This window comes from Desmodus rotundus, chromosome 3 (genome assembly GCF_022682495.2).
Source record: "Desmodus rotundus isolate HL8 chromosome 3, HLdesRot8A.1, whole genome shotgun sequence".
Lineage (NCBI taxonomy): Eukaryota > Metazoa > Chordata > Mammalia > Chiroptera > Phyllostomidae > Desmodus > Desmodus rotundus.
In genome coordinates, this window is record NC_071389.1 from 18938371 (window position 1) to 19008064 (window position 69694).

Sequence of the window (69694 nt, forward strand, 5' to 3'; positions counted from 1 at the left end):
CCCGGTCATGGTGCCCTTCTCCATGTAGGACATGTTCCGCACGGCCGCCTTGATGTCCTTTTTGGTGTGGAAGCGGCCCAGCGGGAACTCCTGGCGCACAGAGCTCGAGTACTGCACCAGCCCCACCTGCGCCAGCTTGTCTGACACGTCCAGCGTGTCCACGATCTGGTTGATGAACTTCTTCACCAGCTCGAAATTCTCTGGCCGCACACTCTTGGATCCATCGATGAGGAAGACCAGGTCAGTGGCTGAGCTGCCACCGCCACCGCTGCAGACTGGGGAGTGTGAGAAGGCAAGGAGATGAAGCTGAAAGGCAGTCATCCCTCTGACCACTGGCTGGGCACCTCCCACACACCTCACTCTGTGCTGAGGTTCATCTCATCTTGTCCTCAAAGCTCTCTCTATAAGGCCAAAGTCCCTGGCCTGTTTTACAGCATTGAAAAGTAAAAGATCACAAGGCTCAGAGGTAGTGTCACCAAGATTTGAACTCAAGACTATGTGACTCCTTCCACCACACTGAACCCACCCCCACTGTGTCAAAAAGCGGAAATCAGAAGAGAATTTTCAGCTGACATCAAACTCTAGAAGGAATCTATCACCTCTGCAGATTAGTCCAGAGGTAAAGTGTGGGGAGGCTCAGAGGGACTGGGGAGTAGCTGAGGCCCCATTCCCTCCCTAACCCACCCTCCCCATGGCTGCCTGTGTCCAGCCCCACTGACCATTGCAGGTCTTGCCATCACTGTTCAAGGTGAAGCCCTCGCGGCAGGCGCAGGTGTAGGAGCCCGGGGAGCTGATGCACACCTGCTCACAGTCATGGTCTCCTGTGGCGCACAGGTCTGACACCACTGTGGGGACAAGAGGAGACTCAGAACCTCACAGCCACAGGGCCTCGAACATCTCAGCCAGGATGGGCCCTCGCTCAGGGAAACTGCAGCTCTCAACTACAGGAGGTCCAAGCCCCAGAGCCCCATCCCAATGCTGGAGTCACTGCACCAGGGCTGACATCCCTGAAGAAGGTGATCATGCTGATGATAAAACTAAAACTTCCTGATAAAAAGGTAAAGGCCACAAGGACAAGAGCTTTTTTGTTCTATTCTGTTCACTGCTGTATTCCGAGCGTCTAGAACAGCACGTGCAGCGAAGAGCACAGCAAACACAAGACACTCGACAAACATGTGTTAAATACCACCTATTGAGCACCATGCCACACGTCATTTCATTCTCACAATAACATCCATGGTCTTCTTAGACCCATTTTACAAATGGGGCAGAAGTCCTTGCCCTGGCCCCGCCCCATCCTACTCGAGACCCCACCCCTTCTGATTGGTCACATCCCAAAAACTGCCCACAGGCCCACCTCCCTTCTTGGAAGGACTCTAAACCTTCTCCTGCCCAGTGCCCAAGCCCCTCAGACCCTCCTGCATCAAGAGAACACTTTAGCACCAAACCCCTCCCACCGACATCCAAACACGCACAGGTTTTTTTTCAGGCCCTCTCTTAACTGAATTCCCGCGTCTCCTAGGTCCCTACCAGGACCTTGCCACACTAAAGGGGTCTTGGAATCGCCTCTCCCCAACTCCCTTCAGCCCGGGCTTGGGGCCCGCTCCGGATCAGCCTCCCCTTACCCCCCAGCCCCGGCCCTGCCCCAGTCCTAGCTCTGTCTCAGTCCCCGAGTTATAGGCCACCTCCCCACCTGGCCCCGCCCCTCAGCCCCGCCCCTCCCCTGTCTATCCCCGCCCCTCGCACAGCAGAAGGCTTCCTGGAACTTCTTGGACAGTTTCTCGATGACGCTGTAGCTCTCCACGTAGTCCACGTGCTCCTCCTGCGGCTCGCTGGCGATCTGGCGCAACGTGGCCTTGTCCACGCGGCCCACGCCAATGGCAAAAAGCTCGATGCCGCTGGCCCGGGCCCGTGCAGACACGTCCTGCACGCTGTCCTGGGGCCTCCCGTCCGTCACCACGATGACCACCTGCGACACACAGAGAAAGTAAGGGAAGGAACGGGCCCCTCTCGCGGCGCTTGGCTCTCCAGTAAGCCCGCGGACCGCTGGCCAAAGAGATGACTGAGGCTAGTTGGTTGTAGGTGCATCTAAGTCCCCCCCCCCCCAAGGGTTCTGCCCAGGGAAAAGAACATGGCTAGAGGAAGAGAAGACAGGTTTACTCTGAAAGAGACAAGGCTGAGGTGTTCTCCCACATGACTAGGGCTTCTGGATGTTTCCTGCTTCAGACAGACAGAGGTCAGCGCTTTGCCTTCCCCCACCCAGACTGGGGCCTCTGACGAGTGGCCGGGCAAATGTGCCCAACACCGTGCAGTTCTGCCGTTTGGCCACCAGAGGGAGGCAAAGGGAGGGAGCCAGTCCCCCAAAGATGGCACCTTTTCTCCCTCCATTCCGAGATGCTGCATGTCCTTTCCACAGGGGAAACCACTGTCTGCTGGCCTCCCATAAGGCTCCCCTGTTCTGCACCCTAGAAAGGGAGACAGGAGGGGACGCTGGTGCTGAAGCTGGCCCTCATCACCCCGTGCATGAGCCTGCCCTGAAGCTGGGTCCTCTCAGCTCTACGGGAGTCTAGAACTTGGCATCCAGCCCCCTTGGCTGCTTCTCTGCTTCTGACTCCTGGGTCCCCACTCCTGGCCTGGGTGGTTTAGAAAGCCCGGGTTAGAAACGCAACCCCACAAGTTACAGCTCACCTTCGATCCTCCATTTCTTCATCTAGGAAAGGGGGTTATGGTGAGCTTCAAGTGAGATGATTCAAAGAAGCCAGGAAGGGGAACTGTTCTTTGTGGCATCACCGCCCTGGGTCCCCTGGGGAGTGAGCTTGCACAATCTCTTCCCCTCCAGAGGCCGGGGCTCCCTGCACTGACAGCCCAGTTGAGACTACTCACTGCCACATGCCCTCCTCTGAGGCCCAGGCTCCTCGGGTCCCCCTGCAACCCAGTTTTGGGACTTCCAGTTCACCTTGAAGGACTTCCCACAGGTAAATTCCAGGCTGAACTCCTAGTATCTGGTGCCAGCACCCCCAGACCTCTGTGTCTGTTTCAACTAGTGGAGAAACTCTCCTGACTTGCCCACCCCGGGCCAATTGCCCAAGCTGGGGTGAAATGGTTAACTCTGCAGATGTGACAACTACAGATGTCTCCACCATCCCCTTCCCCTCTCCATTAGGATCACCCAAGGCCACCACATCCTCCCAGTCGCTGTGACCCTCAACCTCATGTCAAAACTTGTAACCAACCCCCACACAGTAAGACCAGCGGGCTGCCCCATGTGTCATTTCTTTGAGGGCCGTAATGACTGGGGTTACATGCTGCTGTCTGTGAGCACTTCTACCACGTACTTGCTGGGCACCGTGTTTAAACTCCCTGGGCTTCGGATTCCTCCTCTGTGAAGTGGAGGCACCACCTCTGACAGCATTGTGTTCATTCGACACTCATGTCTCAGTTGTGTGCTGCGTGCCAGAGACGGGGGTACACAGGGGGTGAGAAAGAGCGCTTCCCTGGGCTGGGGCCCCCGGCAGGCAGACAGCAGGTCCTCAGTCCAATCGGGCAGTCAGTGATGGGAGCCCGTGCCAGATGCGTGCTGGAGCCCATGCAGGACCAGCGGGGGAGAGGACACCTGGCTGGACTCACAGGCCCTGGGCCGAGTCCTGAAAATGTCACGTGGGTACGGGTCTGTAGAAACGCTCAGCACTCTGCTTGGAGCCCTCGCTGACTGTGCATCTGGGGAACATGGCCTCATTTTCCCGAGCCCCTCCCCTCTAAGACAGTGGTCCCGACTTGGCACCAGGGACTGGTTTCGTGGAAGACCACTTTTCCACAGACTGGGGGAGGGAGGGGGATGGTTTCGGGGTGTTCTCTGTGCAGTCAAACCTCTCTGCTAATGATCATCTGTATTTGTAGCCGCTCCCCAGCACTAGCATCAGGCCTCAGCTCCACCTCAGGTCACCAGGCATTAGATTCTCCTGAGGGGCGCACAACCCAGGTCCCTCACGTGCACAGTTCACAGTACGGGTTCTCGCTCCAATGGGAATCTAACGCCACGGATCTGACAGGAGGCGGAGCCCAGGCAGTGATGTGAGCGATGGGGGGCGGCTGTAAATACAGAAGGAGCTTCCGTCTCTCGCCAGCCCACTGCTCACCTCCTGCTGTGCATCCTAGTTCCTAATGGGCCATGGACCAGTCCATAGCCCGGGGATTGGGGTCCCCTGCTCTAAGGCTTATATTTTTTTAATAGCTAATACTTATATGGGGCTTCTGAGAACTTTGTGCTTATGAATTCATTTAGCCCTCCTGAGAGCCCCTTGAGAAGGTGTTATGCTAATCCCATTTTATAGGTGAGGAAACTGAGGCACATGAGATGAAGTAACTCACTCAGAGGCTAGTGCGGTGGAGCAGGGACTTGAACCCATACAAGCTGGTGGCCGTGTCCACGCCCTTACCCATCATGTAAACATCGGAACTCTCTCACTCTGCCTTCGAGGACACAGACTGGCTGGGAAGCCAAGGTCAACTACACTGAAATAATCCCACGCTCACCAGGGGTCAGAAGGACTGGGAAAGAGGGGCTCAGCTCTGCCACCTCTCTTGGTTGGGTCTGCTCCCCATCCGTAAGTGGCCATCTCATAGGGGTGTGGGGAGAACTCCAGTGTATGCAGGCAAAGCTCTCAGCACCCAGTGGGAGCCTGCAAACAGCTGGACCCCAGCAGGTGGGGAGGAGGACATACCTTGCTGATGTCAGGGGAGTTGGTGCGACCACCCTCAGCATCACTGAAGGCCTTGGTGATGGCGAACTGGATGGCCAGACCTGTCATGGTGCCCGTGGACAGCGGCCGGATGTGGCGCACGGCCTGAAGCAGCGCGGCCTTGGAAAGGTGGGCCCGCAGTGGGAACTCCTGCTTCACAGAGCTGGCATAGTTGACCACGCCCACCCGGGTGGCATTGGGCCCCACATTCAGCGACTCGATGACCTGCGACAGGAACACCTTCACCTTCTCAAACTCCACGGGCCGTACACTGCGCGAGCTATCCACAACGAACACCAGGTCCGTGGGCCGAGTTCGGCAGAGGTGCCCTGGGAGGGGAAGGAGGGAGATGACAAAGAGCAGGGGGCACCGGTAAGGAGGCCAGGCCAAAACACGCAGACAAAGAAGCAGAGCTTCAGGGCCGCTTAGGTCCAGACTTGAGGCCTCAGGCAGAGCAGACTGGACTGGAACCAGGCTCTCTGGAGCCTCTGCTAACACATGGGCACTCAGCCAAGCAACTTGCTAAACACCTCACAGCTCAGCTCCTGCGAAGGAGAGGCTCAAATTCTGGCCTCAGGTAACTCCCCTCACCTCTCCGAGCCTCAGTTTTCTCATCTGTACAATGAGCTGATTACCCCGTCCTCACAGGACCCTACGAGGAAGAGCAACTGTGCACACAGGGTGCCAGCCCAGGGCGGGGCGTGCAGTGGGAGTTCGGGGAGCAGCAAAGGCAAGGGTGATCTTCATAACCCACTTCTCAGGTCTGAGCCCAGAGTCGCCCCGTAAACAAGTGTCAGCTGTTTCTCCAGGCTGGGAAGCCGGGCCCAGGGGTGGACCCACCTGAGGCCCAGCACAGTGCCGGTCAACATGGCCTCTCATCTGAACAACAAAACAAACCAGCAAGGTGGGCCCAGTCTCCCAAGGCCAGCGCAGCCTGCTGACTGGTGTCCAAGGGCAGAGGGAAGGGACAGAAATTTCTAGTAGCAGCCTCGGCAGACTGTCCAGGTAGGCCCCCAAGATACAACCCCAATGAAAGGTGTCTTTCCAGACACCCTGGGAGGCAGCACCATGTGCTAGGAAGTGCTTGGAACTGGAGTGAGGTAGAGGGGGCTTCAAATCGTGGCTCTGCCACTCGGTGGCCCTGAGCAGGTCACTGCACCTTTGGGAGCTTCCGTTTCACTTGCTCAGGGGGGAGGAAGGCTACTGTTTGATGAAGTCACTGGCCTGGACCTGCAGCCAGCGGGGCTCAGTCCAAAGTGAACTAGTCTGAACTGAGCTACCCTCTCCCAAAGAAGGGTGCAGGAAGACACAGGAACCAGCACCCTACCAGGGTGGAATCTGCTCAGCTCACCCAGCTACCAGACGCCACCCTAAACCCAGGCACCAGAGTTCCTCAAGGGACCTTAGAAATGACCTTGCAGCCACTCCCTGGTCCCCACTAGCTAAGGGCACAAAAATGGTAAACTGGCCCAGAGAGGAAGAGGGAATTGGCCACAAAGTAGAGCAGCGAATCAAGAGCCAGGAGGCTCTGGGGCTCTCTCACTATATGGTCTTAGGTCCTCCCCTCTCCAGCCTCAGTTACCCCATCTCTACAGGAAGAGCTGGGCATTTGGGAATTCAGTACCCAAGGCTGAAATTGGGAGTGGCACAGCATGTAGGGAGCCCAAGGGCTGGTGAACAGAGATGGAGTCTCACCCGCCCCCACCTCCCACCCCAGAGGTACACTCATCCATCACAGAACCGTGAGCTCAGCGCTGGACTTCAGCTGCTCTCTGTGGAGCTCCCACCTTCAGCGATCCAAGGGACAGCAGTCCCTGCAGCATGCACAGTCCCTGAGGGCGGCCAGGGGCTGATAAACCCCAGGAAAGACTCGGGCTCCAGAGAGCAGCTCACTCATGTGCCCTGACAGAACAGACTGAGGGCCACCCCAGCCCTGGCTCTTACAAGTGTCACCATCTCTGTCTGCTCCTGTGCTAGCCTGCTGGCCACCCAGCCTCCCTGCCCCTCTCCTCATCTCAAATCCCACTTAATCTCTGCCCATCTCAGCACCCAGTTCCCCAGGATGCTGGCCAGGGGCCGCTCCTCCATCATCCCCCACCTCACATAAGCCCTCTCACCTCTGGGCTGCGGGGCGAGGCCAAGTGTGCGTGGGACCAGGAGCAGCAGCAGCAGACCGCAGAGCACGAGGCTGGCACCAGAGATGACCCTCATGGTCCTAGCAGCACGGGCAGCAGCCGGCACAGTTGTGGAGGGCAGTAGGCTCCTGGTCTTATCAACCTTGCTGCCCAGCCTCCCAGCCAGGAGGCCCTGCCCTGCCCCTTGCCTCCTTGTGTGGGGGGTGGGGCCCAGCTAAATGAAGGTGTGTTGTGTGTGTGTGTGTGTGTGTGTGTGTGTGTGTTCCTCCCTCCAGAGAGGGAAGGGAGGAAGCCGGGAAAGGGAGTAAGCTGCCTGGCCTGGGCTGGAGAGGCCCCTCCGACCACAAGGGCTCCTTTGCCTCCAGAAGCAACCAGAGCTTGCAGCTGCAGGGTGGAAGGCGTCTCCCCCAGAGGCCAGAACCTGCGCTGCCCTGAAGCTTCCACTCTAGGGCCAGGGAAACTGAGTTCCATGGCCTCAGGCCCCAGCCCTGCCCTGCACCCTCATCCCACACCCAGATTCTTCTGTTACCTGCAGTTTCAACCCCCATCTCTCATTGCACACACTTCCCCTTTTCCAGCTCAACTGTCCCCTGCCCCTCCATGCAAACCCTGCTCTCCAGCTACACCTGGACTCTCGGAGTTCTCTTCCAAGTCTTCGCACGTACAGGGCAGCCTGCCCAGAATGCTTTTCATGGCACTTACTCTGCCAAACCGAATCTTTCAAGATCATAATTGGAGTAGCGTGTACATTAGCACTTGGCACATGCACGGCAGTAGAGAAGGCAGCTAAGAGCACAGACTTGGAGCCAGGTTAGCTGGATTTGCTACATACCACCTGTGTGACCACGGGCAAGTCACTTCACCTCCAATTCCTCATCTGAAAACGGGATGCTAACAGCACCTACCTCCTAGAGTTGATTACAGGAACAGAATTGTACGAACTACCTCATTGAATTCTCTTGACAACTCTGCGAGGCAGCTAGTATTATCACCCTCATTTCCCAGATGAGGAACTGAAAAACAGAGAGGTGAAGTACCTTAGCTGAAGTCACACAGCTAAGAAGCGGCATTGCCAGGATAGAGCCCTGGGTTGGTGCCTTCTCCATGCCCACCTCTTCCCCCTACCCTCGGTTATGCCCCCTCCCTGCGCTTCCATGCATCGTCTGTCTCATCCATGAGTGGGTAAGAGTCTGGTTGATTCATCCCTGCACCCAGGCCCAGCCCAGGGTCTTGCACAGAGGGGACAAAACTAAAGGCTCGTCAGTAAAGGAACATAACCCGGAATGTCCTCTGGGGCTGCATCAAGGTCCAGTCGTCAATGGGATAAAGCAAAAGGAGCATGGGCTTGGGCACCCAAGTGACCCGGAATCAAATCCACTTCTACTATTGACCTGCTGGGTGCCCTGGAGCTGGTGACTTAACCTCTCTGAGCCTTGGCTTGTTATCACGCAATGGGAGTGGCAGTACCTGCCCTGCCCGCCTCACTGGGCCCGTGTAAGGAGGCAATGACAGGACAGAAGTGGAGACAGGGGCCACGAACTACCATTTTCCCAGGGGGTAGCATCGTTACCGCTTAAGACCTGTGCACTTCACGTCATGTAAATTGTGCCGTAATAAAAGGAAATGCACAGACTTTTCTGTAAAATGATTGCTGGGCATGGCTGACCCAGCCATCTCTCTCACGGCCTTCATCGGTAGTGGCGGTCACTCGCTCTATCGCCACGCTCCTCTGTTCTCCCAACAAACCTGAGTGATGCCAGCCGATCCGAGTCTATTAGCCTATTTGTCAGATGAGGAAACTGAGGCCCAAAGAAGTTCATGACTTGCCTGAAGCCACCCAGTCCGTTTAGAGGTCACGCCAAGCCTGGAACTCAGGTCTCAGTCCCCTTTTCCCCAGTTTTAGAGAGCAAGGAAATGGAAAGCATTTCCCTCCGACTTGCCCATTTACATTTCATTTGTTCATACAGCTCATAGCCCTTGCCAACTCCCCAGACCAGGAGGCGCCTGGCTTCCTTTATCTCTGCACATTTCAAGTCTAACTCTTCGGAGACACAGCCCGCAGGGTGAGTGTGGTATTTGTGACTTCCCCAAACTGTGTTATAAGTGCAGTACCCGCCTCCCCGCAAGCAGGCCAGCTCCCTCAGAGCAGGGGTCTTGCCTGCCTCAGTCACCACTGAATCTCCAGGACATAGCCTGCTGCCTGGAACAGGGCGTGTGGTATGCAAATGAAGAAATGAACTAAAAGAAAGAACTAGTGATGAAGGGTCAGACCAGAGTCAGCAGTGGTGACCAACAGTGACAGAGGCAGAGCGCTGTCCCCCGTGGCCCTGCTGAAGGTGGACGAGGAGAACGTGAGCTCGAATCCCCTCGCCAACTGCCCCTCCGCCCAGTGGACAGGGCTGTGTGTCCAGAGCTCAGGGCACAGCGCTCCCTTGGCCGGGGCGGCAGCTGGGCCCATGAAACAGCTCTTTCAGCTCTGGCTCTGAATGGCAGCCCTATGGACCCCTCAGAGGAACACAGGCGCCTTTTCTGGGTCACTTCTCTGCTCATTAGCGGAGCCACAGAAATATGCTACAGGTAAGTTTTCAGGAACAGAGATGGATCCCCCCCTCAAAAAAAGGGGGCAGCTTTAACATTCCACAGCGAGAGCAAGGGCTTGCGGGGAAGGAGACCTGGAAGTTCAGCATATACATTGAGAAAAGAAAATAAATATTTGTGTTTTTAACATGTGAAACATTTTTCCCCAGGAATCAAAATTGGGAACAGTGGGTCCGGTATTAGCCAGAGGAAAAAATGCGCGGAGGGGCCTTCCTCGAGGCTGCTCACCAGTCAGAAGGGCTCCTGCTGTTCCCTCTCCTTGTTTTCGCACACCTCGGGTTTCCAGAAACTTAAAGCCTTTAGTGTTTTATGGGAGAGAGAGAGCGTGTTTGTGATGAGTGAGAGGCCCCTGGGCAGAGCGTGGCTCTGTGGAAAGTGCGCAGGGCTCCCCCTCCGGCCCCAGGGCTCCGTTTCTCCCCCAAGAGCAAACCCGGTTCTCTTGCGCCCCCGTGACGAGAGATGCAGCCTTGCTGGTCCAGGACAGCACATCCCTTTCGCCCTTCACTCTAACTCTCAATCCACTTACTTGTTGGGAAAAAAAAAAAGTCTCCTCCTCCTAAGAAATAACAGCCATGAAATCACTGGTTCGCTATAGTTTATATATTTATTCCTCTATGCCTTTAACTAAATCTGAAACAAATTACATTTCACTTTTTCATCCACTTAGCTCCCAAAATGATCTTGCGCTCTGCCACCAGACTTTGGGGAGTCCTGTGACATGAAACTACTTGGGGGTCAGACAGAGCTGGGGAGGAGTCTGTTGTCTACCAGTCGTGCTGACCTCAGGTGACTCTTCACGCTTCCTGTCTGTAAGTTGGGACATTAATGGCAGTGTGATGGGGGGTGGGGGGTTGAGGAGGAAACGTATTGAAAGCCGCCTGAGTGTTGTTCTTAGTCAGCAGGCGGCTTCCCGTCACAGGGAGAGTGAGCAAGGTGGCCTCATCCAGTGGGGGGTGGGCGCCCTGAGAAAGTACCCCAGCTTCCCCCTGCTCCTTGCTGGGCCTTCTGAGATGTGCTCCTCGCCGTCCCTCAGAGGGTCCCCCACAGGAGTGAGCCCCAATTGCCCACAAAAGTGAACTGTTTGCTAAAGCACTTTTCAGTGGCTTTGACCCCTTCCCTCTCACTGTACTTCCTGGGACCACCTCCCAGATAAACCACCAGCACCCAGTCCTTGTCTCAGGATCTGCTCTGTGGGGATTTAAATGAAGCTCGGGCAAAGCTTTCTCAAGGGTGGGTACCCAAAAGGAGGTGTGTTTGGCGTCCTCCTAGGGGAAAACAGCCCTGACACGTGGGGCAGGTGAGGGTGAGGAAGGGAGGAGCCTGTACGGGACCCCAGGGGGGGCGGGGGGGGGGGGGGGCTGGGATCTGCGGGGCTCTAAGCAGAAGACGCATCCTCCCCTAGATGCACTGGCAAGTTATTCTCTGTCTTATACTTCCTTCAGTTACCCCCGGACCAGCAGTTTCGTTAAGGTTTTTCAAAAGAAAAATGCAGATTGTCAGGCAACACCCCAGACCCAGCAAATCTGTATTCCTAAGCTCCCCAGGTGGCTCTGATGTAACTAAACCACCCCTGCCATCCAGCCTCCTGTGTGAAACTCAAATTCTCTGTCTCTGGAACAGCTGTTGGATAGGGAGCTTGCCCTCTCTCCCCCAAAGCACTCCATCCGCTCCGAGGTGAGCACACCCACTGGTGACCATGTTCAGTGACCTGAAGATCATGGTCACCCAGCCCCCCCGCCCCCGGAGCTATCCTTCCCTAGTAAAAACATCCTCCTTTCTTACAAACATCCTTTTTAAAGCATAGACTTCAGCCCCCTAGCAGCCTGGTGCCAGCTCCCAGTAGCAGCTCGATTTGTCTCTTTCCCTCCCAAAAGATTTGGGCTCTGAATTTAATGTAATACTCTGACTAGCAGAACAGAATACATTTTCTCCCCATTTTCCAGAGTACCTAACCAGTGTTCATGCAGCTTGAAATCCCTGCTGCTCTCCCTCCCCCTCGGCCTCCAAACGCAGCCTCTGGAGACCTGGGAGGATCCCACGAAGATGTGTGAACCGTGCTCAGCTGGCCGTTTCATCCTTGAACTCCAAAGCCCTGGGCCTACCCCGACTAGATTTCGGACGTTCAGGACTATTGCTGCTGCTGCCACTTATGCGTTTAAGGAAGAAAAAAATAAAACTTCCTCCAAATTGGGCAGAGGTGGTACTTTCATCTTCTATTGCTATGTAACAAATGACTGCAGACTCAGCAGCTTAAAACAGCAAAAGGGTGTTTGTTACCCGGCAGCTGCTGTAGGTCAGAAGCCTGGGCACAGCCGAGCTGGGCTCTCTGCTCGGGGCCTCACAGGCTGAAATCGAAGTGTCCATCGGGTTGCATTCCTTTCTGGAGCTGAGGATCCTCTTGCAAGCTCACACAGTGGTTGGCAGAATTCAGCTGCACCTTGCAGGTGTCAGGCTAAATCCCACTTCCAACCCTCCTGCTGGCTGTTAACCCCGGGCGCTCTCAGTTCCTGGAGGGCCACCCACAGTTCCTCACCATGGGGGCTCCTCCCAAGCCTCCTCATGCTGTGCTGAGTCCCCCTCTTCAGGAAGAGCCCAGTCCCTTTTAAGGGATCGCCTGATTAGGTCAGGCTCACCCAGGTGATCGCCCTTTCTTAAAGTTAACAGTGCCATGTAACACAACCTAATCGCAAGAGTGACTATGCTGTCAGATTCACAGGCTCCACCCACACTCAAGAAGGGAGAACTCTAGGGGGTCATAGGTCATCAGAGGGCATCGTAGATTTCGGCCTTCCTCGAGTGGTGTAGCTGAGCATAGACAAGGGAAGGAGGGAGGAGGGCAGAGCATGGACAAGGAAATACAGCATTTTTCAGTTTGGGGGAAGTTGCTTCCAAGTCAGTATGGAAAGCACTAGATGATGAGTAACACACCCAGACGACAGCCGGCGGGTTACTCTCGTGGTTCAGCCTGCAGGCCCCTCCCTCTGGGGTGACTTCAGCAATGAAGGGTGGGAAGGCTCCCTGTGGACTTTGGTGACCTGGGAGCAAGGCCTGGCCCTGTTGGTTCGTGGAGTGACTACGGGCCACCAAGGAACCCGTAGGTTGCTTCACCTGCAGCCTTTATGAGGGTGTCCGACCCCAGAAACACTTGAATCTTTCCTTCCCACACTCCAGGCATGTTCCTTCTTCCTTCCATCGTCCCCCCTGAAGTGCTTTAGTATAAGCACCTTCATCTCTCCCAAAGCTCCATCAGCTCACAAACTTTCAGCAGCCTGGGCCTGTCAAGGTCAAGGCTGAACATTTCTGTGATATGGTTAGTTGTGACTTATCAGAAGTGAGGTTCCCAGACTAAAATCACCCTCTGACATGCGGTCACGTCTCCAGACCTTGGCCCAGGCTGTCTTCCTGCCCGGATTGCGCCCCCTGCAGGTAGAGCAGAGGAAGCTACAAGGCCAGTGTCCTGCTTGACCACCTGGGCCCCTGAGGTGGCAGCAAAACTGTTTACCAGATGGACTCTGTTTATTTAGGGCTGTGGCTCCCTTGTGCTGGCCGCTCTCTGCCAAGCCCACTGCCTGTCAGACACTCTTGGTGGCTAATTAGACAGGCTTCCTTCCCGAGTCCCAGGAGAGAGGCAGAGAGCAAGCCCTGGCTGCCAGAGAGCCCATCTGGGCAGGTAGTGGCAGGGGTCCGCAGCCACAGAGACAGGCAGCAGCTGCTTCTTAGATGCCACCCAGAAACCCCAGGTGGGCCCAAGGGTGGGTCCTCCCCAACTTCCTTTAAGCTGGGAAGTGCTTGTCTTGACACTTAAAATTATTTCATTGCAAACTGGAGACGTGCCCAGGGTGCCTGATTGGATAGAAATCTCTGGTCTCCCCAGCAGTCGGCAGAAACCCCACAAAGCAGAGAACTTGCTCATAAGCACAGGGCAAGGTTTCTGCAAAGCGGATGCACACCCCGCCGCTCAGGCTGTGGCTGGGTCCCCGGGCTGCCCGTCCCAGACAGGGCTCCTTCGGGCCACAGTCCCTGTGCATGAGGTCTCTTACGTGGTTCGTCACACCTCACACGTGCTGCTCAGTCCCAGGCCCTACCAGTGGTCAGGCAGGCTGGAAGCCAGGGGCTGGACAGGGCGAGCAGGCACCTGCTTTCATCTGAGGGTATGCCAGCACCTGGAGGTGTCCGGCTGATGCGTTAACAACACCCCCAGGAACCTTGGTGACATCACACTCATGTGTCCACCAGTGGCACTCCTATCCCCGCCTCCTTCCTCAGTCTCCTGAACTCCAGTCTACAGACACAGCTGCCGCCAGAGCCCCAGCTGTCATGTGTCCCCTGAGGTGGCTCAAATGTAAACAAAGCTCCACATATCTTCTTTTGTTCCCCGTCCTGTGTCCCTAGCTCAGAGCTAGACACCACCATCCCAAGCGCTCTCCAAACCTGGGCACCAGCCTGACCTCCCTCTTCCTCACTTCTATGCCCAGGCCCTGCAGGTCTGGCTTCCTGAATGCCTCTTGCGTCTACCCAGCCCCACGACCACTGGCTGATTCATGTCCCCCCGTTTGTCCCCTGGGCCACCTCCCTGTCAGTCTTCTATCTGGGCCCTGTGCCCACAACAGACCTGAGGCACGACGATGACTGTGCCTCAGCCCTGCCTTCAAGGGGCGTGTCAAGGTTCTAAAATCAGGCTGTCACCCTGCTCACCTTTGAGGATGGCATGGGGCAGGAAGGACCAGAGGGACAAGCTCAGGTTCTGGTCAGGCCAGGTGGAGTCAAATCCCAGCTCTGCCCTTCAACCAATTACGACGTTGGGCAAGTGGCTTGCACACCTGAGCCTGTGAGGCATCAGGGTGAGGAATAGTCGTCACATGGCACCTGCTGTGTGGGGCCAGTGGGACGGTCATGGGGATGACATGCTGAAGAGTCCACTCAGTTATGGGGCCATTCCTGCTACTGTCACAGCCCTGACGACTGAGGTGCTTCTGCTTGGCAACCTGGGCTTGCTTTTGCAGGCTTTCCTTCTCCCCAAGAGACAGCCCATCCAGGCGGCCCTCACCTGCCCATCCTATGCAGTCCCCTCCGTCCTGGGGCCATCTCCTTTCAGGGCTTCTAGCTCCAACAGTCCCTCTCAGTGGGTCCTAGCCTGGCCTTGTCAAAGGACCCCTGTGTGTGCTTCAAACAGGGCATTGACGGGGCCGTGGTGAGAGATGCCCAGCGGATCGCGAGCTGGCTTGGCTTGGCCGCGCCACGCGACTTCCCCAAACCCAGCTATTTCCTGCTCCTTGGGCTGGCCCCTCCCAGCTGCCTGGCCACAGGGCACAATCCCACTACACAGCTCAGCCTATTTCTTGGCTCCAGGCCAGGAATGGGGGTGAGGCATGGCCTCAGCTATTCCTTGGGTCACTCAGCCATGGCCCCTTGGTGTCCTCCTGATGAGGATACATGGCTAAAGACAAGGCCAATCCCCTCCTCTGGTAACATTTGCCCTTAGTCCCCATTTGATGGGGATTGCGGGGCGGGGGCAGTTCTTCATATGGACCTGCACAAGAGACAAGAGCTCACACAGGCTGGTACCCGAGCCCCTCCTAACAGCCTCCACTTGGAGTAGGAAAAACAAAGTCATTTGTTGTTTCATCCCTGACTGCTGTGTGGCCTCAGGAAAGTCACTTGGTGTCTCTGGGTCTCAATGCCCTCATGCGTAGAAGGGAGCTTGCTGTTCATCTCTGTCACAGCCTCGCTTTATCAGTTGGGGATATGATGAAGAGCAGATGAAATCCATGAAGAAACCTGCTGTCCCCAAGAAGAGCTGACAAGCCAGAAGACTGACAACCCCTCTCAGACCCACCCAGTTCCCTTCCCTTCACCAGCTGGTCATATGGGCCCCTGCATCTGGTCTCTTCCTTCCTAAAGCCCAACCCCAAACCTGACCCTATAACTCCCCTGCCCAAAACCCTTCAAAGACTCTCCCTGTCCCAGGAGAGGCCTACACTCCTGCGTGAGACACTCAAGGCTCCATTAGGTCCCTTTGGGTACCAGTGATGGAGCCCATCTCAAGCTGCCTCAGGCTGTCTGCTGACTCCACTCTCAGGCAGGCCGGCAGCTGCTCAGCCTGGGAGGAAAAAAGCAAGAAAGGAAAAGATTGCTGGAGAATTTGGTTCCTAGGTCCAACCACACCTAAGGCTGGAAGTCGTGGACTTTCCATCTGTGTAAACCAAGAAGCACCGTCACCCCTTTTTTGTTTTTTAAATAAACTTGGCTCACTAAGGTTCACTTGCAGCCATCTCCTTCCTGTAGATGCCCCTTGGCCAAAGTTAGCCAAGGTGGGCTTGCAGCCAAAGACCCCTAAGGTGAGCAAAGGTTGTTCTCGATCCAGGGCCCAGGACCTCACCAGCTCCTCGCCCACCCCTCCCCACTTGCAGCCAAACTGAGCTGCCCCAGCTCCCCTCCCCCACACCCACAGAGGCCTCCCATGGCCTGCGGTTTTTGCCTAGAACATCCTTCCCCACTTTGCTTCCTGCTGCCCACTCGTCCCTCAGACTCAGCTTGCTGAAACTTCCTCCAAGAAGACTTCTCAGGCTGTCTGGGGTCCCTCAGACTTGCCCTGTTCCTCAAACTGCTATAATTAGTTACAGATCTGTCCTTGCTGACCCTAGCCTTTGGATAACTGGAGGCAAGTCTGACCCATCACGAGCACCCCTAGTGCCCAGCACAGCACCGGCGGCCAGGTGGGTCCCCTCCGGGGGAGTGGAGCTCACACCTTATGTGGGAGACATCATGGTACTTATGTGATCTAGGATCTGTAATCAGAAACAGTGCCAGGTCATGACCCTCCCCAGCTGGGCGTGTGAGCCCCTGTGAGTCTCTAGAGTGAATAAACAGGTGTGTGTGTGTGTGTGTGTGTGTTCATGAGTGTGTGTTGGCAGTAATAGGGCCCCGCTTACTCCATATTTGAGGGACCACATCAGCCCGAGAGAAGCATGTCGCTGCTTTATTGAAACTTCTTCCCCGTCACGCACAAAGCAATTTTGTGAGCGAGTATGGGCGGGGAGCCTCTTGCACAGACCTCCCCCTCTGTACCCCACAAAAGGCCCCAGAAAGCCCTCTTCTGGGGCCCTACCTCCACCTTTGGGTCAGCTCCCTCAGGAACCCCAGCCGTCCGGGAAGCAAGCGAAAAGGGGGGCGGGGATGTGGGCCCAAACCTTTCCCAGCAGCTCCAACACCAGCCCCCGTGGCAAGGTCTGCACCCACAAAGGGTTTGCCTGTTTTGACTGAACTAATATGTGGATTTAGTTCAACAAATGGATTCGCCTGATTTCAGGGCTGAATTTCTGCTTGACCACAAGCATCAGGCAGACCCGGGTCACTTACAACCAAACCGGCGAAGGGCAGACTGGGCTGTGGAATGGACTGACGGCTCATTGCCAGAGATGACCGTGGTTGAGGCGGCCCATTTCACGGAGTCCACTGCTATGTGACCGCTCTGACCACATGTGACTGTTGCAACCACGTGCTGACGGTGACACCTCTTAGCAAAACCGTATGTGTCCGTAGGGACAGTTTGATGATTAAAACTACTGTCATTTCCTGGACTAGCTGTTGAACGATGGCTTGGCAACGGTCTGAGTTTTCATTTGAATTAACAGTTACTCAGCCACTTGGAACTACTGAAGCGATCAGAGCGGGCAGCCAGTTATTGTATTGGATTGAAGTGTATGGTTTGGGGATAATCCGACTTTTTTTTAATTATCGAATTTAAGCCCTATTCTAAATCGACTGGGTTAGCCAACTCGATCATTACTTATCGGAAGAACCTGAACATGTGGGTCTGGTGCGGAGGACAACTGATGACTACTTCACTAAAGTGCTGTGCGGACCGACGGCTGTTTACAAACCGGTGCGATGGACTGCTGCAGTTTGGCCAAATTACTTTACTGAACTGACAAGTGTATTTTTCTTAAATCTGTCAGCCACTTGGTTAAACTGGTCACGCTGAAAATTATAACGCAATGAATTTAGAATGACCAATTGTTGGAACGAACGCCAGAGCTGATCAAAATAAGCCAAGTGTTGTTGGACTGAATCCTTAAGAGTCATTCAGCCTACAGCGTTGCCCCGATTGTGAGCATCTCCCAGGCCCCGTGGGAAAAGCAGGCCAGCGAGGGGTACACAAGCAGATTGTCCCGAAGTCGCGAAGAAGCGGATTGCGAGGCAGCTCCGCCTCTCCCAGCAGGCTGGGGCCTGGCGCTGTCACACCTCCGAGTATGGGGGAGGCTCTGAGCTCCCTTCCGGAGTCTTGGGTGGCAGAGACACAGCTTCCTCATAGGACGGCAGGACCACCTGGGAGGGACAGAGATGAGAGCTGAGGACTGGTCAGAAGGAACCACACCTCTGCTGACAGGATGACGGTGGCCAGCACACCTGGCGTACTCAGTATGTCTGGGCACCACACACACCAGACGGGCGCATCTTCTGCCCCTGCAGTGACCAGACTTGCCTCCACCCATTTGGTATCAAACCCGGGGTTTGATAACGAACGGCACAGCATTTTCCCTGGGAGGAAGTCCGCGTCCGCCTGCTGTCCGAGGAACTGGTCCCAACCCTCAGATCCAGGGGGTGGACATGTGACCTGGGTGGGGCCCCTCCAAGGAGAATTTCATCCCCCTGGCTATCTATGGTCATTGGGTTGAGGACAGGCTTGTGACCCAACCCAGTCCAATCAGATGTGCTCCTGGGACTTCCTTTCTGCTGGGGTTGCTGAGAGGATGGGAGGTCAGCCAGGGATTTTGGCAGCGATTTCTGCCACCACGCAGAAAGGGCTGCCTGAAAATGGAGCCAGTGCTGAGGGAAGTAGGGTCAAGGGCTGGAGAGGATGATATCGCATTGGGGTGTCCACACATATATTCGACTTCCAGGCTCTGTGAACTAATAAATTCCCCTTTTTAACTTAAGTCAGCTTCAGTTGGGTTTCTGCCACCTGTGACCAAAAACGTCTTGACTAATACAATCCCCATTTTACAGATGAGAAAAGTGAGCCACAAGTAATTGAAACCAGCTGCCCTTTTCCTATCACTTCTCCAATCAGCTGTTTCTAGGTGCACCTCACCCCCCTGCCAGGAAAGCCCCTGCCCTTTGCCCAGCTAACTGGTACCAATTGACTTGGTCAAATGTTACCTCCTCCAGGAAGGCTTCCCTGACAACCCAGGTGAGACCAGCTGCCTCCTCTGTGCTCCCATTGCCCCTGTGTGTTACACTGAGTTGTAATTGAATTTCTGGGTCTAGATTCACTCTGGACTATCCACTCCCCCAGAATGGAGTGGCATCTTAGTTTTCTCTGTACCCCCAGGGTTGGATATGAAGCCAACCCTTATAAGAAGCTGAAAATGTTGAATGTGTGCATAAATGAAAGACCCCTAGACTCTAAGAGCTGGACGGGATCTTCACATTTCTTCTGTCTAAACCTCATCTTACAAGTAGAGTCACTGAGGCACAGCAAGGGACAGAGACCTCCCCCAAACGACAGAGTGAGTGACAGAGCTAACGCTGGCTCCCCTCCCCCCGCCGCCAGGCTCACCTTCTCCAGAATCTTGGAGCTGCTCTTCTCCTCGGCCGAGTTCATGTGCTTGATGAGTCTGTAGCACCTCCACACGCACTTGAACATGTAGACCTGGAAAAGACCCAGGCCAGGCTGTGCATGGCTGACCCTGTTCCTCACTGTCCCAGCAGACCTGAGGCAGATGCTGAGCACTTCCTGGGGAGCCCTAGCTCACCCCAGAAGGCAGCATCCCGCTGCTGCCACTCAGCCCCCTATTCTGGTTGAGGGGTGTTTCACCCGCCTGTCCTCACTACTCCAGGTATTTCCCTCTTTACTACGCCGCAGATGCAGTGCACAAAGGGGCTTTTTGGAGGTTTTTGAGCCCCCCTCAATCCCCCCTGCCAACAGTCCTGCAGACCCCGCTTGTCCACCCCTGGGGACTGGGAGCTCGCTGCCTCCTGAGGTGGCCTTGCTCAACTTGACACAGAGCTCACGGTGGGAAAGGTTTTCTTTCCTTTTTTAAGGTTTTTATTTATTTTTAGAGAGAGGGGAAGGGAGTGAGAAAGAGAGGAGAGAAACTTTGATATGAGAGAGAAACATCAACCAGCTGCCTTCTGAATCTGAACCCACACCCCAGGCATGCGCCCCGACGGGACCAGAGCAGTGACCTTTCACTTTGTGGGACGACGCCCAGCCAACTGAGCCGCACCTGTCAGGGTGGGAAAGGTTTTCCTGAAAATTGCTTATGCTATGTTGTTTTTAAAAGCAGATTACAAAACAGTATATGCAGTAATATCCCATGTTTGTAATACAAAAAAATATATATGTACAGATGTACATATCTGTGAAGTACTGTAAGCAACTGCTTTCTCTCAGCAGCTGATATAAGGGTTGGGGAGACAATTGCCACAGTGATGAGTGAGGTCCTAGGGCCACGCTCAGGGAACTGCCCCCTAAGGAAGAAAAGCAGGTCCTGGCACCTGGAAGGTCTCTTGTTTTATGGAGTCTCTTAATGGGCACTCAGAAGAGGGCAAACAGACATACAATGAAGTTTAAAAGAATGAAGTGGGAAGGGCCAGGGGAAAGTCAAGCAGGTGGAGAGTGGCCAGTGAGGCAGAGTGAGGGGCCCAGAGAGAACCACCCCACCCCCGTCCAAGGAGAAGGGCGGGGAGACGGGTTGCGTGGTGGGGTTTGGGAAGTTGTTCTCTAGGCGAGTGTGTGACGTAAACCCCCACACTGGTTTCCCCCAAGCCCTCAGAAAAGTGCTCACTGCACATCTCTAATGCACTTGTACTTTGAGGAAAGCTTAAGAGGAGTGAAGTTCTGCTTCCAGGTTGGCATTAGGTGAGGCCAGAGACTGATCAGGGCCTGCGATGAAGGGAGACAGTGACGTCTGCTTACACCCACCCATGTAAAAGACTGGGAGGAGGCCCTGGCCGGGTAGCTCCGCTGGTTACAGCATTGTCCCAATGCACCAAGGCTGTGGGTTTGATTCCTGGTCAGGGCACATACAAGAATGCAATGAATGCATAAATATGTGGAACAACAAACTGATGTCTCTCTCTCTCTCCTTCTTCCTCTCTCTCTAAAATCAATAAATAAAATTAAAGAACAAAGCCTGGGAGGAAAGGCAGCCAGGTATCCCGGAGTGCCGGTCTCTGAGTGGTGGTGGATGGGGGCTCTGATTGTCTTCTTTCTGCTCCTCTGTCATTTCTAAATTTCTATCATGAGCCAATGTTACTTTCACAGAACACCTTTTAGAAGCCCTTTCTTCTGTGAAGTCAGCATCAGCCTCCCTGTGGCTTCAGGCCACAAGTGCCAGTTGTGGCCTCTAGCATCCCCATGAGAGTCCTTTGAGCATGTGGAGACAGCGATCATATCCCCCTTGGGTCACCTCTTTCCCAAGAGGAATTGCCCCAGTTTCCTAGACTCCCTCAGATAGCCGAATTTTCTTGCCTCTTCATCCTCCTGTTTGTGCTGCTCTTAACTCACCCCAGTCCGTCACCATCTCCCTAAGAACTGGGACCTGAAGCTGGACTCTACCTTCTAGGTGTGACCACCCCAGAGAAGAATAAAACCATTTCCCTCCCTCCTTCTCATCACCAAACCTCTAGTACTATGACCTCAGGACCCATACATTTTGGTGCCTGAATCACATAAAACTGTGACGCAGGCAAAGCAAGACATTATGTCTCTTTCACAGAGGAAACCTGAGGCCCAGCGAGAAGTGACTTGAAAAGTGATCACACAGCTAGTAAGGGGAAAGCTGGGATTCAAGCGCAGGTCTTTCTGAGTCTAATTCCAGACAGAACAGTCCCTGGATTCTTCCCTGGATCAGAGCCTCTCTGGGCTTCACGTTGAGTCCCTGACACCTGAATGCAAGTGGTCTTTGCAGACCCACTTCCTCCAAATGGGGGTCCCTGAGGATCCCAGCTCTGAGGAGGTGGTGTGGGGAGGGCTGGAGTAAGGGGCCAGGGGCAGGGAGGGTGGCAGCAGGAGACCCGCCTCCCTGCCTCCAAAACATCCAGCAGGGAGGGCCTGGGGCCACACAGCCCCACCACCCCTCCCGGAGCCACGGAGTGGGGGCCACTCACCTTCAGGATGAGGACTGTGATAAAGGCGATGGAGAAGATGATCATCATCTTGATGAACTGGTTATAAGCCATTCCCTCCTGGCTGGGGATGTAGTTCTGCAACAGATTTGGGGGCCACGTCAGAGCCTTTGACCGTGGTGGAGGGATGACGAGCCTGCTCTACACATACCTAGCAGGAACCTGTTGCAGCCTAGCCATTGTCTTGGCTGATCCTGCAAGGGCCCTGGGAGGCAGGTGCTACTTACCTCCAGCCCCATATGACAGGGGAGGAGACCAAGGGAAGCAGATGCAGCGGTTGGCCACCCAGATGGCCCTCACTGGGCGGTGCCCCCATCACCCAGAAGTATAGTCTTGGCTGATTGAACCACCCAATCAGGAAGTACCTGGGAAAACGCCCCCTCCCCTAAGGACAGCTCACAAGCAGCGACTAAGGGATGCCGGTCACTGCTCACAGTGGGACAGCCTCTACGGCATTTGCAAATATGTGACACAACTTTTGATACTCTTCCCTTCAACATAGAGCTCATTCCCCTCCCTAGAATGTGAGCCAGACCTAGAGACTCACTTCTCACAAAGAATAGAAGGTGGCAGAGGTGAGTGTGACGTCTGAGACACAGCCATTTTCTCCTCGCTCTGCCTCTCAGATGCTCACTCAGGGAAGCCAGCAGCCATGACATGAGGGTGCTCAAGCAGCCTTATTGAAGGTGCACAGGGAGCAGAATTGAGGCAACGAGCAGACAGCCATGTGAGGGAGCCATGGATCCTCCAGGGGGTGGATCCTCCAGACCCAGCCATGCCCTGGGGGTTGGCAGCCCCACCTCCATCGCAGGTGTGACCTCATGAGAGACCCTGAGTTTGAACAGCCCAGCAAAGCCACTCCCAAATTCCTGACCCCCAAAAAGCTGTGTGAAATAACAGTTGTTTATTGTTTGAAGTTGCTATGTTTGGGGAGAATTGGCTAGACAATAATGAAAAATAAGTATTATTTCTGTGTACAGTTCGCACTGCAGGGCTCCCCCTAAAGCCGCAGGTCTGCTTGGCTTCTTCCCCATGTCTAACCTGTTTCCCTCACTTTTTTCAAGGTTTTCCTAAGCATTTGCCCTCAATAAATCATTTATATAAATATCCTTCTCCCAAGCTCTACTTCTAAGGAGCCCAGCCCGGTGTAAGCACTGAAGTACAGAGAGGGGAAACACCTTGCTCAAGGCCACACAGCCAGTGACGGGCATGGACCCCTGGCCCAGACTCACCATGTGGTTCATGGACTTGAAGTTGAGATAAGTTGGCACTTCCATATAGGAGCTGCAGAGGGTCAGGATGCTCAGGCAGAAGTCCAGCAGCTGCAGGGTCATCAGTGGGACCTTGGAGGGGTGCTTTGGAGGACAAAGACGAAGAGGAAGACAGACAAGCAATTAAGCCCCAAGCAGAGGCCCTGGTACCGTGGGGCCGGCAAATGGGGGGGGGGGGCTCAGCTTGAGACACGGTCTTGGCTAGAGAGAACCAGTGGCCCCTAGTCCACTGTCCCTGGAAAGAAATGGATGCCCGTTGCACAGATGTTCACACCAGGGGCCGGTGGAAGACCTGGGACTGGAACCAGGGTCCTGACTGGCTACCAGGGGCCCTTCCACAGCACAGCGCCCCAGCCTTTTCAAGGACAGCAGCTTTGGGGAGCCACATCAGCGATGGGCGCCAGCCATCATGGGCACCCCACTGTTGGCACTCAGGTGGCTTTACTCATCTTCATCTTCCTCTAGAACTTGGTTACAAAGCAGGGATGAAGCAGGGCTGGGGGCTGAAAGGGGCATGTTCCCATTTCTCCTGCTGAGGATTCGCCGCAGCCGGCATTTGCCGGGTGTGAGCACCCTACACCCTTTCCTCAGGCAGTGCCACCAGGGCATATTGAGCAGATGGGGTCACAGATCCAGCTGACAGAGGAAGGAACTCGGGGGTGCTTTGGAGGGACTCAGAGACTTGATGAAGTTCAGCAACTAGGAAGGGCCCTTGGGCAGCTCCCCATCCCTGCTTGAGCCCCGCCCCCACCGCCCTGGGCTGGGTGGGTACTCACAGCCCGACTCCGGGAGGCAAACTTGAGGTAGGCCGGCAGCTCCACGTAGGAGCCCAGCAAGGTGAACAGGCACAGCAGGTAGTCCATGATTTGCAGGGACATGAAGGGCAGCAGGTACTTCTCCCGGTTCTGAAAGGCAGGCCCGGTACCATCAGGGCGTCCCTTGCACACTCCCCCATGCAGCCTGGCATCCCTGTGAGCCCACCCACCAATAGCTCCCTTCCCTCCCAGGGTCTCCTAACCCACACGGATCCACGTGCCTTCCTCTGAGTGAGGCTCTGGGGTGGAGGAAGGCAAGACCCAGGCCCTGAGTGCAAGGAGCCTCATGTCCTGGGAGAGACAAGAACAGTCCCCATCTCCAGGGTGACTGCTCCACGGGCTCTAGGAGCAGGCTGAGCTGCCTGAGAAGCTCAGTTCCCTCTCAAGAACTCAACCAGGATGGGCCATTTTGCAGATGAGAAGGGATCAGAGAGGACTTCCTGGAGGTGGGGACACAGAGTGGATCTGGAAAGAAGCAGGAGGAAAAGCAGGAGGGTACTGGAGGCAGACATGCAGCACGAGCAAAGGCCCTGAGGTGGGGAAAAGCCTGCGGGACCGAAACAGTCAGATGCTCCTCCGTGCAAGTAATGGGTCATGGCAAGGGCACCGGAAAGGCTGGGGCTGGGGTCCCTCTCCTACAACTGAAAGCAAGTGACCAGTGTGACTGCATAGGAACCCACAGCTGGAGATAAGATCACAGAAACGGTGCTTTCATGGTTTCTCACGTGGTCGTCTAAAATCACTCAGGAGGTGGCCCAAACACCCCAGACCGAGCCTCAGAGCCCCCAGGGATGGCCTGATCCACTTTTCTAGCTGGGCCGCTTACGTTTCTGCAGAAGCACCTGGGAGCCACCCTGGACAAGGTGGAATCCATCTCTGGGGTGCAGGGCTGGGAGAATGGCATTAGCCAGGGGTGATGGTGACATTTCATGCAAAGTGGAAACATTCCAAACAAGCGTGGAATCATTGACTCGTCTCCTGGCCCTGAGGGCGCCAGGCCACTGTCTGCCCAGGAAGGGCCCTGCTTCAGCCCTGGCTTCCTGCCCCCTGGGGCCAAGGGACAGATGGTTCCTCTTTGCAGGAGGCTGAGCCACAGCCTGCCTCTCTCATCCTCCCAGTGGATAGAACCGAGCTGCAGGCGTCCACGCTCTCCCCTGTGCTTTGGCTCCTCTCCAGGATTTCAAAACCCACCGCATTCTCCCTCTCCTCACTCCTCAGAGTGGCTCTTCCCCTTTTCTCTATCAAAATCCCCTGCCTCTGTTTGTAGTATGAAAGGATGTGGGTCACCAGTGATAATGTCTAGGGTACAGGATGGTCTCCCCAAAACACCCACCTCCCGCTCAGCTGCCAAATGGCTCAGCTGCCAATTCCCCCACCTAGCAGATGTGACTAGGAGGGGGGCAGGAGGGCAGCTGGGGCTCCCCAAGTCCTGGCTCCCCTCCCCCTCCCCCAGCAGGGCCCTCACCTTGACCACACCCATCAGCAGGCTCACACTGATGACGAAGAGCATGGCGATGAGCAGGAAGCTGGAGACCAAGTCAGCTGAAAGGCAAGAGAACGTCATGAGGGACCAGAGGTGCCCCAGGAACCCCGCCGGGCTCCAAGGACCACACTTTGGGAACCACTGGTGTGGGGGCCGTGCCAGTGACAAGAGAGCCCTGTCCTTTTGTTGAGACAGAAACTACAAAGATGCAAACAGAACATTTTGGGTGAACAAGAGAGTGTAACAAAGGGTCCCAGCTGGGGTGGGGGGAGGGGCAGGCGGGGGTCTGCTTTAACCAGGATAAGTCTAGAAGTCTGGGGAGGTAGCCCGAGAGCTGGGGGGGCAAGGCGGTCAGGCAGGGGCCTGCAACAAGGTGGGTCAGTGCAGCCGGGGTGTGGATAATCGGGGAGGGGGGGCCTGGAGGGATGTTCAAGTGATCGCTGTGGCCAGGCAGGTCAGCAGGGGCTGGATTTCGTGCTTTTCTTCTAGGGTGATGGGCAGCTGTCAACGGGTATAAGCAGGAGAGTCCTGCCATGTTCTTTCCAAGCACCATCCTCTTTGCTCCCAACCTCGGGACCCGGGTCGGGACAGGTGGAGCTGGGAGATCTGAGGCTCAAAGAGAGGCAGTGGCAGGGCCTCAAACCCCAGGCGGCCCACCCCCAGCCAGGGCCCCCTGCCCCCCTCCCCTCCCTGGCCCTTGGACCTACCGATCCTGAGGTAGCCTGCCTGGGAGAACCTGCAAGAGGCTTTGCCGTGGGCCACCTCCACGGAGTGCTCGATGAACAGCAAGACACTCATGATCTGGGGGCAAAACAGAGCCTCAGTGAGCCGGGGTCCGCACTGCTCCCCCACAAGCGCCCCCTCCTCCAGGGTGTACGCTCAGGGGCCTGTGAGCAGGGTCCTGGAGGACATGGAAAGGCAGGCCAGTCGGGCATCCTGGATGAAAGTGTGGCCTGTACAAGCTCATGACCATGGTTCTTTCTCTCCCCAGCTGTGTGAGTTTGGGAGAGTTACCTGACCTCTCTGTGTCTCAGCTTCCCCTCTGTAAAATGAGGACAAGTTACCCTAGGAGGTTATTACGAGTAAATGGGAACATCCCAGTTGAGCCCTTGGAACCATGTTCTCATTCGAGCATAACGGGGGGCTACTGAAGGTCAGCCTTAAGAGGAGGTGGGGGCGTCATGGGGTCTCAGTCACAGCACCTGAGCATCAGCGAGCTTCAAGCTCACGGAGTCATCAACGCAGGCCTGGGTGCACCAGGCCCGTGTGTGCCCCGGGGTGCCTTCCAAAACCTGCCTCTCGTGGCCCCTCAGTGTCCCCATCTGCAGTATCCCCCAGGCAGGATAACAATACCTGCCTCTGAGGACTGGAGTGGGACCAGATGGGCTATAATTCACCTGCAGTGCCTGGCAGATCGTGAGCACTGAGTCTATGCTTCCTATTATTATTACAATTATCCCCACTGGACTGTAGGTTCCTGCATCTCTCTTGTTCGCTGCTCTCGCTGTTTTATTTGATGAATAAATGGATGGACAGATACATGAACCCCATCCCCGCAGGGGACCCCTGCTGAGAATAATGGAAAAGGGGCAACCCTAACGGGCATGGGTGTTGGGGTGGCCCCAGCAACTGCTCAAGTCCAGCCACAAAACTACAGTTTAAAAGGACCTTGGAGGTCATCTTGCCCAGGCCCTCCGCTCTCCACTGCAGGGACCTGAGCCATGCTATTTAAATGCCTCCGGGCACGGGGAACTCATCATGTCCTGTGCGTTCGGGTCCTTGCAGCTGGTCTGCCCTTCCCCCACCGCACACACAATTCTCTGGGCACCATCCATCGACACTGAGAATAAGACAATCTGCTCCCTGCTGGTAGGTGCCCTACCTCTATTAATACGGCCTACATTCACACTGGCTGCTAGGCAGCCCTGCCCTGGTAACTCATGCTCAACGGAGAGGCAACCCGATACCCACCATCTGTTTCCCCCTTGCTGACTGTGAGTTTTTTTAGCTCAGACGCAGGTCTTAGTCGGTCTTCCTGCCGTGCTATATCCTGTTCACTGGGGCGGAAAGGGACCACACAGAAGAGTGATCAAGAGCTGGGCGCCAGAGTCAGACATGGGCTTGAATGCAGGTCACCACATGACCTTGGGCAAAGTCACTTCGCCTCTCAGTGTTCTCGTCTGGAAAACGGCCATCACTGGATTTAGTTAAGGGATGAATTGCAAAGACCCGAGCTTGGGCCCAGGCAATAGGTGCTCAGCAAACGTAATCTGCTTTTGGCTGGTGCGAGTTTACAAGGGCTGGTCAGGCAGTACCGGGAGCAGGGTGCCAGGGGGCTGACGGTGAGCCTGCTCTGGCTGCCCCCTCCACCTGGGTCACCAAACAGACTTTGTTTCTCCCAGGAAGGTAGAGAGCAGCCCAGAGCGGAAAGGCAGATGCGGTGTGAGGCCTGTGGCTGGCAGCCGCAAGAAACAGCCCTGAGACACAAAAGCTGCTTCCTCAGCCGCTCTCCTCCCAGTTTCCCTTTCAACAAGGGACAGAGAGAAGGAGGCAGACGACAGCTGAGTCCAGGACAGAACAGGAGGCCCCGAGAGACGGTGAGCTCCCCATCCCTGGGAGTGTGCAGGCAGAGCGCAGATGAGTCGCAGCTGGGCTTAGAAAGGCCCCTAACTTTCCACGGAAGACACCGCTCTCCAGTCCAGGTGTGGCGCAAAAAGACTTTTGCAGGGCCAAGAATCCGGGATTATTTGAGATCTGGAACGGAGCTCAGAATCGGACAATCCCAAACTCCAGTTGCTGTAAAGGGACTTTGTGCATGAGTTTATAAGCTCCCTCCTCTTGTGTTACGAACTGAGAGGGGTTAGGTGGCTCGCCCAAGAACACAGAGCAAACTGAGGCAGAGTGGGACTGAAGTCCAAGTCTCCCAGTGCTGCCCCCCCATACACCCTGCCTCCCAACGCCACAAGGCCCCTGGTAGCCCTGACCCCAGAACACTCAGATATTTTGATCACACACCTCTATCAGCGAACCTTTTGAACATACTCCTCTTTGTTTCTTTACTTCTAAATGATATGCACATGCCACTATCCTGGTTTATCACAAATATCGTGAAACGTACACATAAAACCTTCAGGAACTAGTAAAGAATGTAATTGAAACATTTACAAATTCTAATATTGTCATCCTGAGACCCCAATGGTCACCGGGAGCATCACCCCACTTTGGAGACCACTGCTATCTCCCAAACCTCCCTGCCTCCCCCAGTTTCTCAGTTCTGACCCTAAGCATCTCTCACACCCCTGCCACCATGCCTGTAATCTGCCGTAGCCTCCCACCACCCCGCCTGAATGTCCTGTGACCCCAGCAAGGGGAGGGGAGGGGAGGCACACTCGTACAGCCGGACCCACCTGGGCCAGGCACACCACCCTCACCACCCCATGGGGCTCCCACAGCCCAGTGAAGAGACTACTCCTAATTCCCCCACCCCCGTTTCAAAGATGAGGAAAGCGAGGCTCAGAGAGGTCCAAGGCCTCCCAGCTTATGATCTGAAGGGCCGGGATTCAAACCCAGGCTGAAGGGCCCCAGATCTGACTCTCACCCCCTCTCCCCTGTCCTCCCAGCATCTCCCAGCGCCCTGGCTCTGCCTGCGCCCTGCGCCCGGCCCCACTCCCATGCCAGTGCCTCAGCAGAGTCAGAGATGGACGCCTACCTCCTCTTCCCTCTGAAGTCTCCTCTCCCTCCTACAGCTGGTGTAAGCAGCAGCAGCAAGCACTGGTATTTCTACTTTTGTGAAAACCATCTGTGTTTAAAAACAGGCTCCCCCTTAGCACCCATTTCACCTTCTCCACAGTCCTGCAGGGAGAGGGAGCTGATTCCACCCCCTGCACCAGACAAAAACCCTGAGGCTCAAGGACGGCAGGAACCAGCCCCAAGGTCACAGAACAAGACTCATACCCTCCCTGTCCCCTAACCTTCAGCAAAGACACCAATCCCCAGTCCAGGAGGAAGGTAGGCAACTCAGCTCCCTAGGAGACGGATAGCAGAGAAACTAACATTTACTGAGCACCTACTGTGTGCTCAGATCTGTACTCACAGGTTTGCCTCACAAATTCCCCAACCCTGCAAGAAAGGCACCGTTTTCCCGGTGTTACAGAGGAGGACGTGGAGACTTAGAGGGGAGGACTCACTTGCTCCTGTCTGTGTCATGTGGCTCCGCTGGCACTTGAACCCTGGTGCCTGTGTTCCCAGGGTCCAGGGCTCCACTCAGGGCCAAGTGGCTGCTCTGGGGCCCAGCCCCTGGTCCCACCAACTGTCTGCCCACCCAGCCCTGGACTCTCAGAGCTCAGGCTGCAGCAGCTGCCTGCAGCACCTCCCCATGGCCTGCCTCACTGCTGTCCTACCACAGCCAGGTCCTGGCTCCTCCCTGGCCTCAGTTTCCCACTCCAGCCAATGAGCAAAGTCACCCCATCTGTACCCAGGGCCACTGAGAAGACTGAACACAGGAGAGTCGGGTGAGTGGAAATATTGCAAACTGTGGCACGTCCCTCCCAGGCCCCCAGCCGGGAGCTGCCTCCTGCTCATCACGCAGCCCTCGCCACTCCCCCAGATCCAGAACCAAGAGTCATCTGCAGTTCTGGAAAAGCACCTGGCCTACCTACAGCACATGCTGGGAGAGGCCTGGAATCCCCAGGAGTCCAGGTTTCCCAGGCTCTCATTTCCCCTCATCTCCCTCCACCCCACCCCCCCACTCAGTTTCCACCTGGACACAGCACTGCCCTCGCCCTGAGCTCAGAGGGCCTGGCTGGGCTGTGGCCCATACCCTCCTGGAACAGGGCTTCTCTCGTCCTGAAAAGCCCAGGCAGACGGCAATCCCTTGCCCAGCTGTTCCTCCCGTGTAGTGTCCTCTCTCTAATTCCTTGATCCTACATGGTAACATCACGTGGTTGAGCTGGGGTGCCGGAGTCAGATGGTCCTGGGCCAAAGCCAAGTTCTATGCCCTTGAGCGAGCCACTAACCTCTCTGAGCCTCAATCTGCCTGTCTGGGAGATGGGGGAATAACCTGACCTGCTTCGTAAGGTTGTTCTCAGGTCGAACGGCAGCTGGCGCAGAGCCAGGCACACAGCAGGCACTCCATAACCTGGCACTGCCGGGCAATGTCCATTAATCTGTGGGTGTTCATTCTTTCCCTCGTTTGTCCACCCAGTAAGTTATCTCTGAGCCTACACCGCCGCCGGGCCCTGGCTGGATAAGGCACTGCCCCTGGCCTGCAGGTGTTGAAGTCCCCAGGGGGGCACCTGATGGGTGACCAGTGTGTGCAGAGCCATGACAGGGAACAGTCAGGGGGCTCAGTGTCCCTGATGAAGGAGCGATCACCGCTGTCTGGAAGACTCAGGGAGAATTTGATAAATGTGAGAAGCTGGAGCACCGCTTTGAAGGATAGAGAGAAGTTTTCCAGCCAAGCCGAGAGAGAAGCATTGCAGGAAGAGGGAACAGCATGTGCAAAGGCCTGAGGCCTGGCTGTGCAGACCCTGGGGACCAGGGTGGCAATGCGGCAGAGAGGGGATGTTAGCAGTGGGGAAACGAGGCTCAGACAGAGGTAGTAAGGAGCCCAAGGTCACACCGCAAGACTGCTGCAGAGCCAAACCAGCCTCACTCTTCCTGAGGTGGGGGCAGGGCTCAGGCTGTGTGACTGTGTCAGCGCCGGCCATGCCCAGCCGCCCTCCCCACTACCCCCACTCTCCATTCCCCTTTTTACCTCATTTTTCTGCTTCTCCCTGGTTTCTGTTCCCACTCCCACCCCACCCCACCCCCGTTCCTTCTTTCTCAATAACAAGCCCAACTTCCCTAAACGGAGCGTTGGGGCAAGCGGCCAAGGCGCCAGGGAACTTGCTCCTTGTGCTCCTGGCAGCTCTGAGGAGGACCCAACAGCTTGAGCTGAAACAAAGGGGGCGAGACTTGTAGGGGGTGAGGAAAATCAGGGCGGGAGGGAAACCAGACACTACTGAATACGGCTGAATGTTGGGGGAGAGGTGTGGGTCAGGTGAGGCCGACAGCAGTGACCGTGCCAGGAGGAGGGGACCGGCTTGTGTGTCACTGGGTTTGGCGTGGTGGTGACAGTGCGTGGTGATCACAGAGGTGACAGTGGATGTGGCTGCGTCGGTAGTAACCTTGGTGCGCACACTTGGAAGTGGCAAGTACCTGCAGACATCACACAGCCTTGCTGTTGATGCTGCTGGTGGGGACTCCGGGATGTGATGGTCGTGATGAAGACCAGTGTGACCCCAGGACCCTAGACTCCGGGGTGCAAATACCAGTTCCCTCCTGGGGGCTCAGGACCCAGCCTTTCAGAAGTAGGCAGAGACCCACCCTCTGAGATTACAGAAAATACAACCCTCAGTGAGCACCTACTATGTGCCAGCGGTGCGAGAGCACATTCCTGTCTGTGAACTTCACTGCCTCCTCCTAACAAGTCTGTGAGATCAGGATTTCCTACGAGGAGAGGGGGGCCTGTACGTGACGTTGCAGAGGTAGCACAAGGAATCAGGCCTGGGCTTGTCCTCAGCCCTCCCACTACGGATAATGCAGGCTGCAGAACGGTCCCAAGGGCACGTCCTCGCCTGTCCCCTCTTCCTCTTCACCCTGGCCTCCCCCTCAAAGGGACTAGGGGCTGAAGGGCACCCGCACACTTAGGCCATCGTCATTATTATTAGCAACCTCATCCTGAAGCTCATTCCTCTCAGCCTCCCAGGCTTACTTTGTTTTCCCTGCCCACGCGACCTCCCCCTGCCCGGCCCCCTCCCGCAAGTTCTCTGGAAGGAGAAGAGAAGGAGATGCGTCAGTGCCAAGAGGAAGCTCCCCTCCCCCACCCTCACCCCATACTTCCTGTTGTAGCTTATCAGGGGGCAACCGGGTGGGGGCCATTCCCCAGCAGCACTATCTCTGCAGTCACATCCCCAGCAGCTCAGATACCATCACAATGCCCCCCCCTTTGCAGAGCCTGGGCTCAGCTGCAACCCCAGCCAGGTGCCCGCACCTGCCCCAGAGCCCGGCTTCTCTCTGGAGGCTGCTGCTCTACTGTCCTCTCATCCCTGTCCCCTCTTCCTGGCCACTGCACTTCTCTGTGCCTCAGTTGCCTCATCTGTAAAACAGAGAGCAGAACCCACCCACACTAGTAGGACGGCTGTGAAGAGTAAGGGAGGAGACATATGCCGCTCCCAAAAATGAAGATTCAGAAAGATGGACTGAGTGAGCAGCAGGAGCGCTTGTGTGTGGAAACCAAACCACAGGTCCGGGTGGTAGTGGCTGCTCCGTTCAGAACTGCCCCGAGCTGCAAACAACCCAACATTCCCTCCCCAGCAGAGCAGGCAAATACATTGTTACAGATTCATGAAACAAGTTCGGGTGGGAGGCAGGGGGATGAGCTGCCTGCACCCAGCAGCAGGGGGGAGGCTCACAGTCACGACGTTGGGAGGAAGGAGCCGGCATGAAAGCACATGTGCTGTGTGACCTCATCCCTCTGTAGCGCTAGAACCACAGAGGTTGGGAGAAGTCGGTGGGGGCAGGGTAGTGACAGGGGTGGGGAGGTGGCACTGGACGCCTCTGGGTGCTGGTCCTGTCCTATTTCTTAATCAGGATGGAGCTTGCCCGGGTGTGCTTACTCTGTCAGAGTTCATCCAGATGTGTACATACAATAGGTCAATTACACACCAATAAAAGGGTTACAAGAGTAAAATGGAATAGAGACTGGCTGGTCCCTACTCTGTGTCAGGCCTTGGGGGTCACAGAATGGAGCAGGCCAGCCAAACCCTGGAGGAACCTCCAGACCGCGAGCGTACCACTGGTGCAGCTGTGGAGGGTGGGCAGGGGGTGGAGGGAGCTGCCCTGGTTCAGGGGTAGGTGCCGGGAGCTCGGGTCCAGGAGTGCGGGCTTCAGCTTCCAAACAGTGGTTAGTCTTAAAGATTTCTCCCAAAGGCCAGTGGGAAGGATGTCCAGGCAGAGGGAATGGCAGGAGCAAGAGCAAAGGTAGATGAGATGCATTCAGGCAACTGTAAGAAGTTTCTCTTGGGGAAGTGTGAGTTGGCGTGACCCACGTGCCAGGCACACAATGGGCCCCCAGGGAGTGAGTAGTAGGTGCTGTGCGGCTGGGCTGGTGGAAGGGTGCGGGAGATGCTGGGGGGCATGTGGTTTTACCAAGGTGGTGAGTCTGGGGCTGGAAGGGACAGGAGAAGAGCACTCCCAGCAGAAAGGACAGCTCGTGCAAAGGCCAGGAGACCACAGAGAACGCAGTTTAGGTGACGCTCACCCTGCAGCAAGGAAGCCGCCAGGACAGGAGCACTGGGCAGAGAGCAGTGGCTCTGGCCCAGGGCCATCCTCAGAGCCCCTGCCCCTGCCCAGGCACACAAGCCCTTTGCCCTCTGACCTTCCAGACCCACCCCTATGAAAGAAGACAGGATGGCAAGGAAGGGGTGCTGAGGGTCAAGTTCCTGCCCAATCAATTTCAGGGGCCTCTGCCACTCTTGGGGGTGAAGAGCAGGGCAGCCATTTGGGGGTGCAGATTCAGATTTGGCCTTCAGGCTTGGCCTAAGCCCCCTCCTCCTCCACTTCCTGAGTATTTGGGAAGCAGCCTGCACCCTGAAAACTATCCCTGTGAACCATTACTTCCCTGTTTACATTCAGAGCAAACACGCCCCCCTCCACCTTGATAGTATTAAATTACCTCCGGGCATTTAGGAAAGGCCAGGTCCTCCTCTGAACGCAGACACACACACATCATGGCACCCTCCCCTCGGCCTTGTGAGGTGGGTGCTGTTCTCAGCCCCATTTTCCCCATTTTGCAGATGAAATTGAGACTGCGTCTTTCCGTGGGAGGTCCGTGTTAATAAGAACAAGGCTCCCCGAGGAAGAGGTGCAAACTTCCAGTGATAAAGTAAGTCAGCCACAGGGATGCCACGCAGGGCACGGGGAATATAGTCAGGAATATAATGCGGGAATGGTGTGCACGGGCAGACAGATGGTTACTAGACCTGTCGTGGTGATCACGTTATAAGGTGTATAAATGTGGCATCACTGTGTTGAATGCCTGAAGCCAATGTAATATGCATGTCAACTACACTTGAATAAAAAAGTTTAAAGAAAAAATGAGTAGGACAAGGCTCCCGGATATCACAGCTGACACCCTTCCCCCCGCACCCACCTCCCCAACCACAGTCTCAAGCAGCAGAAGAGCCTGGCCTCTCTGATCCCCAGTTTCCTCCTCTGTGAAGTGGGGGCTCTGGTGGCAGCTGCCACTTGTGGGGCACTCACTAGGTGCCAGGTGTGTCTCCCACCCGGTTTCTTTGGAGTCTCCGAATGACCCTGCAGGTCGTGGTCATTGGCCGCATTTGACAGGGGAGAAAACTGAGGCTGGAAGGGAGGCTCAGGCCCTGCAGCAGGGCCGAGGGCTAGAGGGGCAGGGAGCCAGCAGCCTCACTGAGCACGTCTCCTTGGCCAGCTTCACGCCTCATTAGGCGCTCTGTGCCCTCCTCTTTCCCCCCCGACAGGGTTGAGTCCCCTGGGAGACTAACACAGGCCTCATAATGACCTCAGAGCAAAGTTCTAGTTCCAGACCACTGCTCTGGGCTGAAAATAAGAGCCTCACTTCCTGGGAGCTTGGGACAGGGTGGTGACAGAAACTCTAGACTATGCGGGCCCTGCCCTCCAGCCCTGGGCCAGCCTGAGTGGGGCCCCAGCCCGGGCACCAGGGAGCACCCTCTCCCAGGCTGGTGCCTCCCCCAGCTATGGCCCACTGACAACAGTGACTCTCTCCAACTAAGGGGACCCCCGATGACCAGGACCACCAACCACCTCTCGTTCCCAGAAGCTTCCTCGTTCCCTTGCTTTGGTCCTGAAAACCAGGAAGTGGGGGAGAGGATGAGGCCCAGCCTAGGGTCTGGCCCACCCTGGCTCACCTCCCACAAGTGACTGGCCATCATCGCCCAGCCCACAAATCTAGTGCTGCATCACCTGTGCCCACCGAAGGCCTTGCGTGCCTTTCCCTGTGAGCCCAGTGGGTCCACTGATCTAATGGGCCTCCAGTGTTTTATAAGCTAGAGGATGGGATGCACGCCCCAGAGATGAGGGGCACAACCCAGTTCTCACAGCCATGGAGCTGGGTAGAGGCAGAGATGCCCACGGTACCCCCGCCAGCCTCCCCACCACTCCAGGAAGGGCCCAGGCCCTCAGCAGCAGCACAGAGCCACGCCTCTCTGCCCCACACGGGGGCACCAGGCGTGAAAGCTTCTCTGTACCACACGGGGGCATTGGGCATGAAGACAAAGAATCTAACAGATTCTCATCCGGGGCTTTTCCCATCTGACAGTTGGGACCTATTTTAAGGTCCCGAACAGCTGAGAACTGAAGCAAGGAGTGGCCTCCGTGGTCTTCTCTCATGGCTTACTCCAGGCCCTTGCCTGCCAGCTGCCCAACAACCCCCTCCAGTGGGGCCACATCAGCCAAATACCCTGAAACAGTTACCCTTGAGACAGGAACCACTAGCCCATTTAATGGATGAGGAAACTGAGGCCCAGACCACAAAGGCGGCTGCCTGCTCAAGGTCACATCAAGAGTAAGTGATGGAGAAAAGTCTGTGATCTTCTCTATCCCAGAGTGGAGCAGAGAGAGCAGCCTCTGGAATTCTAAAGATGGCAAATCAGGAGGGGGACTTCCTGGAGAAGGAAGCTTCCTGTGAGCTGGACCATAAAGAAGAAACAAAGGGCCTCCAAATACTTGGACCACCCCTGGCCTGTGGGTCAGGTAAAGAATTTGTTTGTTCATTCACTAGCGAATCCACACACCTGTGCACCAGCACTGGCGGCCTGGAGCAAGGCCCTGCTCAAACCCCCTGTGCAACGTGGAGCAAGTCAGGGACCCTCCTGGACCACTGTTCTCTCATCTGTAAAACACAGGAATCGGGCCAAGCAGAGGTCCTTCATTTCAGCTATGAAGCCTGAAAAAGCAAGGGACTTGGTCCAGTCCCACCCCCACTGACCTCCCCAGCTTCTCCTGCCACACCTCACAGCCACCCCTCCCCCAAGCCAGCTTTATAAACTGCTCAGGGCTTCCAAATCCTCACCTGGTCTCCCCTCCTCTGAGCCTTTGCACAGGCCCTTTCTTCCCCAATATACCAGGCAAAATCCTGCTTATCTGTAGCACTCAGGCCTCCTCCAAGAAGCCTTTCCTACATCCCCAGCCTCCACCAGGGGATAGGCTAAGATCCCTCATCCGTGCCCCCATACCCAGCAGCTCTGTCATCCATCAAAGCCATCATCGCAGTTGTTCCTGGACCGACTAGAACCCCAGGAGGGCACAGGCCACGAGTGAGTCAGCCCTGGCCCAGCCTGGGGCTGAGCACAGAAAAGGAAGGCATGTTTGAGAACGCGTCTGCACTCACTAGAGATTCCTTTAAATAAAGAGGTTGCTTCACTTTTTCTTTTTTTCAATTTGAAAAGCAGCACACTTGAGCAACCACATAAATAAAATAGCATTGGATTAGAACCCAAAGTATGAAATAAATATCCATGAGTTCTTGCTGATAAAAATATAAATCAGTCATTTATCGCTATAATAAATGAGGAGAACAGACGAACCTCCTGTGAAGTGAAATACTTTATGTAGCTACTCCGCCCTCAAGGAGGGGAAGCGCACCTCCCCATCCCTCAGGTGGGAACTGTGCACAGTGACTTCCTTCCAAAGACGACCGAACGTGGTGGGGGGGGGGGGGCAGGACCTTCACAGTGAGTGCAGAAGCCAGGCCATCAAGGCCAACGGCAACAGCGATTTGACGCATTGAGAATGGCACTTGACCTCTGCGGTAGCCCACCCCCAAAATACTAGACTCGAGTCCAGCCACGCGAAAACTCTCAGACCAGTCAGTCCTTTTGAGGAATGTTCGACAAGATGTACCACCTGCGCCCCTCAACACTGTCAAGGTCACCAAAACCAAGAAAATCTGGGAAACTGTCTCAGCCAAGAGGAACCCAAGGACTAAAGGTAGTGTGGGAGCCCAGATGGGGCTCTGACGCAGAAAAAGGGCACTAGGGGAGAGCCGAGAGACACTGAACGAAGTGTGGACTTTGTGAGTGACAGTGTATGGCATCAACTCATCAGCTGTGACAAGTGCACCTTATTAATGTAAGACATTAGCGATACGGAAAACCTGGTGTGGGGTCTGCAGGGACTCCGTGCTCTGTTCAACATTGCTCTGTAAATTCAAAACCATTCCAAAATAAAAAGTTTATTTTAAAAAGTAGTGGTGGGCATGGCACCAGATGCGGAGAACAGAGAAAAGGAGAAAGCAATTAGAGCTCACAACCCGATAACCCAGGCACAGCCAGAGCCGGCGCCTCATCCTCCCTCCTCACCCACGCCCTGCTGCTCCACAGCCCAAGTCACTGCAGCGTAAGCTTTTCGTCAGGCAAAGCACTTCTAACGGAATTCAAGGTGCCTTGGAGAAGAGAGGCCAGGGAGGAAGATATTTCTGGGCAAGGGGGGTTTTCCAGGGGTCCCCACGCCCTGCCATCAACTTAAGGACATGCTATTGGCAGCCAGACAAGTCAGGACCAATGTGTTCACTTTAAGAAAGCTGACTCCTCTACCTGTGGAAGTTTGGGTCTGAAACCATCTGCAACCCAGGGAGCCCTCTACGCAAACCCAGCAAAATCCGGAGGTAGGCCCTCCAGCCACTGACACTGGAGGGTCCCCCAGCAATCAGGCTCCTGAAGACTCCATAACGTCTGAGCTGTCCCAAGACACCAAGGGCCCGATTTAACCCCTCCCCAGAGGGACCAAGTCCACAAATAGCTCTCAACATGCAGGGCTGCCAACCTTGACGGGCTGCAGATGAAGCTGGTGATCAACACATCTGGAGGGTGGCTTCTCTTTTTCCATCCAGATGTTCGGGACCCTGGCAGTCCACCTGCCACCCAACTTCTGGGCCACAGGAAAGCCCCCAGCCCTTTCCCTTTCTGGGAAGGAGCAGAGGCCTGTCATAGAGGGGGCAGGAGGAGGAGCCCCCTCTGGAATCAGCTGAGGAGCCCAACCCTGACAGGACTGCCTGGGCCAGCTGCATGGCTTCCGGGCTTCTCCCTGCCTCTCCTGCCTTCTCCTCTAGGACATCCCGCGGCTCCCCATCACTCACGTTAGAGAGCACTTCTCAGCTGAGAGTGATTTTGCTCCCAGGGGGCATCAGGCAATGTCTAGAAATATTCTGTTATCACAACTGGAGGGAGCTACCATCATCTTGTGGGGAGTGGCCACGGATGCTGCTAAACATTTTACAACACACAGTTCGGTCCCCACAACCAGGAATCCTCAACAGCGGAGGTCCAGGCTCTTTCGCTTGTCACTCCAAGCCCCTCCCATCTCCTGCTCCCCGCCTGAAACCTCCAGGTTGGTCTGTGTAGTGTCCCCTGCACAAGCCACTGTCCTTCAGCCTCCACAGCTCTGCACACCCATTCCGCCCCCATCCATACTCCCCATGACCCAACTCTATGCCCCTGCCAATGGCACCACCTCCAAGAAGTCTTCCATGATCACTCGCCCATGGATTCTCCAGCTCTGTGGGCAGGCACCGATGTCACTTAATGTCATGTATGTCATGTCACTGACATCATGTACAGATGAGGACCTTAGATGGTATGACCAAGAGGAAACCTTGAGAGTCACAGAGTCTGCAGTTTGCAGGGCGGCCTCCTGGCCCAGGCAGCCCGCAAGTGGGTTCGGCTCGGCCTGCACAGGGATTTGTTTTTACCTCAAATCAGTCACCAACGTGGAAACATCAGAGCCCATGTTCCCTGCTTCTCTAAACACCCAAAGAGCCGCTGCCAGGGCCCACGTTCCTCAAGGCAACAATCAGCGGAAACAGAGAGCGGCTGCCAGAGCGGACCTAGCAGGGACTCCCCAGGCCACCGCGGGTCCAGCTGCCTACTACCCTCACTCACAGGACCTGTCTGGCCCCTGCAGGCCCTGGAGTTTGAGACCTCCAACTCAGTCCACACCTCTTACACACCCATCACTTTATAAAGGAAAACTGAGGCCCAAGAGAGACGCTTGTCCAAGGTCACACAGCCAGTTAGTGGCAGCGCATGCATAAGGATCCAGGGGCCTGCTTCCCACGGGGCCACTTCTGCGTACCACACTGACCTTCCAAGAATGTTGTGTAATCTCAGAGCTTGAAGGGACCCTAAGGATGTGGTGTAGGGACAGGCAAGGTACCATTCACTTCTCTCAAAATCACTCCTGCATTAGCACAAGCTAGGCAGGGCACCTCTGAGCTCCTCCCAAAACCTGCGTTCTGGGGCCTGACAGCTGGACTCCGCGGGTGCTGGCAGCAAGCTCCACGTCTGACGCATTGCTGATAAGAAGACACTCAGCTCTGTGTCTGATGTTGTCTGTAGATATCAACCTCGATCCTCTCAGCCAGCCTATCAGAGGTGGCTGTGATGCCCGTTTATTAGAGGAGGAAACAGGTTCAAGGAGGTTAAGCAAGTAGCCCAAGGCTGCTCAGCTAGTAATGGTGAGGCCAGGGCTCGCACACGGGGTCTGCGCCAAGGCTGTGTGCACCAAACAGCAACCCCCCTCTGAGAGCTGAGCTCTTGCCACAGCCCCCCCTGCCCAGCCTGCAACAGGAAGCAGATGTAGCCAAGGTCTAAGCACTAACAGCAGCCTCCACTGCGTGCGGATTTAGGCTCTTTTTGAGGAAGCCCTTCCAGGCTCACGAGAGAAGTGTTATCCACAGCCCATGAGTCACCCTGGGAGGAAGGCGCCTGGGCCTCGGGGAGCTGGGTATGGCTTAGAGTTGTGGGGTGGGGTCAAGGGGCCTGGAAGGACGGAACAGAGACCCCGACCTTCAGCCACTGAGATGGGGCAACCTGTAGCCCCGGGGGGCAGAAGGGAGCTGTGACTCACCCAGAGCCAAGGCTCCACATCCAGGAGGTACACACCAGCCTCCAAAGTGGAACCACTGGGCCTGTTCCCCTCGGGTTGCCCCACAAGATACTGGGCCAGGCAAGCTCCCCCCGACCCCCGTTCATTAGCACAAAGCCTCAAGTTTTCCCAGAGGGGAGAAGGCAGTGGTTCGCCCAAACTGTACACTAAGAGGACTCCCTCCTCCCTTCCATTGGAAGCACAAAAGGAGATTCCCACTTGTGAGCCTGGCCCCACAGTGGGGAAGAACTGGAGCTGTGCCTGCAGACTGGCCCCTATCCTGGCAGCATCCCGGCCCCCATTTCTCCCGATTCCTGGCTCCCAAAGTGCTTTCCCACCTGGTTTGTACCCGTCTGTACCCAGATGACCTTGTAGCTGCTATTTTGTCCCATTTTACAGAGGCAGAAACTAAGCTTCCGAGAAAATGCGAGTTATGTTCTCTTGCAACAAGGACCCCTACTTCCACCTCTGCTCCACTATGGAGGCTGCAGCCAGGTCCCCTTCCCCCCAGTGGACAGAGCAGGAGGCTGAGACCCAAGCGGGATCCCACAGAAAGGTGGTAAGCAGTGGCCATCTAGTTGGAGGGGGCTCAGCAGATCTGGGGCCCTCTCTCTCTCTCTCTCTCACACACACACACACACACACACACACACACACACACACACACACACACGGGTGCGGTCTCCCTGGGCCTGCCCCGCACTCACCACATGGTAGATGGCCAGGGCAGTGGTGGCGATGCGGACGTTGAAGCAGCAGCAAGTCTGGCGGATGGCTGTACTGGGGGCCATGGTGCCGCTGTCTCCTCCTCTGAGGCACTGACGGGGAAGAAGCCCGGCTCCTGGAGCAGGACAGAAAAGGGGAAGCTGCCCTCCTCGCTTCCTTCCTGCCCCTCAGACAGGCAGGGGCAAGGTCGTCACAAGTGGGGCGGGGCCGCTGGGATGGGCCACAGCCTGCCTGGGAGCACCACAGCTGGCCCTCTGCCACTGCCACAAGGGGCTTCCCGGGGAGGACAGACCCATGTGACTTCGGCACCCGCCTCCTGTGTGCCAAGGCTGGGGTTTAAGCAGTTCCTGGATGCTCACCACCACCCTTGGAAGCAGGGATCGTTACCAAACCCATTTCCAGACAGAGAGACAGAGGTCCAGAAAGATCAAGGCATTCACCCAAAATCACACAGTAGTTAGTGCTGGTGGCAGGATTCAAACCCAGGTCTGGCAGGCTACAAAAATAACTATTATTTACTAATCCTTCCCTGTTCTTAGTGCGCTCCTAGATTAAACCCTTTAATCTTCCCCTCAACCCTTTGAGGAGGGTACTATTGTTATCCCTGTTTTTCAAATAAAGAACCTGGGGCACAGAGATGGGAAGTGACTTTTCCAAAGTCACAGAGCTAGCCTGTGGAGAACAGAGATCTGGACCGGGGCTGGCTGGTACTAGAGACTGCCCTGCAGAGTTGATGTTCCCTTCGCTCTTCCCCTAACCTCAGAGAGAATCGTCTTCTTCCTGAGCTCTGTCCAAACCAGAACAAAAGAACAATTACTAAGCAAATCTATCAACTATGTGTCCAGCCCTGAGCTAGGCTCTTCCTACAGGTGGGTCATTAATACCTCACAGCAATTTTGGGAACCCTCAGCAAAACTGCACTTTGTGGGCCTCGAGTCCCCCATTGCTCAAATGCAATCGAGGATTTTTTTCTCCTCACTCTTGGGAAAGATTGGAATTAATAAACCATGACTATTAGGCAAGCAACACTGGGATCTGTACTCCCTGTCAGATGATAAATTATCCGTATTGCAGTAGGGGAAGGGAATATGAGGCCCTTGCAGAATTCCTGTAGGAAGTCTGCTCTATCCAGATGTTGAGTTCATTTGCAAAGTTAAGCTTCTAGGGGAGAACAGTGAAATCTGGTACAGTGAAATCCCACCCACATAGGAGATCATGGAGTTGGGATTGGCCACTGTGGCCGCCCATTATTTCTGCTCCCGGAGAAGTTATAAAAGGTCTCTAAGCTCCTCCTCCCTGACAGCAGTTGCTCTATTGGACCCACAAAACTTGTCTAGTAGACTTGATCAAAACTTTCTCTGTTTGCCAGTGAGACCAAGGGGCTCTGCCAACATAGGGCTCCTGGGTGACCCAGCCAATCCCTTCCCTGCTTCATTTTCAAACCTGCTTATTTTTTCATCATAGGCTTTGCTGAGAGCAGCCATTGTGGAAAGGTGGTACAGCATAATGGTTAAGCACTTGAGCTCCAAGGCTCACAGCCTAGGTTCAAATCCTGGCATCTTCTGGCTAGGTAGCCAGCACAGCAAGATAACTTCTACTTTGCCAAAGAGCACCAGGACCAAAGTGACTGCAGATAAGGAAAGAGGGGCCAGGAGGGCCCTGAGGCCATGCTGAGGAGTCTGGGTTTAATTGTTGGAGGAAGCCATTTGAAAATGTAATACCATAATAAATGATAGCCATTGATAATGTGATGATTCGGTGAAACTGGAGCAGGTTTGGAGCCAATTGCCAAAGAGAAGACCAAAGCCCACTGCTGGCATATGAGAACCACTTTATGCGGTATGCAGATGAACACTCCATTTTTATGATGACACATTCATTTTAATGTGCATTATAAATATACACATAACCAGCTCATAAATTCTGTGATTGCCCATTTATGGGAGTAATATAAGGTCTCATTTTAAAACAGATACACTTAAGTTAAGAAAAAGCATATCTCGATTTAAAGAAAAATATCAAGGCAGCTACAGGCCGCGAGGCAGGCAGATGTCGCAAACAGCCACCCATGGGCGTCGCTGGCTTAGGAATCCTGCTGGGTGAGGAGTCCCACAGTAGCTGTGTGATCTTAGACAAGATGCTTGATCTCTCTGAGCTGTTGTTTCTACAACTGCAGAACAGAGGCCGGAGAAATGAGGTCACGTGCAAACTCAACTTGTTTGTTTCCTCGCTTTCTGGCATCACCCCTCCCCCCACTCCCCTCCCCACACCCAACCACCCACAGGCTGCTGGTAGGAGGCAGAGATGGGATTTAAACCCTTGATCTGTCTGATGCTGAGTCCTGGGTCACGCCTTCAGGAGGGGCCAGGGACCATGGGGACAGCCTCTTCCTGTGCAAGTAGCATCTCCCAGGCGCTGTCCGCCTCCATGAAGCACAGTTCTGACAGGTCATGTGTTTCTCACCGTGTCACCAGCATCCAGAACAGCTTGTCTCTTGATGGCAACCTCAGTCACTTTCTACGGATGGAAGCACAATCCTCCTTATTTTCATCTCTTCCAAACCTCTTGAGAAAGGGATGTCTGTTATCCCGAAGGTCACGCCCCTGGTCAAGACTACTGTGGCAGGCAGAACAGACAACCCCCCAAAGTTACCCACACCCTAATCCCTGGGCCTGTGACTACGTCGCCTTACCTAGCACAGGATTTTGTAGGTGTGAGTCACTAAAGGAACAGGAGATGGGGAGATCTGGCATTATCCAGGGGGCCCACTGGAGTCAAAGCGTTCCCACAAGTGTGAGAGGGAGGTGGCAATATCAGAGTCAAAGATCAGAAGAGGCTAAGCTACTGACTCTGAAAGTGGAGAAAGGGGCCAAAAGCCAAGGAGGACAGGCAGCCTCTAGAAGCAGGAAAAGGCGAAGGAACAGATCTTCCCGTCTGAAAGCTTCACAGCCCTGCCAACACCTCCATGTGAGCCCCGTGAATCCCCTTCTGGGCCTCTGACCCGCACAGCTTCAGGTAACACATCTGTGCTGCTTCATCCACTGACTTTGGGGCTCATTTGTTACAGCAACAGTAAACTCATCCATCTCCTCAGCGGCACTCACAGTGGAACCCAGGTCTCTGATACCAAAGCCCACACACACCCCGCAGAAGCCACAGTCCCCATCTTCACAAGCACAGCCCTTGACCTCCTCATGTGTGACCCAGGGCACACTGGGGACTTCTCTGAGCCTCCATTTCTGCCTGTGTAGGGTGGGAATAATACCATCTCCTGGTCTGTGAGGATTCAGTTGAAAGAAATGCCCGTGGTGGGCGGCAACACTGCATATGCCCCTAACTCCCCTCTGCCCTTTCCCATCGCAGGTGACAAGTTTCGAGCTCCTCCAGACCCCTTTTTAAACTCTCTCTTAGCTGATGGATCCTTGAAAACTTCAGCCCTTCCGAGCTCCTCAGGATAAGGAAGAGGAGGTGCTCCACGTTTCCACAGGCACAGCCAGACGGAGCCAAAGTCGCCCGCGAAAGTGCGCTCCTCCATGTCTCCTCTGACACAGGAGCCTTTTAGGACACGCTGACTTCAGGGGTGACTCGTGGATCCCAGGAAGTCATCTTTAATCCCAAAGCAGTGTGTAACTCTGGCTGGCTGTCTTGTTTAATAATTTGCTGCTGTGGTATATTACTATGTCAGCAGACATCTCTGTTTCCTCCAAGAAAGTTACTTACGAGGTTTTTGGGGTTTTTTTGTTAAGCCAGAAGAACATCGCCAGAGCTTTCCTATTCACCCACATGTCTGAAGGTAAAAATAAAACCCACGCCTCTGCCGAGTTTCATGTTTAAACAAAGAGTTGGAGAGCCTGGTGTCCTTTCAGTGAACAGAGGGTCTGGCTCAGAGCCGGAACTCCAGGAACGATGCTGGTTACGATCGCTGCCATGATTATTTCTGTCCTTAGCTGAGCTCTTTCCCAGCTCATAGCTCACCTGGGCCTCCCCTGCCCGGCCCAGATGGGAAGGCAGTAAAGAGGTGCTGGTCTGTGCCTGGCAGGTCCAAGAGGGCAGCGGCCTGCCACCCGGCAGGCACACAGCTGGTCAGCAGCACAATGAGAACACGGGTCCTGCTCAGGGACAGTGGCATGGGAGCACGTGCATGGTGCAGCCACGGGTAGCTCCGGGGCCCTCTTCCCCTGGGGAGCCCCTAGGTGCCCTCTGTCCCTTGCCCAGGCTAAAGGTCAAGCTTCCAGGCAGACCGCTGGCCGGTAATTCTCTCCCAGCTACCCTCACCACCTCTCTCCCTCCTCTGATATTTGGAGCTGTGGCCTGGAAAATATAAGCAATCTCACAGCGCTCCCTCCCTTTATCCTGCCTCCAACCTCACAAGCTCACCAGGGGCTGGGACCTGAGCATGTGACTTTGGTCCCTCTCCTACTCCCCTCAGAGGGCCAGCCTGGCAAGGACAGCCCACAGGCCTAAGCTTGGGAGACAGCAGGCCCTCCAGCATCTGGCAGTCAGTCCCACGGTCAGGCAGGGGCCCCTGGGGCTGTCTGTCCGACACGGCATCATGGGGGCTGCCTCTTGCCAGGCCGCAGCCAGGGCCACGGTCATGCTGTATACTGGTCTGTTGGTGCTGTTGGGTTCTGAAGGGAGAAGGCCCCCGGGCAGGAGGCTGTGGAGGGATGGCACCACAGTCGGAAAGGGCCCTGTCTGTGGGGAATTGAGCACTGGCCCGGTCGCTAGGAACCCACTCCCCTCCCAGCCCCAGCCTCCACCCACCCTCTGCCTCGCTCTGAAGCTCCAGGGTGGAAATTGTCATACTGTGTCCCGGGCTGCTGTGTAGCCTCCCATCTTCCAGCTGTTAACCCCACCCTCGGAAAGAACCTCACAGACCCAGGTCCCTGAAAAGCTGGTGGCTACAGTGGCACACCTGCCATTAACACCATAGTAAGAATGATCTCATTAGGGCATTTCCCCTGGAGAGGGGATTTCTACTTAATCAAATGAAAACAACAACAACCACAAACAACAAAAGTGATAGGCCCTGCTAAGGTCCATATCCCTGGAAGAGGTTTTAAAAAAAAAGGAAAAGCGCTACTATATATTTATGATTTTGTCCTATTAAGGGACTTGTAGGAAATCTATGGTTACCCTGATTAAAAACAGATAGATTCAATAAGGGCATGCCTTCTTTCTACCCTTTGTCCTAACTTCCCTATTCCTGCCAGGAATGCAGGTACAATGCCTGGAGCAGCAGCAGCCATTTAGGAGGCATGAGAACAAGAGCCACAGCCTAAGGATACTGGAGCAGAGATATAGAAAGAGCCCACGGGGGGGGGTGGGGGGGGGGCATTGATGGCATCATGAAGCCTCTGAACCTCTTTCCTCTGGACATAATGTAATGTGAGAAAAAGAAACCCATCCAAGGTCTTCTGACTTCATCCATTCATTCAGCAAGGGGCTTGCGTTAGGTGCTTGGGACACAAGAGTAGACAAGACAGACCAAGGCTCTGTTCTCACGGGGTGGACACTCTCCTGGGGGAGAGAATAAACATGGACCCACACAAACAAGGGCACTTCAGCAAGATAAGTGCCAGCCACTGTGATCTGAGGCCTCCGCCAGCCTGGCTTCTGGGCTGGACTGGAGAACAGACTCGCTGCGGGACTTGGGGACACTCTCTTCCCCCACTCCAAGCTCTGTCTCCCTGTCCGTAGCATCAGGAAGGGGTCCAAGGCCACACTCTCTGAACCCTGGCTCCCTCAGCCTGGCCCCAGGGCCGGGCAGGTTACTTATTCTGAGCAGCTGTACCCAGTGCCTGGCGCCCCACCCCAGCCTGCCTGGGATGTTGCTGCCCTCAAATTCCTCAGCGCTGGGTAAATAACAGGGAGGCCCCATGGGCCAGCCCAGGCCTCCTGACTACGACCCTTTCAGGGCTGCCAATAAATCTTCAACAACTGCTGAAAGATCTGTCCCCAGCCGGCTGCAGGCTGAAGAGCCCAATTGTGGCCAAGTCCCCTCCCTGCCAACCCTGCGCATGGCCTGGGGCCACGAGGCCAGGCTGTACTCAGCAGCCACCACTGCCGCTGTTCCAGGGACACCATCCCTGCTCTGGGTACCCCAGCTGCCACTAACCCCATGCCCAGGGCAGCCGCTGGCCTTCTGCTCACAGGAAGCTGGTCTGTTCCAGGGTCCTCATTAGGGAGTAGAGGGCAGACACACTTATCTGACAGGTGGCTGCATCATTCACTTATTTAACAAGCACTATTGTATGCCTACTATGTGTCAGGCCCTGGGCTAGGCATTGAGGCTAGAGCCGTGAATGAGACCGAGGCCCTGCCTTCGAAGGGCTGCCATTCAAGCATGGCGCCTGCTAGATCTCAGCCCCCACTCAGAAAAGCTGGAGTGGGGGCCTCCTGCCCAGTCAGGGAGGCCTCGAGGCTGAGCAAGGCTGGGTCCACAGGTGGCAGCCCCAGTGACCCTCCAACACCCCACTGGGTAAAACAGGAGCCAGGAATAGTCACAACACCAGTAACAGCATCACTGGACCGGGGGTAACAATACCACCTCTTAGTAAAAGGAATAATAGATGTGAAACCGGCAATCTAAAAATAGCTGGCCCCTCCGTAAGAGGGGCATCAGGTGTAGGGGAAACCCATGGACCCTGACAGGGGACAAACCTGGGTTCACACCCCACCTTCGCCCCCCGCAAGCTGTGTGACTGAGGCCAGTCTCGCTGCCTCTCGGTTTTCTCATCTCTAAAGTGGGCATGTCAGTAGGTCGGCCCTTCTTGCCAAAATACTGTGAAGATTCAGACAATGAGGATGTTGCACTGGACACGTGGCCTCTGGGGCACCTGTTCTCCTCCCACTCGTCACCTTTCCCCCTGCCAACCATATCTCTCAAAGGCCGATACTGAGGAAGCCCTGTCTGGCACAAGAACTTTCCACGGTCCCCTGGGGCCTTCAGGATCCAGTCTTCGGCACCCTAACCAGGGGCTACCACTGTCTGCACCTGCCCGATGACGCCAAGACCTTCTCAGAGGCAGAGCTCTTCCGGATCCCACAGAGCTGGGCAGCTGCGAGGCCTGGGGCTCTGCAGAGGCAGTCTCCACCCCCCAAGGAGACCTTGGCCAAGAGGGTTTGGGGGGTGCCAGACCTGAAGCTGTCACTGGTATCACCAGCCTCAGTCCTACCCCATTACCCCAAAACCCCCTTGTGCTGGAGGGAAACGTGGGGGTGTTTGTGGTTGGAGAAGTGTGCTATTTCCCATCAGGCTAATCTGATGTTGACATTTTCCACCCCACCCCTCGGCGGCTTTGCTAGGCAACGGGGCTCTGTGCTCCTTCGAGGAGGGGAGACTGAGCCCTGCCACCCCCCAGGGGCCCCCAGGAATGATGAAGGGCAGTGCTGATGTCCAGGGAAACAGAAGCAGTGGTGTCACTGCCCTCCATCATCCCCGGGGAGCCCCTCGGGGGTTACAGAGCACCTACAGAGGGTCGTCGGCCTTGCACATGCATTGTCTCATTTCAACTCGGGGACGGTGCTGCGCTCATCCCCATTTTACAGACTAAGAAACTGAGGGTTCCAGTGGTACATCAGTTTGCCATGAGTACACTTAGAATTGGGGTTTAGGCTTGAAATCTTCATACTTTCCACCACACCACAGCACCCGCCGGTGCTGCTCAGGACCGCACAGGAACGCGGGGAGGCGTGCGGGGTGCAAACCTGCCCTGGCCTCTCCACGCCGCCCTCTCACGATGCCTGAGATGCTCCCATGGCCCTTGTCTGTGTGGGCGAAGTAATGCCCTTGCCGTTCAAGGTTTCACAACTATTTTTAATAAATAATGAATGCGCGTGGATATAAAGTAAAAAATCGGTATTATTCCACCCCTGTCCAACAGCTACCCCAGCACTTCCCCTGGGGCAACACTAATCCCTGGTTCCTCGTATGTCCTTCCAGAGATTTCTGTGCATAAACAAGCACATATTGTTACCAAAAATGGTAGCATACTTTATGCATCTTCTGTACCATGTGCTCTTCGCTGAACAATGTGTTTGGATCTTGTTCCATTTAGCTACACACTTATTATGGCTGCCGAGTATTCCTCTGAGTGGCTGTCTCTTCACTAACTAAGCTTTAACCAGTGGATGTCAGACTGTCTGCAGTTTTTTGCAATTAAAAATACAACAGCAATTGATGTCATTGTATATGCATATTTTCACATGTTTAAGCACCTGCGTAAGTTAAATTTCTTAACGGTGGGATTACTAGGTTAAAGAATATAAGCATGCCAATTTTACTCAACACTGACAAATCACTCTTCACAGAGGTTGTACCCATATATACTCCCACCAGCCCTGTAAAACAGTGCCTGTTTCCCACATCCTCGCTGACACAGTAGGTTATCGAACGTTTTCATCTTTAACAGTGTGATACAGGAAAAGTGGCTTGCATTGCAGCTCAAGTCGTTTCATCAGCAAAGTTAAGAATATTTGCATGTGTTTAGAAGCCATTTGTATTTCCTTTTTTATAAACAGATCCTTTGCTCAATTTTCTGTTGGTTGGTGATCTAGTTCTTATTGATTTTACGGTGCTTTTTACATATTAAGGAAGTGGATCTGTTGTCAGTAATAAAAATGGTAAGTATTCTTACACAGTTTATCTTTTGATTTGCTGTTGGGTTTTTTCACCATTTAAAACAGCTACTTGATTCTATTGGTATCTTAAGTTACAGTAACTGTTAAAATGTCAGATTATAAAAATATTCCTCAACCTTGTGTGGCTCAGTTAGTTGGGCGTCATCCTGCAAAGTGAAAGGTCAACAGTTCAATTCCTGGTCAGGACACAGGCCTGGGTTGCGGGTTCCGTCCCTGGTCAGAGTGTGTATGAGAAGCAACCGACTGATGTTTCTCTTTTACATCGATCTTTCTCTCTGTCTCTCTCCCTCCCTTCCCCTCACTCTGAAAATAAATAAATAAAATCTTTTTTTAAATATTTCTCAATGTTTTTTACTAATACTTTAATGTTGTTGTTTCTGGACTGTTTATGCCCTCTTCTGAGTCACTTGTGTGTGGTTATGCTGTCCCTTCACCCTGCTTGTGTGCCGGGAGTGGGATGGAGGCTTATCCAGGCAGTAGTGAGGCTAGGCGCACACAGAGCGGGAATCCGTAGATATTCGTCCACGGGCCGCCTGGGTTACTGGAAAGGGAAAGGGTGCAGATCCAGGAAACCTGGCATTGTGCTGGGAAGAGCTGGGAGCGGGGGATGAGAGGCGTGGTGTGTGCCAAGCCCCTGCTTTGTAGCACCCTCTCTTACCTTCACGACAACCCAGTGACCCCCTAAGACTGGATTACTCACTCCCATTTCACAGGTGGGGCGGCTGAGGCTTTGAGAAGCTGAATGATTTGCCCAGGATCCGACAGCCAGTGAGCCGCAGAGCTGGGACTCAAATGCTGGCCTGGGGGGAAGGAAGCTGGTCCTCAGCTTCTGTGATGGCTGAAGGGAGTCGGGGAGGCTGCGTCAGGGCGTGGGTAGAGGTTGGTGGTCACTGACTCTCCTTCACAGTAGCAGGGTGGGTGGGGGAAGCAACTGGAGTTGGGAGATAGGAAGCCAGCAGCCACCGATAAGGCAGGAGGTGGGCAGGCAGCGTGTACATCCCGGCATCCTGGGATTGGGATGAAGTCTCAGCAGACCAGCACAAAGGCTTCTCAGGGCCACATCTCAGAGCCAAGGCTTACAGCACCCTGGGGTGTTTCCCTGGGCCTGGACGCTGCAGCCCCAGCCGGGCTCCCCTCTCTGCAGTGGGGACAGTGTGACAAGCAGAAAGAGTGAGTGGCCCGTCTTTCTGTCTCCTGCCAGCAGGGCCTGCAAGCTCTCAGTGCTTCCTGTGACCACGTGGCACAGGAGGCTTGTTGCCGTTTTACTTTGAGTGCCTTCCTGCAGGGCACGCTTTCCAGCTCTCCACCGCCCTCCGCTCTCCCTGTCATCTCACCACGGCCACGACACACAGCCACACAGTCACACATTGGTCACACATTCGCCGTCTCTACCTGGCCCCTGACGGCTCTGGAGTTTGAGGACCTGCATTAGTGCCACAGCTGCCCTGGAGGTCGGGGTTTACCATCTGCAGGGAGTGGGGACCTTTGAGACAAAGGAAGTGGTAACGTCCCCAGAGTCACACGGCAGAACTGGGCAGAACCAGAACTCAAATCCCGGAGTCCTGACTCCCAGCCCAGGGCTCGCTGGCCTGCCTTCTACTGCCTCCCCGAAGCCACGAGGGGAAAAGCAGAAACACCCAAAGGAAAAGACTGGAAAACACAAATGATGGCTGTCCCTGCCACTCACACTGTGACCCAAGACAAGTCCCTGCCACCTCCAGGCCTCGGTTTCCCCATCCACACCGAGGGAGGTTGGGCCAATGACAGGAGGGGCTCCTGTGAGCTCTGGAGGCCACTCATCCTCTCCCAGAGGCCGCAGGGGACGCGCCACACATTCCTCAGGCCGGTTCCGCACGAGCTAATATTGACCCGGGGCTGTTTCCTTTGGCCCCGTGCAGGGCTGTGTTTGCTCTGGCGGCAGCTGCACTGGCCGCGGTGGGAGGTGCCAGGTGGAGGCCACGAGCCTCGAGGGCGTGGGGGCCAGGCACACACCGCCGGCCGCCCAGGGCACGGTCCGAGGCACCCACACCCCGCTCTTAACACTTCTGGTGTGCTGTTTAAAAATAAGAACAGCCCAAACACAGTTATAAAACGTCCGGTGTGTTTTTTAACGTTCTCTTTCATAAATAGACTCTTTAACACACATATCACACACACACAGTACAATAACTGTGTGTCCTACCTCATTCGGGAACCGCATGGGAAACCTGAAATTAGACCCTTTCTTTAAGAAATGGCCGGCTCCAGCGTCGGGCCAGGGGCCAAACAAGATACACCCAGAACATCTTTCTGTACCGGAAATTAGGGGAGTACTCAGAGAACGATGGGGACGTGAGTGCCCCCTTTGAGCATCAGAATAAAAACTGATAACAACTCGTCATCACCCACTGACTGAAACGGGAACCTAAGTCCAACTGACGTGCGTAAATGAGCAAACGAATTGAAAGTTCGATAAGCAATGGGCCATCCACGTGATCTCAAAGCCGCTCCCTGCCAAGTGCTGGTCCATCACCAAGCGGAAAAGAGTACCTTCCTAGTGGAGAAGTCTGACCACTGACCCCAGTCAAGGGACCACGTGAACTTCATCAGTAAAGGGAGCAAGTTCAAGGCAAGGGCCACGTGGTAGGATGCAGGCATCACCCAGCATCACTTGTGACAGCTTAGCCGACGGCGCCCGATGCAAACTAATCGGAGGGAACAAACGCCAAATGAGGAGCACTCTCCAGCGTGGCTGGCCTGCCATCTTCCACAGCGTCAAAGCCGTGAACGTTCAGAAGAGATGAGGACATGAGAAAGTAACTTCCCGGCTGAAGGCGACCAGAGGGACACTCCTGGGACAACAGGAGGACCCTGGATGGAGCTTGAGAAAGGCTGTGTCCACGGGATGGACACATCCCTGTGTCCATAGGGATGTGTCCACGGCAGAGTCCAGCTTTCCCTAAGTTCCCAGCCAAGATGCCCAGAAGGAGCCAGGAGGAGACATAGGTTGCCCTGAAGGGGCTCCTCCTGCCTCATCTTCTTCTTTCAAAGCACCTCCAGCAAAGCAGATGAGAAAAAGACGTCCAGAGAGGGCCCAGCCCTGCAGCCCTGTCTCGTGTTTCTCTCTCCCTCCGGCCTCCTGAGGCCTCTCAGGGATTCCAGGCAGCAGCTGGTCCCCAGGGGCCAACACAGACAGACGGGAGCCCTGAGCTCCAGTGCCTGCTCTGCCTTAGGTAAGTCTCTCCCCCTCTCTACGCCTCTGTCCACCACCTGGTCCAAGGGGACAACAAGCTCAGTCTGTCTGACATTCTCACTATTGGCTTTCTGTGAGGGTCAGAGACTTGGGTTCAGCCAGTGGGGTCTCTGACCTGCCGGACCACCTGAGGCAGGTCACTGAGCCTCTGTGCATTTGCTTCCTTCCCAGCACTTGGTAGGACGACATGTGGAAATATTCACCAATGACTCTTTCTCCAGAATTTCCTCTGTCGCCTTCTTCCCCTCCCAGCGCACCCACCCCCGTTCCCCACGGCTGAGCGTGCTGCGGTTCTAAGGGACAGCACAGAGTGCAGGGAACAGAGGAGCCAAATTTGCTGCTTTGGGGTTTCACGGTATAGGAAGTATGGGAGCCCACGTGATGAACCAGGGAGGTGCTCCTGGTTCTGGAGACCAGGAAGACCTCGGGGATGAGGGAGGGGAGGTGAAAGGAACAGCAGAGAGGGCTAGGAGACTGGGGGTCTGGAGGCTTGCTGGAGCGAGGGTTCTCAGCCAGCTCTGGAGACGAAGGACAGAGGAAAGCCCCGGTGTGCAGGGAGAGCAGAGTTCCCTCCTGGCACAGGGGCCACAGCACGGCCCTTCCTGTGGGCGGACACGGCAGCCAGACCACTTCCCCCCACGTCCTGGGTGCTCTCCCTGCAGAAGGGCGGGTGCACCGAATGCCTCCCCTGCACCCATGGCCATGGCACCAACATGGCCCCAGGGACATAGTGATCAGGAATGAGGGAGGACTCGGCAACAGGGTCCACTCAGGAACAGGGACAACTGGGGGGAAGCCTGGGGATGACAGCGCCAGGGTCTAATGGGCCCCTCCCCACAGTGGCCCAGTACAACCTAACCCCCAGACCTCAGATGACCCCAGGGCAGGCGCCAGAGAGTCAAAAATGACAAGATGACGATGGGGTAAAGGCATCAAACAGAAATTAAAGTCAGTTCAGAAAATAAAAACAAGCTGCTTTCCTCACACACCCGAGTTTGCACATCGTGATTGCTGCTCACCACGTGTTAACCGGGAATAAGAACGGGCCAGCAGCATGCTTGGAGCGGGCTCCCCGCTGGCTCACAAGGCCAGCTGTGCACAGGTGTCCTAACTGTGTTCAATGACCTTACCGGTAGGTCACCCTGGAAGTATTTACACCATGGAAATTGGCAAACACTACCAGCCAGTAATAACTGTCATTTGTTTTGTTTCGTTTTTCAGAACGCCTGTTTACCAGCACTCGCCTGAATAGAATCTCCCCCCAGTGTTGTCAGAGGCATTAAACGAGATTGTGTAGAGAGCTTGGCACCAGGCCTGGCACGGAGGAGATGTTCCGTAAGTGGCGGCTGCTGCCACTGCTGCTGCTCTAACGGGAAGACAGGGAGGTCCCGCCTCACCTCCAAAGGGTGGAGGGGGCCTCTGAGCCCTGTGCGTCATCAAAGCTGTCTTCTGTGAAGGGCCCCTCCCCCACCACAGGCCCTAACAAAGCCTTGTCTGGAGGAGGCTGAGCCGGAAGATTTTCAAGGACCCAGGTCTACTGGGAGGACAGTGGGACCGCTCTGCTCTCCCAGGCCAGCTGGGCACACCCGGCTCTGGGCAGGGCCCCCACACAGAGCTTGCAGCAGGGTCCAAGCACCTGGTTGGAGGGGGAGGGGAATTTATGATGAAGAGGCAGAGGGACCTCTGGATGCCCACTCAACCGTAGCCAACTTTGTAAGGGCTGAAGCTCTCAGTGGAAAAATTATGGAGCTGTTTTGCCCATCCCGTGGCCGTGTCTGCGTCTGTGATCAGCTGACAGGAAAGTGGTTTTCTTGCTGGTCTGGGCTGTATCGCCTGCCTGTCACACACTGGAGGCCTCACAAAGAGGTGATATTAGGAGTGTTTATATTTATTTTGTTTTTATTTTTAATTTTCTTTGGTCCAGGATGCCCCTGCCCAGCTCAGAGACCACAGCGCCATTAATAGGTCAGGACATTCTAGGGGTCCTGTGTCCCCACTCCACCCAGCCTGGGCTTAAGGAATCCAAGGCACACACCGGATTCCGGCCGTGAACCAGCCACGGAGCACAGCAGGGTCGTAAACCAGAGTGGGTGGGAGATTTCCGGGCCTCGCTGGTTGGGATCAGTTTATTTGGTGGAGAGCAGACAGCACAGGCCAGAGTGTCCCAAAATAACTCACGTGGCCAGGGCTTAGGGCCAATCCCTCCATGGAAATTTTAAATTAATTCTTCATGGCTGCAAGGTCCAGGCCCCCAGATGGGTCACCCAGAATCACCTGATCGCTGCAGCTCTGACGGTCCCAGGGAAGCCAGCCCCCATCTCCGGGCTCCCTCGTGTAGCCAGAGGTCATGATAAGAAAAGAATGGCCCTGGCTGGTGTGGCTCAGTGGACTGAGCGCAGGCCTGCAAATCAAAGGGTCACTGGTTCAATTCCTAGTCAGGGCACATGCCTGGGTTGCAGGCCAGGCCCCCGGTAGGGGGCACATGAGAGGCAACCATACATGGATATTCCTCTCCCTCTCTTTCTCCCTCCCTTCCCTTCCCTAAAAAATAAATAAAATCTTTTTTTAAAAAAAAAGAAAAGGGTGACCTGGCTGCCAACTCCTCAGACCCTCAGGATGCCACCCCTTCCAGCATTGAACATATGGGGAAACTGAGGCCAGGGAAGGAAAAACAAAACCATAGAGAAGTAAGGTCTGTCTAGTCCTTGAAGGTGTTGAGTGCAAATTAACCCTGAAGAGAGCAACTGAGTGAATGGTGGGGAGGGGCAGGGGGATGAATGAACGAGTAGAATGTGGGCTGCCCAGAAGGTCAAGGAGTCTTGACAGAGGAAATGGGCCGTGGGGACCTGGCCAATGCCATCTGTGCCCAGGAAGGAGGAGAGGAGGGAGACAGGTACTTTGGCGGTAGAAACAGCACAGGCAAAAGCAGAGAGGTGGGAACACAGTGCCCGCCCCACCCCGCACCACGTTCTGGACCACAGAGCACCCAGAGTACAGATTCATTTCACCGTCAGAAGGCTGCCCTTGGGCCACACAATGGGAAAGAGGCTATGGCAGGAGCTGGAGCCCTCATCCCTGATCCCGAATGGCAAGGCCTTTCCATGGCCTGAGGCTCCCCACTGAGGGGCCAAAAGGGCCAAGAGCCAGCCCCAGGGATCCACCACCACCCCGCACTTGGGCTTGTAATACGAGGATGGACCAGGTACGGGCCTTGGGGTTTCCTTGTCCCCTGACTCCACAGGGAGAAGGTGCCTGGGCCTCTGGAAGAGCTCGGACTTCAGAGTCAGGCAGACAATCTGCCCTAGGGCTGGCTGAAGGTCATGGTTAAAGCCACTGAGCTCCTCCCAACCTGGTACGGCATCTCATCTAATGCCCCCGCAGCCCTACAGGAAGTGCTAGTGTCCTCCCCATTTTACAGATGGTAGACTAAGGCACAGAAGATAAGCAAGGTGCTCAAGGTCACTCAGTATTAAGTAGCCAGTCCAGGAGCTCAGTGCCAGGTTGCCTGACACCAGAGTTGTCACCAACTGCTTCCATTTCTACCGAGCTGCTAACCCCTCCTGGCTTCCTATCCTCACAGCCATATCGACTCCTGCTGGGGGAGGTGGGATGGAGGAGGGAGGTCGGGGCCCGGGGTGGTGGTGGGGGGAGTCAATGGGACAGTACCTGTCAGGGACCTGGTCCTGGAGGCCCCACCCCCGGGACCTTCCCCGGGGTCCCTGGCATCAAGGCCTCTCGGGCTGGCAGGGGAGCAGGGTTCTGGAGAACTGGGACCACCTGGGGGCTCAGGTAAGGGCAGGGACCAGGCGGCCGGGGGAACACAGGTCCACTTCATCCTCTGCTCAGCCAGCTGGATCCTCCCTGTCCCCTTGGACCCGCCCCGGGGACTTGGGGTTTTCATGCATCTGATTAGCATAAATTAGCAGCTGCCAGCAGAAGGGAGGAATGCAGCATGCCAGGGGCCCAGTCTTGTTTTTGGAAACCTTATCGAGTTCTGCTGAGGGCTCCCCTTGTTCACAGGGCCACTGGATGGTGGACTGGTGTTTGTGTACCCAGCAGAGGCCCACCCCAGCCCTGGTGAGCCCATGGCCCACAGGCTCCAAGGATAACACAGAGGGAAGGCATGAGATGCTAGGAGGGGGCATGATGCCCCAGGGGAACCTGGAGCCCCCACACTCCAAACCAGACCCTGACCCCTGGCCCTCTGGGGCTCCCTGCACATGGAGAGAGACACCCATCTCTCCTGGGCAATGGGGATGCAGAGTGAGGGACCAAATGGCAGGGGAGCCATACTCCTTCAAAGCTGCACAGGCTGGGGCTACATCCACACAGCCCCTTCAGCTGGGCACACCGATCCGGGTCCTTGGGGATGAAGCTGGTCTGCCCTGATTTACCAAAGAAAGGGAAGGAGAATTGCCATACCAAAAGGCCCACTGCATGCCGAGTCTGCAGCTGGGTGCCTACTTTGGCATCAAAGGACCTCAGGGTGCTGGAACAGACGTGAATGGCTTTCGTCTGCCAAACAGCCCCTCCCTCTGCTTTTGACAACTCTTTACCTTTAAAGTGGTTCTTCAGGTGAGCTAAGAGCCTGAGCTCTGGACCCAGACTCAGTTTAAATCCCAGCTGCACCACTCACCAGCTGCGTACCTATCTCAGTTCCTTTCCCTGTAAAATGGGGTCACTGGTGTGAGAGTCCAGTGACTTTGTGCATTCAGGGTGCTTAGAACAGTGCTGGCACATGGTATGATGTGTTAGCTGTTAACTGGTTGCCCTGATGCCACTCCAAGTGGTTTTGGTGAGGCTGTTAATCACAGGATTCCTCCCCTCAACCATAAGGGTGGACATGTGACCAAGATCTGGCCAATTAGAATATCTCATATTCAGTTTGCCACAGTAATTGGCCCAGGAATAGACAAACCCAGCCAATCAGACTTTTTCCCTGGGATTTTATATTTGCATGGTGGTAGAGATGCTCTGTTTCCCTGGCATGGCTAAGCTGGAAAAACAAAGCTCAACGCTGCCTGTGGCCCCGCCCTCCTGTCCTCACCCATCACATCAAGGAAGCCCGTGGGCAGTAGGAAAGAGTGAGGCCACCACTTAGAGATAGGCAGAGCCAAGAGCGATCCAGAAGTGGACTGAGAAACCAGGAGACACACAGGTACTGACAGAGTGACTGGCAGACAGAGAAGGCCACCCCATTATTTCTAGCCCTGAGACCATCTACACCCTGTACTTCCCAGACTGCGAAAATCCTGAGCAATCCAAGGTTTATTATCTCTATTGTGCAAACCAGAAAACGAAGGCTCGAGGAGGGCGTAACTCAGTCCATTTGGGCTGCTTTAACAAAACACTGTGGACTGGGTGGCTTGCAAACAACAGAGATTTATTTCTCACAGTTCTGAAGCCTGGAAGTCCAAAATCAAGCTTCTGGTGAGGGCTGGCTTCCTGGTTCATAAGCAGCTGTCTTCACGCATGTCCTCGCATGGCAGAGGGACAAGGGAGCTCTCTGGGTCCTGTTTACAAGGGCACTAATCCCATAAGGGCATCTGTTCTCATCACTTAATCACTTCCCAAAGTCCCCACCTACAAATACTATCACCTGGGGGGTTAGTTTTCAACATATGAACTTGAGGGCTTGGGGGCGGGGTGCAGTGCGCAAACATTTAGCCCAGAGCATGGGGTGGCCTTCCCACGGGAGCAGAGCTCGCGTGTGCCGCAGCCAAAGGTGACGGCCTAGTCTCAAGAGTTCAAAGGTGGAGGGAGACAGGGAGGCAGCCCTGCCCCCTCACAGTGCACAGCAGCCCTCGGTGGGGACAGCCGTCTGGAAGGAGAGAAAGAACTTGAATTTGAATTCCAGCTCTGCCCTTTGCTGGCCATGTGGGCTTTGAGCAACTCACGTCCCTTCTCCGAGCCCACTTCCCTCCCTTGCAACATGGGGATAACACTCCACACTTCATTATGCTGACATAAAATAAAATGTCACGTTGAGAGCACGCGGCACCTATGCAGCACCAGGTGAATGTTCACTCTCCATTCCCCCAAATAGAGCGTCACTCGTCGCGGCCCTCCAGGCAGATGAAGCGCCTCACACTCGAAGGGCCTTTCAGGTCCTCCATGAACCCATAAGGCCAGGGTGGTAAAGCCCATTTTAAAGATGGGGAAACTGAGGCTCAGCCTGACTAAACAACATGCCCAAGGTCACACAGCTTGTTGATGGCACCTCTCAAACTTCAACCAAGTTGCCCGCCCCGAGTCCCTGCCTCAGGGTTCTTCGCAGTCAGGGGCTGAGGTCCAAGTGGGAGACATAAGGGTCAGGAAAGTGGCATGGGGCTGATGAGGGGTGACCCCTGAGGGTCCTGTCCAGCTCTCAGGAGCTCCTGGGCTCTATCCCTCCCATCTGTCCAAGTCTAGACTCTGAGTCCTGGGTCAAGGGCTCCCCCTTCAGGCCATGCAGGGAACCCCAACCGAGGCTGCTGGTAAATCCCAGGGAAGACACCACATAGGCAGTTTAGGAGTTTAGAGCTCCTCCTACTCCCTGTGACTTAGGGGAGAGACTCCACTTCTCTGAGCCTCGGTTTTCTTACCTGCCAACTGGGGATGATGATAATAATGATGATGATGATGATGATGTAATAAATGAAATGATGCTGTGAAGTGCCTGGAACAATGCCCAGACCAGTGGTTCTCAAACTTGTGCACCGGAATTACCCAGAGTGTTAGTTAAAACAAGGTTGCTGAGCCCCAGTCCCAGAGTTCCCGATTCAGCAGACCCTTGAAGGGGTCTGAGAATTTGCATTTCTAACAAGTTCTTAGATGATGCTTAACTGCTGGTTGGGGAAATTAAATGCTAGTTTAAAAATAAAAGACCAATAAGTACATGAAAGGATGCTTAACATTACTAATCATTAGAGAAATGTAAATCAAAACCACTTCAATAAGATTCCACTTCACACCCACTCAGATGGCTACTATACACGGCAGAAATAGAGAGAGAGACAGAAAGAGGAAGAAAGAGAAAATAACAAGATTTGGCAAGGACATGGAGAAATTAGAACCCCGGGCATTGCTGGTAGACATGTAAAAATAGCACAGCCACAGTAGAATATGGGATGGAAATCCCTCAAAAAATCAACACGGAATGACCATATAATCCAGCCATCAACCTCTGGGTGTATAACCAAAGGAATGGAAAGCAAGGGTTCTAATGGACATCTGTACGCACACGTCCACAGCAACATTACTCACAACAGCGGACAGGCGGAAGCAGCCCACGTGTCCATCCACAGACGAACGGACAAACAAAATGGGTAGATGCCCACGATGGAATACTACTCAGCTTTTCAAAGGAAGGAAACGTCCACATATGCTTCCACCTGGATGAAGCTCAAAGGCGTTATGCTAAGTGAAATAAGTCGGTCACGAACGGACAGATACTGTACAATTCTGCTTACATGGGGCACCCAGCCTAGTCAAGGTCAGCATAGAGGCCGGAGGTAAACAGTGGCTGCCAGGGGCTGGGGCTGGGGGTGGGGGTGGCGGCTGCACAACGACGTGACTGCACCTGACGCCACTGGACTGGACCCTTGACAGGCTTCAAGTGTAAACTGCATGCTGTGTATATTTTACCATAAAAATAAATAAAATATCACTTGAGCTGAGACCAAAAGGATGGACATTCCTTAAAAAAAAAAAAAGGAACAGTAATTGTGCAGAGGGAACTGTATGAGTCCGGCCTGGGAGCTCAGAGCCCCCAGGACATCCCGGGACAGGGCAGGTCTGAGGTGGGATTGGTCGGTAGCAAACTGATCCTGCGGCCCTGAGCTCAGTCCCCTCGTCCCCAACATGGGGACAATCCACTCACCTCACAGAGATAAGCACCTACCTCAGCTTCCCAGGAACAAGAGAAAAATAACCCAACTAGAACCTTGGTTCCTCAGAGGTGGGGATGTTGGCATCAGGGTTACATTTGGGGGGCCCAAAAGTTTCCCAGAAACTATAGCAATCTCATTTCTCCCCTTGCCTCCGAAAGGGAAGAAAGCTGCTTTCCCTAGTTCCCCCTGGCCCGGCCAACCCACGCCCGGCAGAGTGGGAGGCCAGGGCCTGGACGAGCAGTGTTCCAGAGCAGCCACCAGAGGGCGCACTGCACACACAAACGTACCCAGCGTGTCTTCTCTGTACAGAGGAAGGGAAGACCACTGTCCTGGGGCACCTTTCTGGGCAGGGGGCTCCTGATCTGTTGAAAGCTCCCTCTAGGTGGGGGATACCCAGAGTCATGAATTCAAAGTCACAGAGATGTCCTAGTTTGAAGGGGCTTAGAACGGGGACCTTTTTACCCTCCACGTGTTGAACAGCCCCGAGAGTAGAAGGCACCCACCCATGCTCACAGGGCAGGTGGGGCGGACTGGGACTGGAATCCCATGACTGGAATCCCCAGCACATTCACACCTGCTTCTCTCCAGGCCCCCAGAGAGCTCAGCCCAGACAGAGACCAGGGACCCAGACAAAATGGGATTGTGGGGAATGGGGCTCTGGCACTCCCACCATCCTCTGTTCTCCCAGGATGCTGAGTCACAAGGAAACTGAGGTACAGAGAGGCAGAAACTGCATCCCTCCTGATCAGGCCAAGGTGGGGTCCCGGTGAGTGCCCTCAGGTCCTCCACAAAGCTTATCTGGAGACAGTGCTGTGACAAACCAGGTGGCCAGGCCACTCTGGCCGCTGGCCCAAAGCCTGGCAGAGCCACTGATGGGGCTGCAGTGGGGAGGGCCCCTGGGTCAGCTGATTCCAGGCCCACAGAGGAAAGACTAGCTGATGGGTCCCTCGGACCACCTCTGCAGGCAGCAGGACCTGAGAGGAAGTGAGGCAGGAGAGTAAGAAGCTAGGAAAATCCGTTAGCAAGTGGAATGAAGAAACTGAGACAGCCGAACAAATAGCTGAGCAATTTACAGCCAGATACAGAAGGTCAAGGGCAGAAAGCCCCAAGTGTCCAGCAATAGGCAAAACTGGTGCCAGACCTGGCCCCCAGGGTCCCCTTTCCCCTCCGGCATACTGTTGGTCATGCAGTTTAGACCCCCCTGGCCCTTCACATTGGTGGTCATTTGGTTGAGACCCCCTGACCTTTCCTCCCTAGAGACAGCACCTAGGCCTTGGTTGTATTTCAGCTCCAGGCCCAGAAAAGCAGCAAAACCAGGCAGGTGATGCTAGGGCATGCTGCAATAACTTAGGACCCCCTAGCCCTGGCACTGACCAATCAGTGGAGACCACGACCCTGAAAGGGCACACCTGGAGATCTGATGAATGTTCTCTTGAGATCCTCCCCTAAGACCTCCAGCATTTAAAACTCTCAAGACAAAGGACCCAGCCCTCTTTCTCCCTGCTCTCCCTCCCAAGGGGAGCCTGTGCCTTTCCCTTCCCCCTGTCCTTCCCCCACAGGCGTGCACCTCCTAGCCTCTAAGGGCCCCCATGAGACTTGCAACCAGGGGAACACTGGGCAGTGGCAGCTGGTCCCAGGGCTAAACCCCTGAACCTGTCCCCAAGGCCCTCTTTTCTCTGACTCTCCAGTGAGCCAGAGCAGGCCTTGGCTCACTATCGCCCCATCATGTTTCTAGGGGCCCAAAGCTGCCCCGCCTGGGTTCTCCTGTTGTTTTTTCTGTCCCCAGCTTTAATAAACGCACTCGCAAAGTCACCTGGACTCGTAGTGAAATCTTGCCTGCACGCCCACACCCGCGTGCTATGACCGGCCTGCCCGAGGCAGACCTGGGGCCAGGTGCCTTTGGGGAACAGAGGAATCGGGGAGCTCCAGGGGCCTCTGCAGGCACCCTTCCCTCTACCAGCTCCTGGCCCCACCTCCCTCTTCAAATCACTGCTGAAAACAGCACCCCACCCCCCGCCCATGGAACAAGAACTTCCAAAGGGCCTCACCCTTCTAGGAATCTGTCTGGATCTATCTAGGAAACCAGTGACAGAGACAGGCACCGAAGCACTTTGCTGCATCAATTCATTTAATCCTCAGATCAATCTTGCAGCACAGACACGATTAGTTCCTTCCTGTTTTCCATCTGGGGAATCGGAAGCTGGGATAAGGACAGCGAGTTGCCATCAGCACACTCCGAGCATGCCACATGCCACCTTCCACGCCTCAGCCACCGCGGCCCAGGCACTGTGTGCCTGCTGTCTCTAACCCTCCCTCCGGGCCACCCTGCCGGGCAGGTGGGTTTATGTCCACATTTTGCAGGTAAGGAAGAGGAGGCCCAGAAAACAAGTTATCCTGACATACAAGTTCTCTAAGCTTCCTGTCACGGCCTGAATGGCAGAGGCACCTAAAAAGTCCCTTGACTCCCCTGGCTGGACGTGGACAACCTCTGCAGGGGACATTATATACTGAAGACACCTGACCACAAGAGGCCAGGCAGGAACGTGGGTTGCACACACCCCTTTCTCAGCCACTCCTCCCTTGCCTTCTGAAACTCCAGAGGTTTGAAGCCTGTCTAATTTTCCTACCTTCCAGCCAAAGTAGCCAGAGGTATGTTCTGGCCAAGGAGATCTAGGTGAGAGTCTGCTAGGAAAGGATGCACTTCCCAAGCCAGAAAGCGAAGCCTCTCAAGGTGAAGACCTTTGGTCTTTCCACAGTTTTTCTGACTGGAATGCAAATGTGAGTGCTGGAGGTGTGGTAGCCCCTTTGGAACAGTGAGGGCAAAAACTACACAAGTTAGGGACAGTAGAGTGGAGAGAGCCTGTCCTCTGACAATGTTGCCAGCTGCACCAACCCTAGATTTCTCATTGTGTGAGAATGATAAACCCCTAGTCCTTTCAACGTGCTAAGTTACCTGCTGGTTGCAGCCTACCTGGGCCTGCATTCCCATCTGACACAGAGCAGCTCTGAGTCGGGGTTAAGAGTTCATGCTTAAATTCTTAGCCTACAGATTAGAAGCTGTATGACCTGGAGCAAGTGGTTCTGTGGTCTGTTTCCTCATCTCTGACATGGGCCCAGGGATAGGGCCGTCCGGAGGTTTAAACAGAAACGCTGAGCACCTCCACATCTGCATAACCATCAGCTGTTACTGGGGAAGGAGAGAAAGGGCAGTGAGAGGAAACAGAGGCGAGACCCCCTCTCCTCAGGAAAAGGTTCAGAAGTGAGGTTTGACTGGGGAAAACTGAACAGCAACTCCCGACAGATCAGCAGCTCCCTGAGCGCCCAGACCATCGACCCCCCTCCCCTGAGGTTAAGTGCAAAGCTTAGCAGACTCAGTGAACACGCCCGCCTGGCAAGGGAGCTATTTCTCAGTCAGGGCTGGCTGCACACACTGAGACAGTGAGAAGGAGCCCCTGCCATCCAGTCCAGCTTTCCAAGTGTCTCCTCTAATACCTGTCACATCCCACTACTTAGAAGTCACTCCTTTGGATACAATGGCTCGAAGGGGCTTGGCCCAAAATCTCCAGAGGGGGGCCCAGGGTGTGGGTCTCACAGCTCCCAGGTGACTGGGCCAGCACTGAATCACCTCTAGGACTGCTCCTGAGGCCCCGGTGCAGGTGTGAGTGCTGCGGGACCTGCCCGCGGCCCCCAGCTGTGGTCGGCCGTGGCCCCTGAGAGCAGGGCCTGCCCTGCACCAGGCGGGGGTGAGCATACGGGTCCCTCATGGCCTTTAGTCAGCACAAATGGGGGGGTATTGTCCCCGAGATGAGGGGGAAAGCCCCAGATGAAGTGGGGCCTTGTCCGAGGTCACACAAGCAACACCACGGAGCTGGGATTCAAACCCAGGACCCTGTGCTCCACGTCAGGCCCTGGGCTCTGGTCCCGGCTCCATGGGAAGCTGGCTGTGTGACCTGGACCTCCTCCCTGGGGCCTCCCTAAGATACAGGGGTTACAAGTCATGATCTCGCATGGGCCCACCAAGTCAGGCACTGTCAACAGCCAAGCCCCAGACCCACCCCGTACCTGTGAACGTAACCCTGCTGTGCCTTCATTTGCTCATCTGTAGAATGGGGATAATAACAGTCTCGCCTGCACAGGTTGTGAGGATTAACCGAGTGTATACACAGAAAGTGCTCCGATGGCTTTTATGGGGCACAGAGTGAATTCTGTCGCTACTATGACACTCGCCTCAGTCACTCTTGGGTGGTGAGACCCAAGACGGGTCCCTTGCAGGGTGAGAGGTAGGCAGCAGCGGTGGGGGTGGCTCAGAGCTAAGTGATGAGATACGGGAGGAAAGTGCTTTCCAACCAATAATAACAACGCTGCCGACGACATCATCGTTACAGAGGCCTGGGGGAGCCCAGGGCTCTGAGATCCCTGGCCCTCTGATGGTCCCACACAAACCTGGGTGGGTAAATCCCGACTCCTCACTTCCTGGCCTTTCAAAGGGGTCCTTTGTCTAGTGGGTATCAGAGGCCAGTTCTGGCCCCACTAGGACCTGATCAAACTGCAGCGCGGACCGAGGGACAAAGGGCTCTCACACGGCCAGAGCGGCCCTGGCTCTGCCCAGGACACGCCTGCTGGCCCCCAACTTCCGCGGCCCGGGTGGCCAAGTGGGGCCCAGGCACGCAGCCCAGAGAGATCAGAGGCAGCGGGGCCAGAGGCCAGGACCCACTGGGCAGAGAGGCAAGGGGCCCTAGATAAGGGGGCAGCAGGAAGGCACTCCGCAGGGGGCTCAGAATCAAAGGCTCCTAAAATTCCTCCTTTAGAGCCAGAGGGCATTTTAAAAATAAATAAATAAAGTGCTCAAAGCCCTCAGAGCTTCCCATCACCCCCTCTCCCCGACTAAATGCCAGCCAGCTACTCCCCAGCTCCACTGAGCTCTGCCCCCACAGCCGCCTGGGGCTCCCTCCTCTGCTCTGCCTACTTCTTGATCTCCAGACCTGCCCCGCCTCCCTTGGAGACTTTGCTCAGCTGTTCCCTCAGCCTGTAGAACTCTCACCACCCTGTCCTCATCCCTAGTTCCCTCCTCTCTCTCAGGCTTTGCTCAAAGACCCCTGTGGCTGACCCCCAACCCATCTCCGGCACCATCTCCAATCCCTCCTGTCGCTGTCCCTCTGGAGCCTGCTCAAACTAGATTTTGTCTCCACTGCTCAAAGTCACCAACTACCTGCCTGCTGCTGGGCCCCACAGCCAAGTCCTCGGTTTTATGTGACCGGCCAGAGGCATGGACACAGGAGCAAAGGGCGCCTCCTCTTGACTTTGGAGGCAGCTTCTCTCTGGTCTTTTTCCTGCCTTCTGGCCACTCCTCCAATGTGGGGGTTGTCTCCCCCACCCCCGCTCCCTCCCTAAGTAACCAACCCAACACAGGCTCTGGGTTTAACCAGGTTCTTTCTGCTGATGATGCCCCAGAATTCTAAATTCCTGTGTCCACTCTGTCCCTAGGAGTCCATGTGGCTGAACAACAGGCATCTCAAAGTCAACAAGCTCAGCCCCAACTCCAGGCTGCCCTACGGCCCACCTGCTCCCCAGCTTATGCATATGTCCCCGCTCATCCTCACCCTCCTGTCTCCAGCATCCCACTGGGCAGATCCGGCCCTTTCCACCCTCAAAACAGGCAGAAGCCGAGCCCTCCCATCACTCCCACTGCCATCACCCTGCATTTGTGCCAGAGCCTTCCTACCGCTCTCCCTGCCTCTGCCCCCGTGCCCCTCGCCCGCGTGCAAGGACAAGGCCAGTGAGTGGCCTACATGGTCCTGCACAGCCCTCTGCTGCTACCCTCTGACCTCCACTCCAATCCTTCACCCCTCACTCCAGCACAGGGGTCTCCTCACCCTTTCTCCAACACTCCAGGTTCACTCCCCACTCAGGGCCTTTGCGTTTGCTGTTCCCCCGACCTGGACCACCTTCTCGCAGTTCACTCCCTTCTCTCCTTCAGATCTCAGCCTGAATGTCACCAGATCAGAGGAACCTGCCCTGGCTGCCCTCTATGAAAAACAGACGCAACCATGTCCCCACCAGGACTCCCCGCCTCGCCTCCCCGATGACTTTCTCCATGGCATTTGTCACCCTCCGACATCCTCTGTATCTGCTCCTGCCCCTCCCAGGAATAGGCTCCATGAGAACATGACCTTCACCTGTTGGAGTGGACGCCTGCACCTAGAATAGTGCCCGCACATAGAAGAGCTCCAGAAGTACTTGCTGAGTCAGTGAGTGAATGAGCTGAGTGTCGAAGAGCAAGGGTGAGTTTGCCAGGTGGTGGCGGGAAGAGACGCCAGGCAGAGGAAGCAGCAGGTGTGTACAACTGAGACAAAAAAATGTGGCATTTCCAGGAGGCAGTGAGTGGAGGTGTGCAGGGTGGCTTGGTGAGATCCTGGTCCTCACGGGCCTATGTTCACTCATTCATTCATTACTCACTCATTCAGTGTTTATTAAGCCCTATGTGGAGCCTGGCCTTCTGCCCAGCTGGCGGGACAGGGCTGAATCCCGAAGGTGTGGGAGCCACTGAGGAACACAAAGCAGAGAGGGGCAGCACATCTCATTGCTGGTCACAGAGCTTCACACCACGGAACCCCAGTGCACCCCTGGGTCTTCACCCCGGGGGAGGGGGCCTGTTCTGCCACTGCCCTGGCTCCAGGGCAGCCCTGCAGAGGCCTGGGGCGAGCGTGCCCACGGAGGTTTCCCCTGGCAAGGCTGCACAGCAACTGAGGCTCCACGTGAGCCAGCCCATCCGCCTATCACTCTCCCACTGTGTGGGCCCCCACAACCTAGAAGGGGGCTTGGCCCTTCCAGGCTAGAAGGACCTCAACTCTCATTCTCTAGATGGGGCACCTGTGGCCACCAGAGTAAGGACTTCTTCAAAGTCATGTGATGCATCAGGCACAACTCTTTGGTTTACAAATAACAAGCAGCAAATTCATGTGGACTGAAGGAGGAGGAGGAGGAGGAGGGTTTAGCTCAGATAATGAGAACATTGAAGTGTAAACTTCAGGTACAGTTGGATCCAGGCCTCAAACAATGGCTGGCTCCACGTGGGACACACGCCACCCCTTGAACCAGTCACCGGGTCTGAGGTCTGCAGAACTGTCAATAGCCAAGCCTATGTATACTATGCCTCCCCCTGGAGTGGGGGTGCAGTGGGGGTCAGTGTCAGTCCCCCAAGATTCCCCAGGACTGAGAGAGGCCAGGTGGGAGCCCAAAGGAAAACTGGAGTGCCGATCCCAGAAAAGGGGGTAACAGCAGCAGATGTCCACTGCACCCTGGAACTCAGTGAGAGAACCCAGACCAGAACCCCAGCCACCTGCCTCCATGCCCAGCAACCAGCCCACATCCCTGAACCACGTCAGCAAAATGAACTAGGCATCAGCGTGGAGGCCGGACAGGGCCGGGGTGGGGGCAGCAGGAGCTGGGGCAGGGGGCAAGTGAAGAGGTCGTCTAGCCAAAAGTAATGAGCCCCTTGACAGAAACTAATCCATCTTCTAACTCCCTAACCCACTTCCCACTTCAGATTTTGCTGAGGAAAATGCCTGTCACTTCTTCAAGATGAATAATACACCAACACCATTATTAATGTATTTTTAAGTGGTGTTTAGAATCCACTTCATTCTAAATAAAAGAAATGACATAGATCTCTCTTGACTTGCTTAGACCCTAGAGGAGCTGGCACAACACAGCTGCCGAGGCGGTGACACGTTCCCCGGTCCCCAGCGTGATGCACAGGGCCAGGCCCGCTGCTCCTATAAATGATATATGGTGAGGATGCAACCCCGAGTAGGGGAGACGCTTAATGCTTGGGAGATGGGCGGGGTGACAGCTTCTGCATGCAGCTGATGGGCGTGTCAGTGCCGTCTCCCTGGAAACTCCTTTAGGAAGTTACCTGACTTCCTGAAGAGGTCCAGGTCCTCCGGCCCCCTCATCCCATTCCTGGGAAGGCCTCTCACAGGTGTCACTGGAGATGGGGAAAGTTTCAGGTGCTGAAGATGTTCATCACGCCATTGTTTATCACAGAGAATGGAAATAGCCTCGCTGTCCAAGCACCAGAGAGTGGCCGCGCCAACTAGGACGGGTCCATTCAAAAAAGTGTTCTCTGTCCATTCAAAAGTGTTGCCTCCAGAGATTACTGACTTCAGATGATTTGACTGGAAAAAGCAGAAACTTAAGGAAGCTCCACTCAAAAGGGGGGTGACTTTAAGCATCGTGGGAAGTTCACAGAGTTCAGCTGCCACTGCAGAGCTCAGCCACAGAAAACCTGCCAGGTCCTCAGGCAGCACGCATCAGTCATTCATTGCTGCGTGACAAACACCTGCCCCACATTTAGTGGTTTAAAGCAGTATTTACATCTCACAGCCTCAGAGGAGCAGGAGGGAGGGGCAGCTTAGCCGGGAGGTTCTGACTCAGGGTCTCTCATGGGGTCGAAGTCAAGACGTCTGCCCGGGTGTCCGTCTTCTACAGTGTGACGGGGGTCTTTGGCTGGAGGACCCACTCTCAGATCGCCTGCTGATCAGCCGTGGCCGCTGGGTGGAGGCTGCACACGGGCCTCTCCATTGGGCTGCTCGTGACAGGACAGCTGGCCCGGGCACGTGACCACGAGTGACGCTGCAGTCATTTCTAACCTAACCTCAGAAGTGACACCCTGTCAGTTCTTCCCCATCTGATTGGTCACACAGACCAACCCTGGTGCAATGTAGGGGGGCCCACACGAGAGCACCAACACCAGAAGAATGGATCACGGGGGATCACCTTCCAGGCTGGTTAACACATATGGGAAAATTCATTCTAGAGCAATGGTTCCCAAAGTGTGTGATTTTCAATATGCAAATCAAGTGGGGTGAACATAGTCCAAGGGAAAGCCTTTTTTGTACAATAGCATGCCTTTGATTACTTCTAGCGGGTAACAGAGGGCCTGACTGGCCCAAGCTGGGACCGGACTCATCTGGTGCGTGGGGCTGAGCGACACTCTGCGTCCAGTTATGCACGGCCAACCACCAGGCCACCCGATGGTGGCAGGACCGAGCGGTGGGGGTCAGACACGCGTCAGACATGGGTG

At 55.2% G+C, this 69694-nt stretch overlaps 2 protein-coding genes and 1 long non-coding RNA gene across 3 annotated transcripts in view; 1 reads left to right on the forward strand and 2 right to left on the reverse strand.

Moving 5' to 3' along the window:
• The window catches only part of MATN1 (matrilin 1), a 9679-nt gene extending 2707 nt beyond the window's left edge, over positions 1–6972 (reverse strand). Inside the window, exons 1-5 of the mRNA XM_024554894.3 lie at positions 6857–6972; positions 4722–5068; positions 1747–1969; positions 720–845; positions 1–275 (exon numbers count right to left, since the gene is read on the reverse strand). The exon at positions 1–275 is cut by the window's left edge and continues 142 nt beyond it. Coding sequence (XP_024410662.1) covers positions 1–275; positions 720–845; positions 1747–1969; positions 4722–5068; positions 6857–6950 — 1065 coding nt within the window. The 5' untranslated portion in view covers positions 6951–6972. The remainder of the gene's footprint in view (positions 276–719; positions 846–1746; positions 1970–4721; positions 5069–6856) is intronic.
• A 2175-nt stretch (positions 6973–9147) lies between these two features.
• On the forward strand, positions 9148–11643 carry LOC123479081 (uncharacterized). The gene is made up of 3 exons (XR_006654573.2): positions 9148–9451; positions 10140–10281; positions 11416–11643. It is a non-coding gene; the product is annotated as an uncharacterized lncRNA (long non-coding RNA).
• Positions 11644–16424: 4781 nt separating this feature from the next.
• On the reverse strand, positions 16425–41017 carry LAPTM5 (lysosomal protein transmembrane 5). Its single transcript, XM_024554479.3, has 8 exons — positions 40845–41017; positions 25884–25977; positions 25159–25235; positions 23655–23783; positions 22840–22962; positions 21590–21685; positions 19035–19127; positions 16425–17800 (listed from the first exon to the last, which is right to left on the reverse strand). The coding sequence occupies exons 1-8, from the start codon at positions 40926–40928 to the stop codon at positions 17711–17713; spliced, it is 786 nt and encodes a 261-aa protein (XP_024410247.1). The 5' UTR covers positions 40929–41017; the 3' UTR covers positions 16425–17710.
• Between the last annotated feature and the right edge of the window lie 28677 nt (positions 41018–69694).

Bases quoted from the DNA above. Each gene is read 5' to 3' on its own strand.
- LAPTM5 (XM_024554479.3), bottom strand. From the start codon at position 40,928: ATGGCCCCCAGTACAGCCATCCGCCAGACTTGCTGCTGCTTCAACGTC. The intron at 25,236-25,883 runs GTAGGTCCAAGG...CTTGCCTTTCAG, and splicing joins GGCAGGCTACCTCAGGATCG to CTGACTTGGTCTCCAGCTTC. The intron at 17,801-19,034 runs GTGAGCCTGGCG...TGTCCCTCCCAG, and splicing joins GCTCCAAGATTCTGGAGAAG to GTGGTCCTGCCGTCCTATGA.